Source organism: Cherax quadricarinatus, chromosome 89 (assembly GCF_038502225.1).
Source record: "Cherax quadricarinatus isolate ZL_2023a chromosome 89, ASM3850222v1, whole genome shotgun sequence".
NCBI lineage: Eukaryota > Metazoa > Arthropoda > Malacostraca > Decapoda > Parastacidae > Cherax > Cherax quadricarinatus.
Window position 1 is genome coordinate 3,753,060 of NC_091380.1, and position 72,089 is coordinate 3,825,148.

At 39.2% G+C, this 72,089-nt stretch overlaps 4 protein-coding genes across 6 annotated transcripts in view; 2 read left to right on the forward strand and 2 right to left on the reverse strand.

Moving 5' to 3' along the window:
* Nucleotides 1-3,154: 3,154 nt before the first annotated feature.
* Nucleotides 3,155-18,295, reverse strand: RpL21 (ribosomal protein L21). Its single transcript, XM_070104074.1, has 4 exons — nt 18,197-18,295; nt 13,983-14,121; nt 10,822-10,955; nt 3,155-3,396 (listed from the first exon to the last, which is right to left on the reverse strand). Exons 2-4 carry the CDS (start codon nt 14,109-14,111, stop codon nt 3,177-3,179), a joined length of 483 nt encoding a protein of 160 aa, XP_069960175.1. The 5' UTR covers nt 14,112-14,121; nt 18,197-18,295; the 3' UTR covers nt 3,155-3,176.
* A 461-nt stretch (nt 18,296-18,756) lies between these two features.
* Nucleotides 18,757-39,838, forward strand: Usp12-46 (Ubiquitin-specific protease 12/46). The gene is made up of 9 exons (XM_053788728.2): nt 18,757-18,915; nt 20,514-20,594; nt 21,749-21,965; nt 23,996-24,076; nt 25,656-25,837; nt 26,006-26,161; nt 30,145-30,282; nt 31,935-32,078; nt 38,222-39,838. Exons 1-9 carry the CDS (start codon nt 18,913-18,915, stop codon nt 38,327-38,329), a joined length of 1,110 nt encoding a protein of 369 aa, XP_053644703.2. The 5' UTR covers nt 18,757-18,912; the 3' UTR covers nt 38,330-39,838.
* Nucleotides 39,839-48,860: 9,022 nt separating this feature from the next.
* Spase22-23 (Signal peptidase complex subunit Spase22-23) lies at nt 48,861-54,670 on the reverse strand. The gene is made up of 4 exons (XM_070104077.1): nt 53,943-54,670; nt 52,155-52,317; nt 51,584-51,687; nt 48,861-49,733 (listed from the first exon to the last, which is right to left on the reverse strand). The coding sequence occupies exons 1-4, from the start codon at nt 54,083-54,085 to the stop codon at nt 49,601-49,603; spliced, it is 543 nt and encodes a 180-aa protein (XP_069960178.1). The 5' UTR covers nt 54,086-54,670; the 3' UTR covers nt 48,861-49,600.
* A 6,760-nt stretch (nt 54,671-61,430) lies between these two features.
* Nucleotides 61,431-72,089, forward strand: part of LOC128697183 (ubiquitin-conjugating enzyme E2 Q2) — a 24,563-nt gene continuing 13,904 nt past the window's right edge. For 2 of the 3 annotated variants that reach the window (XM_070104078.1, XM_070104079.1), the window contains exons 1-5: nt 61,431-61,709; nt 67,885-68,013; nt 69,668-69,802; nt 70,868-71,132; nt 71,691-71,842. In XM_070104078.1, the coding sequence (XP_069960179.1) occupies nt 61,548-61,709; nt 67,885-68,013; nt 69,668-69,802; nt 70,868-71,132; nt 71,691-71,842 (843 nt within the window). In that variant the 5' untranslated portion in view covers nt 61,431-61,547. The remainder of the gene's footprint in view (nt 61,710-67,884; nt 68,014-69,667; nt 69,803-70,867; nt 71,133-71,690; nt 71,843-72,089) is intronic. The other variant, XM_070104080.1, reaches the window with a different exon arrangement.

Consider the following 72,089-nt stretch of genomic DNA (forward strand, 5'->3'; position numbering starts at 1 on the left):
AAATTGCAAAGGTTAGTGGATGAGTTTGGGAATATGTGTAAAGGTAGAAAGTTGAAAGTGAACATAGAAAAGAGTAAGGTGATGAGGGTATCAAATGATTTAGATAAAGAAAAATTGGATATCAAATTGGGGAGGAGGAGTATGGAAGAAGTGAATGTTTTCAGATACTTAGGAGTTGACGTGTCGGCGGATGGATTTATGAAGGATGAGGTTAATCATAGAATTGATGAGGGAAAAAAGGTGAGTGGTGCGTTGAGGTATATGTGGAGTCAAAAAACGTTATCTATGGAGGCAAAGAAGGGAATGTATGAAAGTATAGTAGTACCAACACTCTTATATGGATGTGAAGCTTAGGTGGTAAATGCAGCAGCGAGGAGACGGTTGGAGGCAGTGGAGATGTCCTGTCAAAGGGCAATGTGTGGTGTAAATATTATGCAGAAAATTCGGAGTGTGGAAATTAGGAGAAGGTGTGGAGTTAATAAAAACATTAGTCAGAGGGCAGAAGAGGGGTTGTTGAGGTGGTTTGGTCATTTAGAGAGAATGGATCAAAGTAGAATGACATGGAAAGCATATAAATCTATAGGGGAAGGAAAGAGGGGTAGGGGTCGTCCTCGAAAGGGTTGGAAAGAGGGGGTAAAGGAGGTTTTGTGGGTGAGGGGCTTGGACTTCCAGCAAGCGTGCATGAGCGTGTTAGATAGGAGTGAATGGAGACGAATGATACTTGGGACCTGACGATCTGTTGGAGTGTGAGCAGGGTAATATTTAGTGAAGGGATTCAGGGAAACCGGTTATTTTCATATAGTCGGACTTGAGTCCTGGAAATGGGAAGTACAATGCCTGCACTTTAAAGGAGGGATTTGGGATATTGGCAGTTTGGAGGGATATGTTGTGTATCTCTATACGTATATGCTTCTAAACTTGTATTCTGAGCACCTCTGCAAAAGCAGTGATAATGTGTGAGTGTGGTGAAAGTGTTGAATGATGATGAAAGTATTTTCTTTTTGGGGATTTTCTTTCTTTTTTTTTTTTTGGGTCACCCTGCCTCGGTGGGAGACGACCGACTTGTTGAGAAAAAAAAAAAAAAAAAAAAAAAAAAAATTATATATATATATATATATATATATATATATATATATATATATATATATATATATATATATATATATATATATATATATATATATATACACATATATATATATATATATATATATATATATATATATATATATATATATATATATATATATTATATATATATATATATATATATATATATTATATAATATAATATATACATATATATATATATATATATATATATATATTAATATATATATATATATATATACACACACACACACACACACACACACACACACACACACACACACATTGGGTCTTCAGACCCTACCAGGCATAGTTGCATCATTAAAATAGTAATTGATATATTACAATTTAAAATATTCAGTGCAGTATATAAAGTAAAAAAAAAAGCTTAAGTTCCCACTATAAAAGCTCATCACAAGATCATTTAATGTGCAGTATGTAAATAAAATCTAAATTTCCTGTAGGATTTGCTTGGACCCGTCAATAACTGCTCTGATGATTGGAAGCTAAACTAGTGTGGCCCATCTGTTCACACTACACTTCACATTACATACTTCTCAACACACCAAATACCACTACACCTGCTGGAGTCATACAGTGCCTGGGGAAATGCAAGGCATTCAGGTTTGATCCAAGGGGTGGGCAAGTCCAATTTCTTCAATCAAGAGCTCCTCATTAATATCAAGGACTCTCTTGAGAGGTCCCCTGCAGTGTTCCTTAGAAATTAATCAAGTAAATTTTTTAGAAACGCATGGCAATTCACTTGGTCGCATTAACAATTACGTATATTCGTGAGATACTAAACCTGTAATTACACATGGGGAGCACTAAACCCACAGGATTCATAAAATGCCTAACATAATTGAATGCATTATGTTATTTAAGGAACTGGAGCACAGGCCAAATTCCTTAGAATAGGGAACATCCCCCGAGGTAAACCCATCATATTTAGGAGGCAGGCACAGCCTGTAGGGATTATGCAGCACTTGGGAGGCATTCAAGTTTGATCCAAGGAAGAGGAGAGGTCCACTTAATTGGATCAAGTGCCCCTCACCAGCTTCAAGGAACCTCTCAAATGGAGGGAACCCTTTATAAAATTACTTGCTAAGCTGGCATGGGTCATCCAACACTGCAGGTAGGGATGCAAGGGCAGGGGTTAGTCTAGTCTTACAGCACCTCGAAGAAAAGGAGAAACAGGGTCGATCCAAGGAAGGACAAATCCAATCCCTATGGTCAAAAGTCCCTTACCAGTATTACCCTTCCACTGTTCAGACCCCCAAAGTTAATGTCACTGTGTCCACTTAAATCTGAAATGGTAGACTTCCTGAAGGTAATGACACCAAAAGTACAAAATTTCAGGGGACCATCAAACCTACATTATTTTTCAGGTGCAATTTTTAAGCATCAGTGATTTTGCAGACAGTCCTATTTTAAGCCAATTACATTGACCCATTTAACTAAATTTACCTATTTTGCTAGCACAAAAAACCACCCATTCAACTACCCTACAAAATGCATATAATTTGCTCAATGTTACAAAATTTAAAAAAAAATATATAGTCCAAAATGAACAATGTAGACATTCCTGGCACTTAAAACATTTCCTGTTTATTAATCATGTCCACAGGCCTCTTCTATATTACACTTCACTTCCGTTTTTAATCGCACAAAAATATTTCCCAGATAAAATATAACCAGGAATGATTGGTTATGGCTTACTGTATCCCCAATCTCAAAGTCGCTATTTTAAACCATCTACTTAATTTTATTTTTCCCCCATCATGCATATTGAGGGCAGGATTTTTTTCACTATGCACTCGCTGCAAAAACCCATTCTCTCCTATGCCAAAATTTACCATTTGCAGCTTATCTGAGCGAGCTGAACTAGTGATGTAGAACTACGCACGAGGGACCCTGGCCTCAATGATGTACTATGTGATGGACACTGAAAGACTTAAGGAATCTCCCTTGAGGGGAATATTAACTAATGTGTTAATGCACTATCCTTCAGGTGCTGTACAAAGAAAGGATATACAAAGGTCAATTACTGTACTGGTTTAAGTTTATTAGGCAATGAACTCATATGGCAGAGGTGTAAGGAACTCTGGCTCATGTTCAGAAATGTTCACCTTGTGTGCTGGCCGTGGTTGCTCAGGTTGTCTCTTGCATACAACCTTGATACCCTTAGACTTAGCTTCATGCTTAATGCGATCATTTTCCTTCACACGCTCCTTGAAATCCTCACGACACCTTGAGTGCGTCAAATGTTCAACACGTACATTCAGTCTGCAAATATGATTGATGCATTATTATACCAGGGAGGGGAGGGGGAATTTGCTAAACCTGTTGAGAGTTAAGTCTACATACCTGGAGGGTATTTCAGAGATCAACACCCCCATGGCCTGCTCCATGACCAGGCCACCTGGTGGATCAGGGCCTGATCAACTAGGCTGTTACTGCTGGCTGCAAGTAGTCCAATGTACGAACCACAGCCTGGCTGATCTAGCACTGATGTAGGTATCTGTCCAGCTCCCTCTTGAAGACAACCAGGGGTCTACTGGTAATTTCCCTTATGGCTGGTGGGAGGCTGTTGAACAGTCTTGCTCAACAATACTAATGGTGCCCCTACTTTTCATTGGGGGCTATGTTGCATTGCCTGCCAAGTCTTTGCTTTCAAAGGGAGTGATTTCTGTGTGCAGATTAGGGACCAGTCCCTCTAGGATTTTCCAGGCATAGATTATAATGCATTTCTCTTGCCTGCACTCCAGTGAGTACAAGTGCTTCCAAGTGTTCCCATTAGTTAAGGTATTTGATGGAACTTACATGTGCAGTAAAGGTTCTCTGTACATTCTGTAGATCTGCAGTTTCACATGCCTTGAATGGAGATGTTAATTTTTTTTTTTTCAACAGGTCGGCTGTCTCCCACCGAGGCAGGGTGACCCAAAAAAAGAAAGAAAATCCCCAAAAAGAAAATACTTTCATCATCATTCAACACTTTCACCACACTCACACATTATCACTGTTTTTGCAGAGGTGCTCAGAATACACAGTTTAGAAGCATACACATATAAATATACACAATATATCCCTCCAAACTGCCAATATCCCAAACCCCTCCTTTAAAGTGCAGGCATTGTACTTCCCATTTCCAGGACTCAAGTCCGACTATATGAAAATAACCGGTTTCCCTGAATCCCTTCACTAAATATTACCCTGCTCACACTCCAACAGATCGTCAGGTCCAAGTACCATTCGTCTCCATTCACTCCTATCTAACACGCTCACGCACGCTTGCTGGAAGTCCAAGCCCCTTGCCCACAAAACCTCCTTTACCCCCTCTCTCCAACCCTTTCGAGGACGACCCCTACCCAGCCTTCCTTCCCCTATAGATTTATATGCTTTCCATGTCATTCTACTTTGATCCATTCTCTCTAAATGACCAAACCACCTCAACAACCCCTCTTCTGCCCTCTGACTAATACTTTTATTAACTCCACACCTTTTCCTAATTTCCACACTCCGAATTTTCTGCATAATATTTACACCACACATTCCCCTTAAACAGATGTTAATATATAGCAACATTCCAGCCCAGAGAACAAGTGATTTAAAAAGGATCATCACTGGCTTGGCATCTCGTTTTGAATGTTCTCATTATCCATCCTATCACTTTCCTTGCAGAAGCGATAGTGGCATTGTTGTGATCCTTGAATGTGAGAGATCCTCAGACATTACCACTCCCAGGTCCTTCACATTACTTTTCTGCTCTCTTGTGTGATTAGAAATTATAGTATACTCAGTTCTAGCTATTATTTCCTCCAGTTTTCTGTAGTGGACTAGTTGGAATTTGTCTTAACTGAACATCTTACAGTTTTCCATTGACCACTGGCAAACTTTGTCTATATCTTCTTGGAGATTTACCATGTCCTCAATGAATGACACAATGGAGAGTAGGAGACGACTGGGTTTGAGCCAAGGAAGGGGAGGACAAACCCATTCCTTGTATCAAGAGCCCCTCAGCATCAATGAACCTAACCTTAGAGGTATTTATACTGTATTAATATATATGGGAAGTGGAACAGAATTATTCCTCCGTAAGCTATGCGTGTCTTAAAAGGCGATTGAAATGCTGGGAGCAAGGGGTTAGTAACCCCTTCTCCTGTATACATTACTAAATTTAAAGCCTCATTTTCTTTTTAGGTCACGCTGCCTTGGTAGGATATAGCTGGTTTGTGGGGGAAAAAAAATTAATATACAGTACAAAATAATCATCTCTTTGTACAAGTACATGATATAACTATTACAGACTTAGCTGACATCACTGGCATACTATGTAGAGCATTTCGGGCAACTTAGGTTAATCTTATCCCCCAGATGCCACCAAAAACAGTCAGTTAACACTAAGGTACCTACTTACTGCTAGATGAACAGGAGCAGCTGGTCTAAGGAAACATGCCTATGTTGCCTCACGTGTGTACAATTCAATCTCAATGCCCCACAAGGCCTTGTCAAACTGTCTCGGCAAACACGAGCAAGACACAAATGGTGGAAAATATCCCAATGGAAATTGGTGTAAAAGCAGAGAAGTCACAATGCTTTTCAACTATGATTTTCAGGACCCCAATGGAAACAAGTCACAGACTTTTTTTTGGGTTATCCTAGGTAATCTACACATATGCTATGTATGATAATGTAAGTATGTGTACCTGTACCTGAATAAACTTAGTTAAGGAAAGATACCAATAAACCATAACCTGTCTTCATAAGGGAATAAAAAAATCCTACATAGTCATTTACCTGTGACTAGTTTTTATAACTCTTTCTACCCCTGTACCTAGGCCTTAGACTGACTAGGCTTCCCCATTGACTGTGGTCAACTAGACTGTTTGTGCTAACAACCTGTAGCCCCATAGTCATTATAACCCAGCTGATCCAGCACAAAGCAGGAATCTGTCCAGTGCCTAGAAAACTTCATCTTCATTCCAACAGAATTTGTGATGTCTGCTGGTATTAGGAAGGCAACCATCACAAACTGCTTGACCTGAGCATGTACAGTACCAATTTTGAGATTTACCTCTCAGTCTTCAAGCCCCCCCCCCCCCCCCCCAAAAAAAAAAAAAAAAACAGCAAACCTACCAGTGAAAAACTTAAACAGCTTCCATTTCACTCACAAGATTGTAGTGATTCATGAACAGTTATTAACTTTGTTACTTAAACTTTTTATATTTTATGTAATATAGCTTAATCCTACCCAGCCTATATATTATAACCCTAAATTTAGAATGATTATTAAGCACCTCTGGAGGAAAGGATGGAACTGACTTGCAACACTCGACAACTATATTTTTTGGTCTTCTCTCATTACATTTTTGCATTAACCATTCATACTCTGGACTAAATAATACTGAATATGGTTTAATATGTTCCTGCAGTTATAGCAACACTAAATACTTTTATTTAGCAAAAAGTATACAAGTTCTGGAAAAAAAAAAAGGCTCAACAATACTTATTAAACACACACGGAGGGCCCGGGTTCGATTCCCGGCGGGTGGAAATTCCGACACGTTTCCTTACACCTATTGTCCTGTTCACCTAGCAGCAAATAGGTACCTGGGTGTTAGTCGACTGGTGTGGGTCGCATCCTGGGGGACAAGATTAAGGACCCCAATGGAAATAAGTTAGACAGTCCTCGATGACGCACTGACTTTCTTGGGTTATCCTGGGTGGCTAACCCTCCGGGGTTAAAAATCCGAACAAAATCTTTTTTATAGGTAGTAGGTTGGTAGACAGCAACCACCCAGGGAGGTACTACCGTCCTGCCAAGTGAGTGTAAAACGAAGCCTGTGATTGTTTTACATGATGGTAGGATTGCTGATGTCTTTTGTCTGTCTCATAAATATGCAAGATTACAGGCATGTCTTGCTACTTCTACTTACACTTAGGTCACACTACACATACATGTACACATTTATTTATACACACTCATCTGAGTTTTCTTTGATTTTATCTTAATAGTTCTTGGTCTTATTAATTTTCCTTTTATATCCATGGGGAAGTGGAATAAGAATCTTTCCTCCGTAAGCCATGCGTGTTGTAAAAGTCAACTAAAATGCCGGGAACAATGGGCTAGTAACCCCTTTTCCTGTAAAGATTACTAAAAAGAATAAGAAGAAGAAAATTGTCAAAGTGGGAAGTCTGAATGTGCGTGGATGTTGTGCAGATGATAAGAAAGAGATGATTGTGGATGTTATGAATGAGAAGAAGCTGGATGTCCTGGCTTTAAGTGAAACAAAGCTGAAGGGGGTGGGAGAGTTTCAGTGGAGAGGAATAAATGGGATTAGGTCAGGGGTTTCAAATAGAGTTAGAGCTAAAGAAGGAGTAGCAATAATGTTGAAGGATAAGCTATGGCAGGAAAAGAGGGACTATAAATGTATTAATTCAAGGATTATGTGGAGTAAAATAAAGATTGGATGTGAAAAGTGGGTTATAATAAGCGTGTATGCACCTGGAGAAGAGAGAAGTGTAGAGGAGAGAGAGAGATTTTGGGAAATGTTGAGTGAATGCGTGGGGAGTTTTGAATCAAGTGTGAGAGTAATGGTGGTTGGGGATTTTAATGCTAAAGTGGGTAAAAATGTTATGGAGGGAGTAGTAGGTAAATTTGGGGTGCCAGGGGTAAATGTAAATGGGGAGCCTTTAATTGAGCTATGTGTAGAAAGAAATTTGGTAATAAGTAATACATATTTTATGAAAAAGAGGATAAATAAATATACAAGGTATGATGTAGCACGTAATGAAAGTAGTTTATTAGATTATGTATTGGTGGATAAAAGGTTGATGGGTAGGCTCCAGGATGTACATGTTTATAGAGGGGCAACTGATATATCGGATCATTATTTAGTTGTAGCTACAGTTAGAGTAAGAGGTAGATGGGAACAGAGGAAGGTGGCAACAACAAGTAAGAGGGAAGTGAAAGTGTATAAACTAAGGGAGGAGGAAGTTCGGGTGAGATATAAGCGACTATTGGCAGAAAGGTGGGCTAGTGCAAAGATGAGTAGTGGGGGGGTTGAAGAGGGTTGGAATAGTTTTAAAAATGCAGTATTAGAATGTGGGGCAGAAGTTTGTGGTTATAGGAGGGTGGGGGCAGGAGGAAAGAGGAGTGATTGGTGGAATGATGAAGTAAAGGGTGTGATAAAAGAGAAAAAGGTAGCTTATGAGAGGTTTTTACAAAGCAGAAGTGTTATAAGAAGAGCAGAGTATATGGAGAGTAAAAGAAAGGTAAAGAGAGTGGTGAGAGAGTGCAAAAGGAGAGCAGATGATAGAGTGGGAGAGGCACTGTCAAGAAATTTTAATGAAAATAAGAAAAAATTTTGGAGTGAGTTAAACAAGTTAAGAAAGCCTAGGGAAAATATGGATTTGTCAGTTAAAAACAGAGTAGGGGAGTTAGTAGATGGGGAGATGGAGGTATTGGGTAGATGGCGAGAATATTTTGAGGAACTTTTAAATGTTAAGGAAGAAACAGAGGCAGTAATTTCATGCACTGGTCAGGGAGGTATACCATCTTTTAGGAGTGAAGAAGAGCAGAATGTAAGTGTGGGGGAGGTACGTGAGGCATTACGTAAAATGAAAGGGGGTAAAGCAGCTGGAACTGATGGGATCATGACAGAAATGTTAAAAGCAGGGGGGGATATAGTGTTGGAGTGGTTGATACTTTTGTTTAATAAATGTATGAAAGAGGGGAAGGTACCTAGGGATTGGCAGAGAGCATGTATAGTCCCTTTATATAAAGGGAAAGGGGACAAAAGAGACTGTAAAAATTATAGAGGAATAAGCTTACTGAGTATACCAGGAAAAGTGTACGGTAGGGTTATAATTGAAAGAATTAGAGGTAAGACAGAATGTAGGATTGCGGATGAGCAAGGAGGTTTTAGAGTGGGTAGGGGATGTGTAGATCAGGTGTTTACATTGAAGCATATATGTGAACAGTATTTAGATAAAGATAGGGAAGTTTTTATTGCATTTATGGATTTAGAAAAGGCATATGATAGAGTGGATAGAGGAGCAATGTGGCAGATGTTGCAAGTATATGGAATAGGTGGTAAGTTATTAAATGCTGTAAAGAGTTTTTATGAGGATAGTGAGGCTCAGGTTAGGGTGTGTAGAAGAGAGGGAGACTACTTCCCGGTAAAAGTAGGTCTTAGACAGGGATGTGTAATGTCACCATGGTTGTTTAATATATTTATAGATGGGGTTGTAAAGGAAGTAAATGCTAGGGTGTTTGGGAGAGGGGTGGGATTAAATTATGGGGAATCAAATTCAAAATGGGAATTGACACAGTTACTTTTTGCTGATGATACTGTGCTTATGGGAGATTCTAAAGAAAAATTGCAAAGGTTAGTGGATGAGTTTGGGAATGTGTGTAAAGGTAGAAAGTTGAAAGTGAACATAGAAAAGAGTAAGGTGATGAGGGTGTCAAATGATTTAGATAAAGAAAAATTGGATATCAAATTGGGGAGGAGGAGTATGGAAGAAGTGAATGTTTTCAGATACTTGGGAGTTGACGTGTCGGCGGATGGATTTATGAAGGATGAGGTTAATCATAGAATTGATGAGGGAAAAAAGGTGAGTGGTGCGTTGAGGTATATGTGGAGTCAAAAAACGTTATCTATGGAGGCAAAGAAGGGAATGTATGAAAGTATAGTAGTACCAACACTCTTATATGGGTGTGAAGCTTGGGTGGTAAATGCAGCAGCGAGGAGACGGTTGGAGGCAGCGGAGATGTCCTGTTTAAGGGCAATGTGTGGTGTAAATATTATGCAGAAAATTCGGAGTGTGGAAATTAGGAGAAGGTGTGGAGTTAATAAAAGTATTAGTCAGAGGGCAGAAGAGGGGTTGTTGAGGTGGTTTGGTCATTTAGAGAGAATGGATCACAGTAGAATGACATGGAAAGCATATAAATCTATAGGGGAAGGAAGGCGGGGTAGGGGTCGTCCTCGAAAGGGTTGGAGAGAGGGGGTAAAGGAGGTTTTGTGGGTAAGGGGCTTGGACTTCCAGCAAGCGTGCGTGAGCGTGTTAGATAGGAGTGAATGGAGACGAATGGTACTTGGGACCTGACGATCTGTTGGAGTGTGAGCAGGGTAATATTTAGTGAAGGGATTCAGGGAAACCGGTTATTTTCATATAGTCGGACTTGAGTCCTGGAAATGGGAAGTACAATGCCTGCACTTTAAAGGAGGGGTTTGGGATATTGGCAGTTTGGAGGGATATGTTGTGTATCTTTATATGTTTATGCTTCTAGACTGTTGTATTCTGAGCACCTCTGCAAAAACAGTGATAATGTGCGAGTGTGGTGAAAGTGTTGATTGATGATGAAAGTATTTTCTTTTTGGGGATTTTCTTTCTTTTTTGGGTCACCCTGCCTCGGTGGGAGACGGCCGACTTGTTTAAAAAAAAAAAAAAAAAAAAAAAATGTAAAGTAAAAGGACACAAATGCAACTAATGTGACTTTTTATTGTGGCAACGTTTCGCTCTCCAGGAGCTTTATCAAGCCATTGATAAAGCTCCTGGAGAGCGAAACGTTGCCACAATAAAAAGTCACATTAGTTGCATTTGTGTCCTTTTACTTTACAGAATACTGCATCAAGATTCTTGCATATGGACTCTGGAAAAACATACAATATTAAAGTAGCAACAAATTAGAGAAAATAAACCTACCTCTTAGCAAAAATCCTGCCCTTGACTCTCTTATTGACAACGACACCAACAGAATGCTGGGTGACATTGAATACACGGCCAGTTTTGCCATGGTAACACTTGTGGATGAGACCCTTCTGGAAAGCTCCATTACCCTTAAATATAAAATTAAACATTCATTAGATGCAAATATGGATGAACACGTTTTCTTCAAAAGCCATTAGAAAGAAATATTTTTTTGTACAGTATTACAACTGATTATAAACTATTGCTAAAACTACACAAGACCTTTCATTCAATATTTACTCAAAATTCACAAATGTAGGATAGTCAAACAAAATTATTACACTCAAGGTGTAACACAAGGTATAATACAGTGGACCCCCGCATAACGATCACCTCCGAATGCGACCAATTATGTAAGTGTATTTATGTGATTGAGTTTGTACGTGTATGTTTGGGGGTCTGAAATGGACTAATCTACTTCACAATATTCCTTATGGGAACAAATTCGGTCAGTACTGGCACCTGAACATACTTCTGGAATGAAAAAATATCGTTAACCGGGGGTCCACTGTACTCTACAATTACTGCAATGCAACAATTCACTTTTGCAAAAAATAAAGCCTATATACATCATGGGGGAGTGCTAAACCCATAGGGTTATACAGCACCTGTAGGGGAGGGGGGGGGGCATATAGCATTCAGGCTCAATTCAGGAAACTGGAGCACAGATCCAAATCCCCAAATCAAGAGCCCCTCACCAGTGTCAAGGAACCTTCCTTGAGGGGACATCATTCACAAAATTTAAAATAAAATTGTCCACAATTATAAACGATACCTTTCTCCTTGAACAAAATATTTAATTCAAAGAACAACTAGTCAGCATATAATATTGCAATATAAAACACAAATAACCCGCACATAAAAGAGAGAAGCTTACGACGACGTTTCGGTCCGACTTGGACAATTGACAAAGTCAATGTGCGGGTTATTTGTGTATCGTTCCAGTCACGGTATTGTGCCTTTTTGTTATTTATTTATTTTTGCAATATAAAATTTGAATAAGTCTTTGTACATTGTACACTATGAGGAAACAAGTCTCTCCCCCCCCCCCCCATTTCTTATCTAGTAAATATAATTTTTTTTTTTTTTTTATTATCACACTGGGCGATTCCCACCAAGGCAGGGTGGCCCGAAAAAGAAAAACTTTCACCATCATTCACTCCATCACTGTCTTGCCAGAAGGGTGCTTTACACTACAGTTTTTAAACTGCAACATTAACACCCCTCCTTCAGAGTGCAGGCACTGTACTTCCCATCTCCAGGACTCAAGTCCGGCCTGCCGGTTTCCCTGAATCCCTTCATAAATGTTACTTTGCTCACACTCCAACAGCACGTCAAGTATTAAAAACCATTTGTCTCCATTCACTCCTATCAAACACGCTCACGCATGCCTGCTGGAAGTCCAAGCCCCTCGCACACAAAACCTCCTTTACCCCCTCCCTCCAACCCTTCCTAGGCCGACCCCTACCCCGCCTTCCTTCCACTACAGACTGATACACTCTTGAAGTCATTCTGTTTCGCTCCATTCTCTCTACATGTCCGAACCACCTCAACAACCCTTCCCCAGCCCTCTGGACAACAGTTTTGGTAATCCCGCACCTCCTCCTAACTTCCAAACTACGAATTCTCTGCATTATATTCACACCACACATTGCCCTCAGACATGACATCTCCACTGCCTCCAGCCTTCTCCTCGCTGCAACATTCATCACCCACGCTTCACACCCATATAAGAGCGTTGGTAAAACTATACTCTCATACATTCCCCTCTTTGCCTCCAAGGACAAAGTTCTTTGTCTCCACAGACTCCTAAGTGCACCACTCACTCTTTTTCCCTCATCAATTCTATGATTCACCTCATCTTTCATAGACCCATCCGCTGACACGTCCACTCCCAAATATCTGAATACGTTCACCTCCTCCATACTCTCTCCCTCCAATCTGATATTCAATCTTTCATCACCTAATCTTTTTGTTATCCTCATAACCTTACTCTTTCCTGTATTCACCTTTAATTTTCTTCTTTTGCACACCCTACCAAATTCATCCACCAATCTCTGCAACTTCTCTTCAGAATCTCCCAAGAGCACAGTGTCATCAGCAAAGAGCAGCTGTGACAACTCCCACTTTGTGTGTGATTCTTTATCTTTTAACTCCACGCCTCTTGCCAAGACCCTCGCATTTACTTCTCTTACAACCCCATCTATAAATATATTAAACAACCACGGTGACATCACACATCCTTGTCTAAGGCCTACTTTTACTGGGAAAAAATTTCCCTCTTTCCTACATACTCTAACTTGAGCCTCACTATCCTCATAAAAACTCTTCACTGCTTTCAGTAACCTACCTCCTACACCATACACTTGCAACATCTGCCACATTGCCCCCCTATCCACCCTGTCATACGCCTTTTCCAAATCCATAAATGCCACAAAGACCTCTTTAGCCTTATCTAAATACTGTTCACTTATATGTTTCACTGTAAACACCTGGTCCACACACCCCCTACCTTTCCTAAAGCCTCCTTGTTCATCTGCTATCCTATTCTCCGTCTTACTCTTAATTCTTTCAATTATAACTCTACCATACACCTTACCAGGTACACTCAACAGACTTATCCCCCTATAATTTTTGCACTCTCTTTTATCCCCTTTGCCTTTATACAAAGGAACTATGCATGCTCTCTGCCAATCCCTAGGTACCTTACCCTCTTCCATACATTTATTAAATAATTGCACCAACCACTCCAAAACTATATCCCCACCTGCTTTTAACATTTCTATCTTTATCCCATCAATCCCGGCTGCCTTACCCCCTTTCATTTTACCTACTGCCTCACGAACTTCCCCCACACTCACAACTGGCTCTTCCTCACTCCTACAAGATGTTATTCCTCCTTGCCCTATACACGAAATCACAGCTTCCCTATCTTCATCAACATTTAACAATTCCTCAAAATATTCCCTCCATCTTCCCAATACCTCTAACTCTCCATTTAATAACTCTCCTCTCCTATTTTTAACTGACAAATCCATTTGTTCTCTAGGCTTTCTTAACTTGTTAATCTCACTCCAAAACTTTAGTAAATATAAATACCCAACAAATTTACACACCTTCAAATCGACAATATCTCCAACCTTGTACACTCTTAAGAAAGTAGACAAGTGCTCAACACCATTCTTCTTAAATGGACGTGCAAACATGTTGCGCGTGCCGCGCCGCAAACCCTTGGAATTTGTCATTTTGGCTTATCTGTGGAAGAAAATTATGAAAGTACTGTAAATCTTTTTGCGAGTAATCAATAATATAGGACTTGTGGCAGCCTCCGATGCATAGCATCACAAATGGTAACAAAATTTGTTAGGAGACTTAACAAATGGCATATTAGAACTACCCTGCAAAGCATCCAAAATTCAGTAATTTGGTCAATTTTATAAAATTCAACAAATTCTAAGATAAACTACTACACCAAACTGAATGGATCAAGGTGCACCCTACACACCACCCAGACAATCACCCAATCCATAGTCTGAAGAAAACACGAGGACCAGTACCAGAAAAAAATTTAATGATGAAATTACAGTGGACCCCCGCATAACGATCACCTCCGAATGCGACCAATTATGTAAGTGTATTTATGTAAGTGCGTTTGTATGTGTATGTTTGGGGGTCTGAAATGGACTAATCTAATTCACAATATTCCTTATGGGAACAAATTCGGTCAGTATTGGCAACTGAACATACTTCTGGAGTGAAAAAATATCTTTAACCGGGGGTCCACTGTATTAGGTAAAAACTCTTTGATCCAGTTTCTTCCCTCAGCAGCCAGCCTAGTCAACCAGGACTCAACACAACCACAACACGGCTGTCCACTGGCATATGTCTCTTAGCTCCTTTCTGGAATTCTTGGCATCAGAGATAACCCACTCCTTGCTAATTTCATCTACAGATTTGATCAAATTTGAAACCAAACTTACAAAGCAGAATTATTACAACGAAATCTAAGGCCTAAACCCATAAATGCCGTACAGCACTGCTAGGAAACAGAACTATTTAAATCCGTTGCTGACCAGCAAACATTATAAGTCGTGGTTCCTATAATCCAAATGGACATTCAAAATACAGTCAAAAGTGTCAGTGATCAAGTAATTTTATGGATAACCAACTAAGGTCCATTAATGAAAAGATAATTATATTATAATCATGGGGGAGCACTAAACCCATAAGCTTATACAGTGCCTGTGGGGGGATGGGAGGTATTCAGGCAGTAATTCAGGGAACTGGAGCACAGATCCAATTCCCTAGATCAAGAGCCCCTCACCAGCATTAAGGAACCTCCCTCAAGGGGAAATAACTATGGGCACCTTACTGACAAAGAGAATGAAATGTGCTTGATTTTAAATAATTATTTTCTCTCAGTTTTTACACAGGAAGACACTAACAATATTCCAGTAATTAATTTTTACAGTGGGCTAGAAGAAGATAAATTATGTAACATTACAGTCACTAGCGAGATGGTTGTGAAGCAGATAGACAGACTGAAGCAAAATAAGTCGCCGGGTCCTGATGAGGTTTTTTCAAGGGTTCTTAAGGAATGCAAAATGGAACTCTGTGAACCATTAACTAATATTTTTAATTTATCTCTTCAAACAGGTGTAGTGTCTGATATGTGGAAGATGGCTAATGTAACTCCTATTTTTAAAACAGGGGACAAGTCGTTACCGTCAAATTACCGCCCAATAAGCCTGACCTCAATTGTAGGCAAATTACTAGAGTCAGTTATAGCTGAGATTATAAGAAGCCATCTCGATAAGCATAGCTTGATTAATGATACTCAGCATGGATTCACAAGAGGCCGGTCTTGTCTAACTAATTTATTAACTTTCTTCAGTAAAGCTTTTGAGGCTGTTGACCACAATAAAGAATTTGATATTATTTACTTAGATTTTAGTAAGGCTTTTGATAGAGTTCCACACCATAGACTGTTAAAGAAAGTGGCAGCTCATGGCATTGGGGGAAAAGTGCTCTCGTGGATCGAGTCATGGCTCACTGACAGGAAGCAGAGTGTGTCCATAAATGGGGTTAAATCCGAGTGGGGATCTGTAACAAGTGGCGTTCCACAGGGATCAGTCTTGGGCCCGTTGTTGTTTATAATATATATCAATGATCTTGATGAGGGAATTACTAGTGATATGAGCAAATTCGCCGATGACACAAAGATAGGTAGGATAATTGATTCAAACGTAGATGTTATGGAACTTCAGGAGGATTTAAACAAACTCTATTCTTGGTCAGAAAAGTGGCAGATGCAGTTCAATGTAGATAAATGCAAAGTTCTGAAGCTTGGGAGTGCCCATAACCCTAGTACTTATAAGTTAAATGATGTAGAACTTAGCCATACAGATTGCGAAAAGGACTTGGGGGTTATGGTGAGCAGCAACCTTAAACCAAGACAGCAATGCCTAAGCATACGTAATAAGGCAAATAGATTACTGGGATTTATATCAAGAAGTGTAAGCAACAGAAGTCCAGAGGTCATACTGCAGCTTTATACATCATTAGTAAGGCCTCACCTAGATTATGCAGCTCAGTTCTGGTCTCCGTATTACAAAATGGACATAAATTCGTTAGAAAACATTCAGCGTAGGATGACTAAATTAATACATAGCATTAGAAATCTTCCTTATGAAGAAAGATAGAAGACTCTTAAGTTACATTCACTTGTTAGACGAAGAATGAGGGGAGACCTGATCGAAGTGTATAAGTGGAAGATAGGTATTAATAAAGGGGATATTAATAAGGTCTTGAGGATGTCTCTCCAAGAGAGAACCCGCAGTAATGGATTTAAATTAGATAAGTTTAGATTTAGAAAGGACATAGGAAAGTATTGGTTTGGAAATAGGGTAGTTGATGAGTGGAACAGTCTACCTAGTTGGGTTATTGAGGCTAGGACTTTGGGTAGTTTCAAATCTAGGTTGGATAAGTACATGAGTGGGAGGGGTTGGATTTGAGTGGGACTTTCACATCAGAGCTTATTTCTTGGGTGGCATTGAAAATTGGGTTGGGCAAATGTTTTGTTAGTGGGATGAATTGTAAAGGACCTGCCTAGTATGGCCCAGCAGGCCTCCTGCAGTGTTCCTCCTTTCTTATGTTCTTATGTAAGGGGGGAACTTTGTCAAGTTCGTTGCCACAATAAAATATCACGTTAGTTGCACTTGTGTCCTTTTACCGAACAATGTCAGTAATTCTACCAATATTAATACAGCATAATGGAATCCTTTACTATGGTTCGCCCACCGCGGGATTTTATCACAAACCGATAAAGGCCAAATATAGGTGAAACGTAGTCAATAATCACTAATTCAGGTATACACAGTTACATTATCATATCTATATTACTATTATAATTAAAACTAAGCGCTAAACCACCAGGGTCAGACAGCGCTGAAGTAGAGAACCTGGGATAACCCAAAATAAAGTCAGTGACTTATTTCCATTAAGGTTAAACCTAAAACCCAATCTAACTATTATTTTTTAAATACACTACCTAACAGAATACTCCATACGACTGAATGTACAACAATGCATGCAACCATATGACCTGTCTTTGTAATACTTGTGCTTTATTGTTATCTGTTTACATTAATGTTTTATCACTGATTTCATCATTGCTTAGTTAATCTTAAGTTAATTTTAAGCCAGCCCATAATGCTATGCATAGTATAAGTGGCTTTGGCATACTGCTCTTATCTGTATTTTTTTCTACCTCTGTATGTGTGCTTAAATTGGAAATAAATAAATAAATAAATAAATAAATAAATAAAAAAAAAAGGTTCTTATTTCCATAATGTATTTTTCCAGACCCTAAATGAAAATAATTCACCAACAACAGACTATATCATGTTATGCGGGACAGTTAACAGTTAAAATAAATCAAACAAAATCTTAACCTCATTATTATTACAATCAAAACTAAACGCTAAACCCACAAGGGTCATACAGCGCTCTTATAAAACATTAAGAGTATAATTCCACTCCAGCCACAAGTGTCACCAACGACCACAATGGAAATAACTACTTTGGGAGGTTATCCGAGGTAATTTACATACATAACTGTACTTATATATATCTAAATAAACTTAAACTTCTGCTGCCAGTGTCACCAGCCATGTGAACAAGTTACTACTTATTTCGTCATAATTCTTGCATTTAACAAGACACAAGGTGGTCCCCGCCTGACCTCTGGTATATAATGTCTCCCCTGCAACTAACCTGCCACTATCAGGGGTAAAATAAGCTCGGAAATAGGGAAATATGTGAGACTAACCCACGTGAGAGGATCACCCGCCAGCCAGACAAGAGGAGAGACAGAGTCATCTAGTGGTGGAAATTGTAACTAATACTACAGCAAACTCACTCCACTTATTTAGCAATAATAAAAGAAATATTACCACTTTCTCTAAGTCCTTATGCCTAAATAACACAAAAAATATTATTTTAGATTCACACTGAGAGATTTTGGGGATAATTTATTTTTGTAGTTGTTGATATGAGGAAATTGTAACAAGCAAACCCACTCCTCATACAACAATAATAAAAGAAAAATCATCATTTTCTGTAAATGTACATGCCTAAGTAACACATAAATTCATTATTTTAGATCCCCTCAAAGAGATTTTAGGGATAATTTAAAAAAATGATTGTTTTTTAGTTGTTGATGTGAAGCAATTATAACTAATACTACAGCAAACCCATTCCACTCATATAACAATAATAAAAGAAAAATCACCACTTTCTCTAACTCCACATACTAAATAACACACAAAATTTATTACTTTAGATTCCCTTTAAGGGATTTTATGGATAACTTCCAAAAAAGTGTTGTTGTTATGTAGTTGTGGATGTTAGTGTTGTTATGACGCTGCTTGTGTAGGTAAACCTTCCAGCTGATCCACACACTCAGGTCTTCACTCATAACATTCACCTACACCACCTTCAAGACGTACTAACTTGTACAATCTGGATCTCCTGGGATATTGTAAAATGGTGAGAGGAAGTTAGTGTGTGAGGATGGTTGTTAATGGCGGCGTGAGAGGGAGTGTAGAGGCCGGGAGGTGAGGCCTCCCTCTACCTCACTATCTTGATGATCACCTCAAGGAACCTTACTTGATGCTTCTGAGGGGCTCTTGATCTAGGGAACCGGATCTGTGCTCCAGTTCCCAAAATTAAGCCTGAATACCTTCCACATCCCCCACAGGCGCTGAATATTCCTACGGGTTTAGCGCTTCCCTTTGATTATATTAATAATTAACCTAATGATTATTGGATTTTTGTCAACTGGAGATGTAAATCTAGATGTATTCATGCAAACTTTTTTGAGGCCGAGTTCCTAGGCCTTTTTGTGCATCTCTTGTGCTACACGTCAGTCCTAACCTCACTATCTTAACGTCCTAATAATTTTATTTTTGTCAACAGTGGCTATAAATACCCCCAAGGAAGGTTCCTTAATGGTGAGGGGCTCTTGATCTAGGGAACTGGATCTGTGCTCCAGTTCCCAAAATTATGCCTGAATACCTTCCATCCCCCCACATGTGCTGTATAATCCTACGGGTTTAGTGCTCTCCATAATTATATTTTGGCAACTGCTGATGTAAGCCCTTTTCTGAGGCCTAGTTCCTAGGCCTTCTTCTGTTCCCACATGCTCTTGCACTTCCTCCAGCTCTAACCTCACTACCTTGATGTTCTAATAATTTGATTTTTATCAATTAGATAAATAAATCCAGGTGTATTCCTGTAAACTTTTTGAGGCTAAGTTCCTAGGCCTATTTATGTATCCACATTTGCTTCCACTACCCCCAATAGAAATAAGTTACTTTGGCCTTTCTTTTTGGGTTATCTTTGGTTATTTTTACTATTTATAATAATTGTAATTATGTAGCTGTACGTAAATATGCTTATTCTCCAGCTCTCAACCTCGCTATCTTTACGTCTTAATAATTTGATTTTTGTTAACTATAGATATAAATTCAGATGTATTCTTGTCAACTCTTTTTGAAGCCTAGTTTCTAGGCCTTTTTTGTGTATCCAAATTCTCCTATGCTACCCTTCAGCTCTACCCTCACTCTTCATGTCGTAACAATTTGATTTTTGTGGGAAAAAGACACGTAGAGTTCAGGACATTTATTTAGAGGAAATGTTTCACCATGAGTGGCTTCCTTAGGATCTTTAAGAATTAATAGTATTAAATGTTAATACATACTTAAATTTAATTCCTGTTTTAATGGAACCGATGCAACTGATGAAAGTAGAGGCTAAGTGGGAATGACTCTCAAAATCACAATGACACGATTGCAAACAAACTATACAACAGGTGGGGTTTGAACCTGCGATCAGATTGCGGGTTCAAACCCCACCCGTGGTATGTTTTTTTACTGGTGGGAATTTCAAGTGGAAACACATTCTTAACATAATGAAGTATTTTAAGCAAGTAATTAGGCAGAGCTACAAACATTTGTAAAAATCATTCTTATAATGATAGTCACCACATTGAGGGGTCTAAAATAATATAGTGTCTTACTTGATGTAAAGTGCTTCCATACATCTGTCGTGGTTGCCTGACACCAGGATTGCTTTATTTTCTGCAGGGCGCTAATGCCTCTCAGCTGGAGAAGGAGATTGGGGCTGACCAGTTCCCTCCAAATGAACATTACATTGGCCTTGTAAATGTAAGTACTGAAGTGTTTGAGAAATGTCTGTGGTCTATAAATATGCTCCTGAGGCTGTAAGTTACTTGCCTAAGATTTAAAGATCCTTAGGTTGATAATTACAATTTTATAAGTATGTTTTGCCTGAAAATAGCTAGAGAAAAATGCGTGGGGGAGTGGAGAATCCTTCCTCCATAAGCCATGAGTGTTGTCAGAGGCGACTAAAATGCCGGGACCAAGGTGCTAGTAACACCTTCTCCTGTATAAATTACTAAATGTGAAAAAAAAAAGAAAAACTTTACGTTTCTTCTTTTTCTGGTCACCCTGCCTCAGTGGAAGATGGATGTTAAAAAAATGCATGTGGAGTTTTGAACAAATTGTATAGTATTTACTTAGCATAATGGCAGTGAAGGAATATTGTGAGCCAGAGGCTATAAAGTAAATAGTGTTTTAAACAATGCTGCACATAAGATGAATTATGTTTGGAGATGGAGCATGGCAAGCATACATAAGTATACATTAGTTTTATGCAGACTTATTATCTGGTAATATGTTTTAGGATATAACTGCTGTTTATATATATAGCTACTCTAAATATTCAAAATTAATGATAAATGTGGTATAATGTTATTTTATTTCATACTTCGATGATTCAGTGCAGTTTCAAGTATTTTTCTGACAAACCTCAATTGTCAGCTAAAATATGCATTTATGCTACTTGAAAAAAAAAATATGATTTGGCATACATATAATATTAGAATAATTTAGTACAGTTGAAAATGAAAATTCTCAATACAAAAACATAAATTATAAACAATTAAAATAACACTTTTGAAGAGAATATATATGATCAGAAAATTATCAATAGTCCTAAATGGCAAGTAAGTCCCACCCATTATGTTATTACAGCTTTGTGAGTCAAGGTACCAACCTTCAGTTTGTGGAAATGACACTTACTTACAGTTCAAGACATTTATTGAGGAAATGTTTTGCCACGAGCGGCTTCTTCTTAGGATGGATGAAGCCACGCATGGCAAAACATTTCCTTTAATAAATGTCCTGAACTGTACACAAGTGCCTTTTTCCACATTTTATCGGTATCACCATACCATTTTTTCAATTGTTCAATTTGTTGCTTTGAGCACTGTATGTTTAACACCTTGCTAACTTTTCAGTTTGGCAACACTTGTTACATCAATTCTGTACTCCAAGCACTATATTTTTGCAAGCCTTTCCGGGAAAAAATTCTGGAATACAAAGCAAAGAATAAACGCACGAAAGAAACTCTTCTTGCATGTCTGGCAGATCTGTTCTACAATATTGCAACACAGAAGAAGAAGGTTGGAAGTATAGCACCCAAAAAATTTATTGCCAGATTTAGAAAGGAAAATGGTAAGTTCTCCTACCAGTTGCAAAATTTGTTACAGTACTTAGGCAAAACCTGGTGTCAGATGCTATTAGTATACTCAGTGTCTTACATAATATGAGGAAATCATGAAAAAAGAGTCTTGAGAAATGACGGGGAGTAGGATATGCATGTTAAAGATAGCTCTTTTTGTTTAATGTTTCCTATCTGTTGCTATTACATTGGCTGTCTTCTGCGTATTGGGTACCTCTTGTCTCTATTTTAATTTATTATGTAATTATTACTATTTATGATATTATTATTATTATTTCTTTTAACTCTGTCCTGCCAGTGCAGGGCGACTCAAAGAAAATTCGATCATCATTCATTCAACCACTATCTTTCCAGAAGTGTGGTGACATCAGCAATTCAGATTACTCTGAGTGTGGGCACTGCCCTTCTCACCTCCACCTATACTGTAACATCTTGGGCAAACTAGTTTCATCACACTATAGCACAACATCCTTAGCAGTATTTTTGCTGTCCCATTGTCATTAAGTAAAATTCTCCACGTGAATTTTCACAAAATAGTATTGGTAGTCTTTCATTCCCTTCTACATAACTTCTTTCATTTGGATTTATTGCAAGCTGAGAATGACCCATATGGGTTAAGTGTTTTTTGCTGAAAAATACAGTAATAATTATTAATTTATTGCCGCCACTTTATTTTTCTTCATACCAAATTTTTTTCGATCTCTTCCTTGCTATATACTGTGCAGTCCTTTAAGTTTGTGGTTTTATTTTCACTCCTGTTTCTTAGTGTTTTTAATGATTCTTGGTTCCCACTTCAAGAAAGTTCTTTTCTCATACTTTCTGGTTCCACACTCCCTGTATCTGAGACTGTATGGTGGACTGTATGCTTCACCAAATATCAACTTGTTTATCATATTTTGATTACTGTCTGCAACAGGGACACTGGCTTGCTAATGGTCCGAGTTGGACTGAAACATCATAAGTTTTTCTCCTATGTGCGGGTTTTATATGTTGTTCCAGCCACGGTATTGTGGCATTTTATTCTTGGTTTGAATTTTGATATCTGCGTACTCCTGGCAAGACACCTATTGGATAAGTGACTATGAATGTTTCTTGAGTTGCCATACCTTAGTGGGAAATGCTGTTGTGTTAACAAAAAAAAAAAAGTTTTCATAAAATGAGATTGACATGTCCAAAATAAAGCTGAGAAGCTGCATTTCCTTATTGTTTAGCCAACATGCGAGACAGTGCTCCAATTAAGATTTTTTTAACAAGTCGGCCGTCTCCCACCAAGGCAGGGTGACCCAAAATGAAAGAAAATCCCCAAAAAGAAAATACTTTCATCATCATTCAACACTTTCACCACACTCACACATTATCACTGTTTTTGCAGAGGTGCTCAGAACACAACAGCTTAGAAGCATATACCTATACAGGTACACAACATATCCCTCCAAACCGCCAATATCCCGAACCCCTCCTTTAGAGTGCAGGCATTGTACTTCCCATTTCCAGGACTCAAGTCTGGCTATATAAAAATACCTGGTTTCCTGAATCCCTTCACTAAATATTACTCTGCTCACACTCCAACAGCTCGTCAAGTTCTAAATACCATTCATCTCCATTTACTCCTATCGAACACGCTCACGCACGCCTGCTGGAAATCCAAGCCCCTCGCCCACAAAACCTCCCTTTCCCCTTCTTTCTTGTTTTTATTTCTATAATTTTAAAACTTGGAAAAATAGTTAAGTTAGCTTATTTATAATTTGCATTTATTTAGCTTTTATTTTTTAGTTCTCCCTAACTAGAGGTTATTCATGGGGAGGTGGAACAGAATTCTTCCTCTGTAAGCCATGTGTGTTGTAAGAGGCGACTAAAATGCCTGGAGCAAGGGGCTAGTAACCACTTTTTTATACATACAGGAAAAGGGGAAGAAGAAAGAACTGGAGGATATATCAAAAAATTTATTTTTCAATGAATCTCTTACTTTTGTCAAATATTTTCTCAGCACACTATACTTTTGTTTTCTTAAATTCTTTTACAGTTAAGTTTGATAACTACATGCAGCAAGATGCCCACGAATTCTTTGTTCAGTTAATAGACAGCATCAATGAAACTATCATAGGTAAGACAAAAAGTTTTTACTACAGTTTTCTAATGCTTACCTATTTACTCTTGATAATGAATGGTATAAGTTCACCAGTTGAGGCATTCTTGAACTCTCACTTGAATGAATACAGCCTCTCCTTACTTAGGAACGTGCTTGTTTACCAACGCCTCAGACTTACGAAGGGCTCTCTGACCAGTATTTATACCTAAATAATGTATAGTAGATCTAATATCCTCTATTCTGTTTATTTTAATATACAGTACACTACTGTATAAACATTTAAAAATATACTAGAAATGTTATAAATGGTGCAAAGGTGACATTAAAACAATATCAGAGATGGTTGACACAAACCCACTACCATTATAGTATGTTCCTCACTTAGTGACAAATTTGTTAAACGACGTGTCTTAAGAATGGAACTTTGTCATTAGGTGAGGAGAGGCTGTATAGTATATACCAAAATTTTAAACCAGCTGCTTTGGGGAATTTGGAACTTGTTTCTGTTCATTTTTGTCGTAAATTTCTGTGCACAACTGTATTTGTTGACTGCTGTTTGTTACAGGATTATGAATTAGTGTGAGTGAGGTGAAAGTGTTGAATGATGATGAAAGTATTTTCTTCTTGGGGAATTTCTGTCTTTTTGGGTCACCCTGCCTCAGTGGGAGATGGTGGACTTGTTAAAAAAAAAAAATTACTCTACGTATCTCTGTCAACTTAAAATGTTTCAGTGATAATCACGAATAATACTGCAGCCTTGAGCCTTCTCAAGAACTTTTGCTAGAGAATTTAGTTTAGAAGGTGAAATAAGTAGTGGCAAGCTGTAGAATTTTGTTTCCCTTCAAGTACAGAACTGTATTTGTTAACCCTACATGATTAAAACCCTGTTGAATAAGCCATTCTCTCAGACATGTAGTGTGCAAATATTAAGATTCTTTGTTTTGTTAAATTATTTTATTTTTACATGAACTGTGATTTTGTCATGAGTTTTTTGGGTTTTGACATTGTCAGAATAAGGTATTCATTGAAAGCGGATAGCTGCTATGTATGATAATTCTATGTAACTGTATTTGTGTATACCTGAATAAACTTACTTACTTACTTACTTGAAAGTGGGATATACAGTACCTGCACTCAGTGATGGGTGGGACTGAAGATAAATTGTGATGTCTACACATTCCTGGCAAGACTGCTATTGAATGAATGATGGTGAATGTGTTTCCTCCTTTGGGTCACCCCTGCCTTGGTGACAAATGGTCAGTGTTGAAAAAATTTAAAATGAATTTTGTTGAGGTGGCTGTGGGAAGTACAATGCCTGCACTAAAGGAAGGGTGGGAATATTTGCTGTTTGGAAGGACATCTGAACTATCATATCTGCATGCCTCTGGCAAGACAGTGATAGTGTGGATGATGGTGAAAGTGTTTTTAAGGATACCCTACCTCTGTGGGAGATTGGCAGTGTGTTTGGAAAAAAAAATTATTTGTTTTACAGGTATTTATTAATTTGAGTCGATTGAGCTTTATCTTACACTTATAAGAAATGCATGTGCCAATTTTTAAAAAAAAATCCTTATTTCCTTTATTTTTGTTGCAGAAAAGCAGCTGGCAGGTCGAAGTAGACAACAGAGTGGGGAGAGTGAGCAACAAGCAGGCTTGGGAGGACAGCAGGACAGTGGGGGAGGTGGAGGGAACAACCAGCAACAAGATAATACATGGGTGCATGAGATATTTCAGGCAGTCGTCACCAGGGAGCTTAAGTGTCTTAATTGTGAAGCTGTGAGTACAATACCTGAGACTTGTGCATGTTAAGGAATCTAACTTCTGCATATTCACTTACTACTAAGCTGCAGAAATTTAATAATTTTACGACTAAATTTTATTAGGATTGCAAGTGCAGTACTGTATCACAAATGATTCATAAGATTTAAAAAAAAAATGTTGCAGGTGCGGAGCACAGATGAAGTATTAAACAACCTGTCAGTGGAGGTACATCAGAATACAAGCATCACATATTGTTTGCGGTGTTTTTTCTCCACTGAGACCATTAGTGCAGAGAACAAAGTGCAGTGTGAGAATTGCTGCTCCCTTCAGGAACACCAGGTAATGCATATTATTTTTGTTGTATTATTTACACCACATTGTTTTGCAGCTGGTATGTAGTATAAATAAAATGCGTAAAACTAACTGAAGCAGGTCTGGACCATTTGAGATGTGCCGCAAGATGTTTGTCAAATAAATCATGATACTTTGTAGGTAAAGAACATTTGTTATATTATATTTTACCAAATGACAGGGAAAGTGATAGTGCTGATGTATATACATACATCTCTTTGGGACTTGACAAGCTGTTGGAGTATGAGCAGTGTAACATTTGTGAAGGGATTCAGGGAAATTGGTTAGCGGAACTTGAGTCGTGGAGGTAGGAAGTACAGTGCCTGCATTCTAAAGGAGGGCTGGGGATAGTTGCTCTTTGGAGGATCATCTGAATTGTTTGGATCTGCATGTCTCTGGCAAGACAGTGATGTTGTGAATGATGGTGAAAGTGTTTGTTTTTTTGGGTCACCCTGCCTTGGTGGAAGACAGCCAGTATGTTAAAAAAAAAAAAACCTTATTATCTGGAAGCGTGCGTGAGCGTGTTAGATAGGAGTGAATGGAGACGAATGGTACTTGGGACCTGACGATCTTTTGGAGTGTGAGCAGGGTAATATTTAGTGAAGGGATTCAGGGGAACCGGTTATTTTCATATAGTCGGACTTGAGTCCTGAAAATGGGAAGTACAATGTTGCCTGCACTTTAAAGGAGGGGTTTGGGATATTGGCAGTTTGGAGGGATATGTTGTGTATCTTTATGTGTATGCTTCTAAACTGTTGTATTCTGAGCACCTCTGCAAAAACGGTGATAATGTGCGAGTGTGGTGAAAGTGTTGAATGATGATGAAAGTATTTTCTTTTTGGGGATTTTCTTTCTTTTTTGGGTCACCCTGCCTCGGTGGGAGACGGCCGACTTGTTGGAAAAAAAAAAAATGTTGAAAGAGCAGAAATATGGCAGGTCCCTCCTAGAGACATGTATGCGAGTACAGAGTTCCTTTACCTAAAAAACTTTGTCCTTTCCCAATGTGGCACCAGACCGATTAATCAAGCCATACTTATTTTAAGGGAGTATCAGTCACATGGTTATATATGAATATGTAAAATGTGGATTATTCTACAGTTGTATGCTCAGATTATCAATGTGATGTGGTTTCACTGCAGAATGAACTTTTTTACTGTTATAGTACAATACTATACCTTCCAAGAGTAGCACAGTGGGACACCTAGAAGTATAATCAACCTGTGTGTATTGTCAGTAGTTCAATAACTAAACAAGAAAGAAATGTTGTAGTGTTAAAGTGTGTAGTATTATAGGTTCCCTCTTACTCGACACTGATTTGGTTTATGCAAATCCCTTATTTTACTGTCCTATTTCAATATGATTTTTAACCCTTCAAGGGGTCCGTAAACCCGTAGTTATGTTTTGAGGCTTTACAAATAAATTCCATTTTGATTTTTTATTCACATAATGAATTTTTATTCATACCAAAAAATAGAAGATTTACTACAGCTTTGAAGCCTGGGTCCAAGCCGTAGTTCTACACCATGAGCTCAGCTCACTCAGATAAGCTGTGAGTGGTATATTTGGGCCTAGATATGAGAGAATGCATCTATGCGGTAAATGTGCACCACATAAAACAAATCCTGCAGCATGCAGTGCATAATGAGAAAAAACTGAAACCATGTTTTTGGATTAAAACGGCAACTTTGCAGTGTATTTTCGTATGTTTTTTACAGTTGTATTTGTGGTTTCTTGGTCTCATTTGATAGAATTAAAGATATACTACAGAAATAGAGATGATTGTGATTGGTTTTAGTACTGAAAATGGCTTGAAACTGAGCTCAAAGTATTGGCAATGTTTAATTTTTGTCAGTGTTTAAGGGTAAACCGATCATATCACATGTCCAATACACATCAGCTGGTGGGTCTTATGTTTGTTAACAAATACACAGATATTAGTTATACAATTATTACAATATTGCATAATGGTAAATCTTCTGTTTTATGGTGTGAATAAAAATTCATTATGTGAATAAAAAATTAAAGTGGAATTCATTTGTTAAGCCTGGAAACTTAAATAATAAACAGAGGAAATGTTATTTTAGTACCAGGAATGCCTGTATTGTTTATTCTGGACCTTATTTTGAAATTGGTATATTTTGAACTTTGTGTGAAATTGGCCAAATTACTGATATCCTATAACTTTGTTGGGTAGTTGAAATAGTTGATTGGGTGATTTCTTGTGCTCGGTCAATAAAATGGAAGTAATACTAGTGAAATAACTAAGAATTTGGTCAACTGGAATAATGTAATTGGCCTAAAATGAGAGTCAAATTGGGCATAATCGCCGATGCACAAATATTGCTGAAGCAGCAAAATTCCTGAGAACGTAATTTCATCAGTTTTCCTTCAAATTTTGTACTTTTTGTTTTATTACCTTCAGAAAAAGGTTCTCTTCCATTTCCTAAGGAAAAATAACTTATTTTTTTTTAAGACCCTGTGGACAAGTTTCAGATCAGGCATCTGGACCCTCAAAGGGTTAAAGCATGTGTGATGTACATTTGCTAAATGCGACAGATGTGATTTGCAAGACATTGAAAATTCTCATGTTGGAATTATGTTTTATTGGTTTATAGTGCAGCTATACTAAATATTTAATGCTAGGCCTAAGCATTGCAAGATTTTGTTGTACAGAAGTAACTCTTCTCTGAAGCTATACCCACCTCCATTTTTTTTTTTTTTTTTAGTCTACTATCTATTCCACTTAACAGTATTTCTGCTTAAATGTGGTTTCTTGATGTTAGTGAAGGGCTATTGCTCTAAAGAATTGGATTTGTCTAATCCTTAAAGAATAAAAAAAAAAAACATAATACCGTGACTGGAACAGTAAACAGATAACCACATGTAGGATACTGAAACTTAGAAGTTTTAGTCCGACTTGGGTTAGTGACTAGTTAATGGTCCAAGTTTTTGGTTTAATATCTTTATTATGCACCCCATACCCATGCTGTGGGTGGTAGTCAAAAGATGAAAGGCACATAATAGATCCAGGGACTGGGCTGCAAAGTTTTCGTAGCTCAACAAGTTAGTGGTAATGAATTACTTGCATGTTTGTTTGGTTAAAGTCGTAATGGTCCAAGTCAGACAGAAAAGTTGTTGTAAGTTTATCGTCTAAATGTGGGTTACGTGTGTATTGTCCACCCCTTGCTTAAATCAGTCCCAATTGCCTTCTATTTTGCTTAAGTGTTGTATGACCACCTATGAGTTGAGTACTTCCACATAAATATAATGTGAATGTTTATCATGAATGCTGTATTCACATCTTTCATAACTTCCACATGCACACATTTCTCAGCACAAGTAAAGTTCTTTGCTTGTGTGAACACCCAACCAGCATGAGATTGTTTTTATTGTTAAGCCACAATCAGCCACAGTACAATAGTGTTTTAGCTCAATGACCCTCCTTTACATAGTGCAGCTAAGCAAACACCAGTAGCATGAGTGGCCTGAGACCAGTCCACAGCTAAATAAGGTCAAAATCCACTGCTCCTTGCACTGAATCATCTTTATAGGTTTAGATAATGTATAAATAGATATCATGTTTTTGATATTTTAGGGCTTTTACAACTGTACATTTATATTAACAAGTGTGTCTTAAGGAAATTCGCCTGTGTTTATTAACCAGTATTCTATGTTTGTGGTTATGTTGTGATGGTGCATTCCTTGTGGGTACCAGTTTTAATGACAGGTGTAATTATTGATGAGTATGCACCTGCCAGTGCCCAGGACCAGAACACTAGTGAGTGGTATAATTAAGGAGTTACCCTCTGCATAATCGGCGTCATTTTGGGACTCTTAAATTTTGTATTTTAAAGCCCTTAAGTTTTATTATCAACAGTTCATAGGAGACAAAAGTGTCCTCTTAAAACCATGAATGCCGCAGAAAAACTGATATCAATTCCATTTAAATATAATTTTTTTTTTTTTTTCAGAAACGTACAAGGGTTAAGAAGCTACCAACTATACTAGTCCTCCACCTTAAAAGATTTCAGTTTTTGGGTCAGTATAACCGCACACTGAAGTTATCACACAGGGTTGTTTTTCCATTAGAACTGCGAGTCTTGGACACAGTAAGTGATACTCTACCGTATTTTTTTTTTATTTTGTTCTGTAGCATTTGCATTTATGGTAATGTTGCTGATTTGTAATACATCTTCTAGAAATCTTCAAGACTTTGGAAGATAGTTATTGTTTAATCTGCCAAGTGTAGAACAGGTCACTTAGGTTAATTAAGGGTTGGACAGTGTCAGCCCTTTCAAAGGTAGTTAATGCTACCTCATGAATGCAAATGTTATAACAAATATTAGTTATACAGTGGACCCCCGCATAACGATCACCTCCGAATGCGACCGATTATGTAAGTGTATTTATGTAAGTGCGTTTGTAAGTGTATGTTTGGGGGTCTGAAATGGACTAATCTACTTCACAATATTCCTTATGGGAACAAATTCGGTCAGTACTGGCACCTGAACATACTTCTGAAGTGAAAAAATATCGTTAACCGGGGGTCCACTGTATATGTAAACATAAATGTATTTTGTTTAAAGATGAGAACTGGTGCATTTTTTTTTTATATAGTATATATATAATACACTGGCCGTCTCCCACAGAGGCAGGATGACCCAGAAAAAGAAACTTGTTTGCCAACGCTTTCTCAAGTAGCTGTTTTGTTGGAAGTGTGCAGACATCACAATTCAAATGACCCTCTGAACTGCAACATCCCCACCCCTCCTCCAGAATACAGGCACTATACTTCCCACCTCCAGGATGCAAAGTCCAGTTAACTGGCTTTCCTGAATCTTTCATAAGTGTTACCATTCTCTCATACCAACAGCATGCCAAGGTATAACTACCATTCTTCATTCACTCCAGTCTAACACTCACAAGCCTGTTGCATGTTTGAGCCCCTAACACTCAAAACCTCCTTTATCACCCTCCCTCTAACTCTTCCTGGGATAACCCCTACCTCTTCTGTTCACCCCAAAATTATATTTACTTGGTCATCTTATTCTCTGTCCTCTCCACCTACCCAAACCACCTTAACCCCTCCTCAGCCTTCTGAATTATTCCTTTGGTAACCCTACATTGTCATCTAATTTCTACACTGTTCATTACAATAAGTTCTCTGTAATAAATGTTTAGAACTTGTCAAGGTAGTTTAGCTTTATATAGAAAATTGTGTCTTTCTCTCTCCTTTAAGATATAAAATGCTTTAAACTTGGCCATCTTAGATTTCTGAACACTATACAGCGTACACTCATTAGTACGCCTTTAGCGGACTACATTATATTTGCATGACAGTTTTGAGAAGTGCCAGGGCAACTGCCAATGACTTAGAAGATTGGCTAAATGATTGTCAAGTTTCAGTCTTTAATGACTGACCTGGTAAGTCACGAAGTTTAATTCCGATGGAGAAAACATTTGGAACCTTATTAAGTGTAAGATGTGTGGCATGAATTATCCCCAAATTCTCAAGTGCTATGAACCAGGTATGGGAGGGTCCTGACTAATATCCTCCATTCTTTGGGCTTATCAGTGCCTAGGCGACATTAAGGAGTGCATCAAGAGGAAGGGTAATGCTACACTTGACTAGGTTGGCCAAGTGATGAATACGTATATATGTCGGTATTTTACTTTTAAAGTAATATTTTATTACCTATGTGATGAGTTTGTGCTTGCATATTTAGGATGCCTACTATACATTACACATTTTTAATTCCAGAGTTTAGATGCTGTGAACCCTGACCGTTTGTATGACCTAGCAGCTGTGGTGGTTCACTGTGGCACAGGTATCAACAGAGGCCACTACATAGCAATTGTCAAGTCACACAGATTCTGGCTACTCTTCGATGATGATGCTGTTGATGTGAGTATTTGGACATGACAAATAAATTTGGTATTCCTCTCTGATACTTTTTTATAGTTTTAACATGTTTATGTAAATATGTTACCTTCCTATTTTTTCTTGTTAAATAGGGCTTTCATTTCAACAGCCAATTTTTAAGCTTTAATTATTCAAATTTCCCTTTGCCAATAATACATTACAATTTTTTTTTTTTTTCAACAAGTCGGCCGTCTCCCACCGAGGCAGGGTGACCCAAAAAAGAAAGAAAATCCCCAAAAAGAAAATACTTTCATCATCATTCAACACTGTCACCTCACTCACAGATAATCACTGTTTTTGCAGAGGTGCTCAGAATACAACAACTTAGAAGCATATACCTATAAAGATACACAACATATCCCTCCAAACTGCCAATATCCCGAACCCTTCCTTTAGAGTGCAGGCATTGTACTTCCCATTTCCAGGACTCAAGTCCGGCTATATAAAAATAACCGGTTTCCATGAATCCTTTCACTAAATATTACCCTGCTCACACTCCAACAGATCGTCAGGTCCTAAATACCATTCGTCTCCATTCACTCCTATCTAACACGCTCACGCACGCTTGCTGGAAGTCCAAAGCCCCTTTCCCACAAAACCTCCTTTACCCCCTCCCTCCAACCTTTTTGAGGACGACCCCTACCCCGCCTTCCTTTCCCTACAGATTTATACACTCCATATCATTCTACTTTGATCCATTCTCTCTAAATGACCAAACCACCTCAACAACCCCTCTTCAGCCCTCTTTCTAATACTTTTATTAACTCCACACCTTCTCCTAATTTCCACACTCCGAATTTTCTGCATAATATTTACACCACACATTGCCCTTAGACAGGACATCTCCACTGTCTCCAACCGCCTCCTCGCTGCTGCATTCACAACCCAAGCTTCACACCCATATAAATATTTAAATATTTAAACTAATTAGCAGAACCTAACACTTTTCTATCCACCCAAATATACTGTAGTGTTGAATGATGGTGAAGGTGTTTCTTTTTTTGGGTTACCCTGCTTCGGTGGGAAACGGTCGATGTGTTAAAAAAAATTAAATCTCTCTCTCCATTATCGTTAATTTGTTTAGCTGCAGTCATATTCAGCACTCTTCCCAGTGTTGGCTAATGAAAATACATCTTTACCCCACTTTCAGTCTGCACATTGTGCTTCCTAACTTGAAAATCTTGTCTTGATAGCTCGTTTAGTTGATTTCTTAATATGTATTACCACACTGATTCTAACACCACATAAAATCTCAAAACTTAATGTTGGGCTGTACCAACAGAAATTTCAGTTGTGTCACAGGTAAGTTACGTAGTTTACATGCTTTGCTGGATGAACTAGAACCATTTCTAAGGATGCCTTGAAATCTAGATTTAAACTTTAATCACCACCTTTAAATTTTCACACGGGTGTGGGTCGCATCCTGGGATAAAGGAGGCCTGGTCAAACCGGGCCGCGGGGGCGTTTTACAAATTACTAATAAATTTTACAAATTACTAATGCTTTTTTTCTGTCTGCACGTTTTCTTCATTACTGACAATATAAATATTTTATGAATTTTGGGACAAACTTTTGCATACTCCTGAGCCTACATGAAACTTTGTACACTATTATTGTGTGATACTCTACTTCCTTTAGAAAATTTCATACATTATTTAACAACTGTTTATCTGCATGCAAACTCAAAACCCAAAAGTTTCTTAAATCACTTTATCATGCATTCTACAGTTCCATAAACCTGATGGATATCTATCTTTTTAGTTACATTTTAAATGAAAGTACCTTATGCACATTACTTCTTACATAAAATCTGCCTCATTAATCCCCAGCACTTTTCTCAGTACAGAAAAGTTTGTTGCTATGCACCAACGTTAAGACATTGTGTAGTTTTAAAAATAGGTTGGATAAATACATGAGTGGGTGTGGGTGGGTGAGAGTTAGACCTGAATAGCTTGGGCTACCAGGTCTGGTGCTGTGCTGCTTCCTTAAGTGGAAGTGACCTGACTAGGTGGTCATTGTTATAGGCCAGGGGGGTGGAATGGACCGGCTTCGCATGGGTCAGTAGGCCTGTTGCAGTGTTCCTTCTTTCTTATGTTCTTATAAAATGTAGGTTGGTAGACAGCAACCACCCAGGGAGGTACTACCGTCCTGCCAAGTGAGTGTAAAACGAAAGCCTGTGATTGTTTTACATGATGGTAGGATTGCTGATGTCTTTTGTCTGTCTCATAAATATGCAAGATTACAGGTACGTCTTGCTACTTCTACTTACACTTAGGTCACACTACACATACATGTACACATTTATTTATACACACTCATCTGAGTTTTCTTTGATTTTATCTTAATAGTTCTTGGTCTTATTAATTTTCCTTTTATATCCATGGGGAAGTGGAATAAGAATCTTTCCTCCGTAAGCCATGCGTGTTGTAAAAGTCAACTAAAATGCCGGGAACAATGGGCTAGTAACCCCTTTTCCTGTAAAGATTACTAAAAAGAATAAGAAGAAGAAAATTGTCAAAGTGGGAAGTCTGAATGTGCGTGGATGTTGTGCAGATGATAAGAAAGAGATGATTGTGGATGTTATGAATGAGAAGAAGCTGGATGTCCTGGCTTTAAGTGAAACAAAGCTGAATGGGGTGGGAGAGTTTCAGTGGAGAGGAATAAATGGGATTAGGTCAGGGGTTTCAAATAGAGTTAGAGCTAAAGAAGGAGTAGCAATAATGTTGAAGGATAAGCTATGGCAGGAAAAGAGGGACTATAAATGTATTAATTCAAGGATTATGTGGAGTAAAATAAAGATTGGATGTGAAAAGTGGGTTATAATAAGCGTGTATGCACCTGGAGAAGAGAGAAGTGTAGAGGAGAGAGAGAGATTTTGGGAAATGTTGAGTGAATGCGTGGGGAGTTTTGAATCAAGTGTGAGAGTAATGGTGGTTGGGGATTTCAATGCTAAAGTGGGTAAAAATGTTATGGAGGGAGTAGTAGGTAAATTTGGGGTGCCAGGGGTAAATGTAAATGGGGAGCCTTTAATTGAGCTATGTGTAGAAAGAAATTTGGTAATAAGTAATACATATTTTATGAAAAAGAGGATAAATAAATATACAAGGTATGATGTAGCACGTAATGAAAGTAGTTTATTAGATTATGTATTGGTGGATAAAAGGTTGATGGGTAGGCTCCAGGATGTACATGTTTATAGAGGGGCAACTGATATATCGGATCATTATTTAGTTGTAGCTACAGTTAGAGTAAGAGGTAGATGGGAAAAGAGGAAGGTGGCAACAACAAGTAAGAGGGAGGTGAAAGTGTATAAACAAAGGGAGGAGGAAGTTCGGGTGAGATATAAGCGACTATTGGCAGAAAGGTGGGCTAGTGCAAAGATGAGTAGTGGGGGGGTTGAAGAGGATTGGAATAGTTTTAAAAATGCAGTATTAGAATGTGGGGCAGAAGTTTGTGGTTATAGAAGGGTGGGGGCAGGAGGAAAGAGGAGTGATTGGTGGAATGATGAAGTAAAGGGTGTGATAAAAGAGAAAAAGGTAGCTTACGAGAGGTTTTTACAAAGCAGAAGTGTTATAAGAAGAGCAGAGTATATGGAGAGTAAAAGAAAGGTAAAGAGAGTGGTGAGAGAGTGCAAAAGGAGAGCAGATGATAGAGTGGGAGAGGCACTGTCAAGAAATTTTGATGAAAAGAAGAAAAAATTTTGGAGTGAGTTAAACAAGTTAAGAAAGCCTAGGGAAAATATGGATTTGTCAGTTAAAAACAGAGTAGGGGAGTTAGTAGATGGGGAGAGGGAGGTAATAGGTAGATGGTGAGAATATTTTGAGGAACTTTTAAATGTTAAGGAAGAAACAGAGGCAGTAATTTCATGCACTGGTCAGGGAGGTATACCATCTTTTAGGAGTGAAGAAGAGCAGAATGTAAGTGTGGGGGAGGTACGTGAGGCATTACGTAAAATGAAAGGGGGTAAAGCAGCTGGAACTGATGGGATCATGACAGAAATGTTAAAAGCAGGGGGGGATATAGTGTTGGAGTGGTTGGTACTTTTGTTTAATAAATGTATGAAAGAGGGGAAGGTACCTAGGGATTGGCGGAGAGCATGTATAGTCCCTTTATATAAAGGGAAAGGGGACAAAAGAGACTGTAAAAATTATAGAGGAATAAGCTTACTGAGTATACCAGGAAAAGTGTACGGTAGGGTTATAATTGAAAGAATTAGAGGTAAGACAGAATGTAGGATTGCGGATGAGCAAGGAGGTTTCAGAGTGGGTAGGGGATGTGTAGATCAAGTGTTTACATTGAAGCATATATGTGAACAGTATTTAGATAAAGGTAGGGAAGTTTGTATTGCATTTATGGATTTAGAAAAGGCATATGATAGAGTGGATAGAGGAGCAATGTGGCAGATGTTGCAAGTATATGGAATAGGTGGTAAGTTATTAAATGCTGTAAAGAGTTTTTATGAAGATAGTGAGGCTCAGGTTAGGGTGTGTAGAAGAGAGGGAGACTACTTCCCGGTAAAAGTAGGTCTTAGACAGGGATGTGTAATGTCACCATGGTTGTTTAATATATTTATAGATGGGGTTGTAAAGGAAGTAAATGCTAGGGTGTTCGGGAGAGGGGTGGGATTAAATTTTGGGGAATCAAATTCAAAATGGGAATTGACACAGTTACTTTTTGCTGATGATACTGTGCTTATGGGAGATTGTAAAGAAAAATTGCAAAGGTTAGTGGATGAGTTTGGGAATGTGTGTAAAGGTAGAAAGTTGAAAGTGAACATAGAAAAGAGTAAGGTGATGAGGGTGTCAAATGATTTAGATAAAGAAAAATTGGATATCAAATTGGGGAGGAGGAGTATGGAAGAAGTGAATGTTTTCAGATACTTGGGAGTTGACGTGTCAGCGGATGGATTTATGAAGGATGAGGTTAATCATAGAATTGATGAGGGAAAAAAGGTGAGTGGTGCGTTGAGGTATATGTGGAGTCAAAAAATGTTATCTATGGAGGCAAAGAAGGGAATGTATGAAAGTATAGTAGTACCAACACTCTTATATGGGTGTGAAGCTTGGGTGGTAAATACAGCAGCGAGGAGATGGTTGGAGGCAGTGGAGATGTCCTGTTTAAGGGCAATGTGTGGTGTAAATATTATGCAGAAAATTCGGAGTGTGGAAATTAGGAGAAGGTGTGGAGTTAATAAAAGTATTAGTCAGAGGGCAGAAGAGGGGTTGTTGAGGTGGTTTGGTCATTTAGAGAGAATGGATCAAAGTAGAATGACATGGAAAGCATATAAATCTATAGGGGAAGGAAGGCGGGGTAGGGGTCGTCCTCGAAAGGGTTGGAGAGAGGGGGTAAAGGTGGTTTTGTGGGCGAGGGGCTTGGACTTCCAGCAAGCGTGCGTGAGCGTGTTAGATAGGAATGAACGGAGACGAATGATACTTGGGACCTGACGATCTGTTGGAGTGTGAGCAGGGTAATATTTAGTGAAGGGATTCAGGGAAACCGGTTATTTTCATATAGTCGGACTTGAGTCCTGGAAATGGGAAGTACAATGCCTGCACTTTAAAGGAGGGGTTTGGGATATTGGCAGTTTGGAGGGATATGTTGTGTATCTTTATATGTGTATACTTCTAGACTGTTGCATTCTGAGCACCTCTGCAAAAACAGTGATAATGTACGAGTGTGGTGAAAGTGTTGAATGATGATGAAAGTATTTTTTTGGGGGGGATTTTCTTTCTTTTTGTTTTTGGGTCACCCTGCCTCGGTGGGAAACGGCCGACTTGTTGGAAAAAAAAAAAATGTAGAATAAAGATTACATGCACAACATTCCCCTTTACTTGTATACAGTACTGTGGTCTTGTATAATCATAGGTTCTTTTTATTCCAGTCTTCTGGCACTGTCATTTTTCACTGTGTTGAATCCTTTTTTGCAGATCTCATCCACACCTTTATTAAGAATGTAAACTATTTTAAGCATCTGAAGTACATTTCTTGATCTTTTTGTAAGATTATTTTGTAACATTCTGCATTTCTGTTAAGTCATAAGAAATAATTGTCACAATTTTTTTTATGCTTAATACAGTACTGCATAAAGAAGAATTTTCTAATTAGTTACTCTTTTTGTGTCTCAGAAAATTGACCCATCAGTAATGGAAGAATTTTTTGGCTTGACATCAGAGATTCAGAAGTCTTCAGAAACAGGGTATATTCTCTTTTATCAAGCTAGAGACCCAACGTAACTTTCAAATAATCACCAAAGAAAGTGGAATCCGTCTGTCGTGTCCAACTGGTTTTGTGGGAGTTTAAAAGCAGCATTAGTCGTGGAGACGTGAACATTCATAGAAACTTTTTTTTATTTTTTAAGAGGGGAATGAATTGAGAATTTTATCCAGAAGGGGTTCAGAGTAGGCATGTAATAAATGTATTCATCTAGTTCAGGTTTATCAAGTATTGAATGCACCAGTGTACACTTAAATCTGATCCAAATAGTTATTTCACAAATGTTATTGTAATGTATTGATTATAATGCACATGTAAATAAGAGTTTATCTGAGATTTTTCACAGTCTATAGTAGATGTAAGGGCTGGAGAATTCTTGTGTTATTGATCAAAATAACTTTCACCTTTCTTCAATCAGTTTTATTACTTAATTGTCTTTTGATTTGTAAACCTTCACAGTTTATAATTCTTCACCTTCCCAGTATCCTGTAAATATTCTTAGTTATAAACCAATTAACTATTGATTTAAAATTATGACTTGGATATTACATCATTTGTATTGTATTCTTTCTTCTTCTTTCAACACACCGGCCGTATCCCACCGAGGCGGGGTGGCCCAAAAGGAAAAACGAAAGTTTCTCCTTTTACATTTAGTAATATATACAGGAGAAGAGGTTACTAGCCCCTTGCTCCCGGCATTTTAGTTGCCTCTTACAACACGCATGGCTTACGGAGGAAGAATTCTGTTCCACTTCCCCATGGAGATTGTATTGTATTCATCTGTGGTAATACAGAATAACACAGGCAATTACACGTTTTCTCATGCACCATCCAAATTTTAGGTGTCTTTGGTTCTTACATTACCCCAATTTAAAAATCCAAGAACATTCAGTTTCATCATACTAAGTTGGACCATATAAAGACTTGCTAAAACCTTGGACAATAAGGAGGATGCAACTTGTACAAACCTCAGATGCACACAGGATCCATCCAGTACTCCAGTGTAGTTTTCTTTATTGTGCTAAATCTGGTCCACCAGAATTTTAAACTTCGTACCATGTTAGATTTTGATAAAGTGCTTTTTTTCATGGCTTGATACATGAACTAAAGGGTAATTTATCTAAATTTTGTATTGCCAGTGAGCAGAGTTATGGTCAGCTAGGTCCTTGAAAATGGAGGTAGCATATCGGTGTACTGTTGCAGACATAATTTATTAAATAATACACATCACGTGCACACATAAAGTTTGCTCAGTATAATTTATTGACGCAGCTCCCTGTGACTTTTCTAATAGTGAGACATAACTTTACCTCTTGAGAGCTTGAAAGGACAATCATGACTCTTGCCAGTCTTACCTCTGTGATATCATAATTATTATTTTACAGACTGGGAGAGGGTCATGGTTTATCCCTCAGTCATTAAACCTTTTTGGAGGCAGTTGTACTGTTTTCTAATGTATATTTCCCACTGTTAATGCAACACACATTATTGTATAATGCTGTTGAAGAGTAAAAAAAAAGTTGAACAAATGTTGTTTTATTTTACCTCAATGTATGTTATAATAGACACGTTGTTGCATTTTATCTGAAAATTTTAAACATTTTGGTAATCAGCTATTAAATAAACCAGTTATCTTTGTAAAAGGTTTTTTATACATAGCAATACATTGAAAGTTCCCTTTCATAACTTTGACACCAATAATTTAAAGTTTTTTATTAATGTTGGTTATTTTAATTTGGTATGATACTTTGTGTCGAGTCCTTTACTCATGCGTGTATATATTTTATCGTTTGTTAATATCTTTGTTTACACTTGGTTTTTTAGACATTCTGAATAACCAAGGCAATCTGCCATTTTTCCCTAAGTACTTATTATCTGAGAGAGAATTCCATGTTCTGGTTAATAATATGCTTTCCTCAGACTTACTCCAAGCTGAAGGCCTCTTCAAGGGGGGCTCCTTGGCGTGGTGAAGAGGCTCTTGGTCTGAGAAATTAGACCTGTCGGTCTTCCTCAGACCGAACCTAATTACCCCCCAATCTCCCCTCCCCTATCCCATCCTCCCCTTTTTCCTTTCCTCCTCTTCCTCCCCACCCCTCCCTTTTGCCCTTCCTCTTTTTGGCCTTTGGGATTTCTCCCACAGGCGCACTAGTTCCTAGGTAGGGGAAAGGATACCGGGGTCTATCCCATTCTGTTGAGGTTCTTGGCGGTGGCGTAGTTTGCCGTGGAATCTGGATCGCCTGGGGATGTCCCGATCCCTCTCCAGTATCCCGGAGTAGCTTTGGGTGTCTTTCGGGCGACGGGTGTATCTCTGGAAGCCACCTTTCAGATTCCGGGGGTGGTGGCCAAAGGAGGTATGCTTTGTGGCGGATATCCGGCCGCCCTCTCTTTTGTCCACCGAGGTAGCTCAGCAGATGTGAGGTTGCTATCCCGGATTGTTAGTTTACTAGCATGATGGGTAGGGTATGGCACGGGTTCCATGCTGCATCTGCGCTACTTGCGGTGCTGAGGTCCTCTTGGGCGCAGAGGGAGATTTCTGGCCCTTTCATTCCTCCTAGGAACTATCCCTCCCCGGTTCCCCCTTTTTTTATTCTTTTTTTTTATTTTTATTTTCTTTTCTTTTTTTTTCTTAAAAACAAAAAGAAAGAAGTAACCTAACCATGGCAGCCCTAGTCCATGAACCTACTACCCCCGGGCCCCTTCTTGATACCGTACCCCGTTCTGACCCCGCCTTGTCTTTGGACCACTCTTCAGACACTCATGCCTCTGTACCTATTGCTGGTGCTGTTTCCTCACCCACTTCAGGTACTGAGGCCTCGACTGACTCCTTCGATTTATCGGACCTTCGCTCTCCTCTGACTATGCTTCCTGCCTCTCCCTCTACGGTGCGGCAATTTTCAAATCGCCGACCCATTCCACGTCGGACCAACTCTGGTCCCACGCCTAAACGCCAACGACAATTACCTGCTGATGATACTTCTCCACCTTCTCGTTCTTCTCAGAAACGATCGACACGTCCTTCACTACCTTTCCACGCTCAGTTTCAAACTGAACAATGGACTAAATTCTTCACTTTACGACCGACTTCCTCTACTGCCTATCTTTCTGACCACAGTATTGGCAAGGCACTCCTACGCCATGTTGGTAAAGATATTTCTTTTCATGCTCTTAAGAGCGGTACGCGCATCATTACTGTACAGAATGCTACCCAGGCTCATGAGCTCTCTCGTCTTTCCCATATCGCTACTGTTCCTGTCACTCTTGAAAAACATCATTCCCTCAATTCTTGTAGTGGTACCGTCATTCTACCCCATACCATAGTTCAACAAAATTTCCAGACATGTGGCACTGACATTCTTGAACAGCTGGAACTCCAAGATCTCCCAATCCTCAAGGTAGACACTTACGTTCTTCCTGCCCGTGGGCGGAGACGATACCCTAGCAATGTGGCTCGTTTAACTTTTGACAGCCGAGAACTCCCATCCTCAGTTTATATAGCAGGACATCGGTTACAAGTTCAAAAGGTGATCCCTACACCACGACAGTGTAGAAATTGCTGGCGATTTGGCCATCCAGCGAAATATTGCAGATCTATCGCCGAATGCCCAGTCTGTGGTGCCGATGACCATTCTAATACGTCTTGCAATCGATCTCCCTCTTGCCTTAACTGTCATGAGGCTCACCCTTCGTACTCTCGCCGTTGTCAAGTGTATTTAAACGAGCGGGAAATCCGTTACCTCAAAGAGACCGAAGGTCTCCCTTATGCCATGGCAGTTTCTCATCTCCGCCTCCAAGGGAGACTCCCACGTGTTTCTTATTCCCGTGTTTCAAAACGTCCCCCCACTTCTGGTATCCCATCTTCTACACCCACCTCTGTGGTTACCTCTCCCATAGTCACTCCTGTATCTAATCCTTTTGCTGTCCTCGGCTCAGACGTCCCTACTTCAATGCCTCAGTCTAATCTCGCTTCTTCGAGTTCTCTCTCACAAGCCTCAGTATCGACGAGACCTCGTACGACACCTCCTCCCAATCGTCCCTCTACTTCTCAAAAGTCAAAAAAAGGTCCGTTAACACCTCCTACCCATCTTCCACCTCCTCATTTTACCCTCCCTGTCTCTGTCCCTGGTTCTCCCCCTCACTGGCTCAGTTACAGGTGTAGAGGTTCACCCTCCTCCTCGTACTGTACCTTCCTCCCCTGTTCCCTCCCAAGTTTCTTCCTCTTCTGCCACCTCCCAGGTTCCTGCCTCTTCTGTCCCCTGTCACGCTTTTCCAGTTCCCTCCACCCTTTCGCCCCCCCTACCTTGGTACGGTCCAATACAGTTCCAATCTTTACTCATCCTCCCCCTACCATTTCCAATATTGTCTCCCATACGACGTCTCTGAATTCCGAAACACTTGAAGCAATCTCTGAATATATTGCAGAGACCAAACCATCAATGGACACTGATCCACCTTCCGCTCTCTCTCTCTCCTCTGCTCCATCTGCGCAACTCCTTTCTTCACAGCGCACCGTTCCTTCGCTGCTTGAACGTTTTCCACTGCCTCCGCATGTGGACTTTTCTAACCCCTCTACTCCGTAGGAACCCTTACCTGCGGATTTCAAGTATCTTTATCATTGCCAATCATGGCCTATTTACAGTGGAATATACGTGGCCTCAGGGGTAATCGGGGTGAGCTTCAGATGTTAATCTCCCAGTTTGCCCCTGTTGGTGTTTGCTTACAGGAACCAAAATTACACTCTGCTGTTATTTCTCCCATCTCAGGCTATAATTTATTGTATTCTTCAGATCCTTTTCCTGATGGGACCTTTAATGAAAGTGCCCTTCTTCTATGCACTGATATTCCGTACCATCAGCTATTTGTTCATACTTCGCTGCATTACACAGCAGCCCGTATCCACTTACATAGGTGGTATACGCTCTGTTCTTTATATTTCTCTCCTTCTCGGGCATTATCTATTCCGGATATTGCCTTCCTTGTTTCGTCATTACCGCCACTGATTCTGTTACTTGGTGATTTTAATGCCCATCATTTCCTCTGGGGGAGGTCTCACTGTGATTCCCGTGGAATTCAGTTAGAGGCTTTTCTTACCACCCACCCCCTCCATGTTTTAAATACAGGTATACTCTCACCCATTTTGATCCTCGGACTCATACTCTCTCTTGCATCGATCTCTCAGTCTGCTCTTCCTCCGCCGCATTAGACTTCACTTGGTCTGTTCTCCCGGACTTACATGACAGTGATCATTTCCCAATCATTCTTACTTCCCCTTCATATTCGCCACCTCTTCGCACCCCATGCTGGCAATTTAATCGGGCAAATTGGAACCTTTACTCACACCTACTGTTTTTAAAGAGGTTCCTTCTTCGTCCTCCATCGATGAGCTTTTACACCTCTTCTCGTCCTCCGTTTTCACCGCAGCTTCTCATTCTATACCCCAAACTTCGGGCAGGCATTCTCAGAAATGCGTGCCTTGGTGGTCTCCTGCTTGTGCTTGTGCAGTACGTTTGAAACGCGCTGCATGGGGCAGGTACCGGTACAATAGAACCACAGAGAGACTCCTTGATTTTAAACAGAAGCGTGCGATCGCTCGCTGTGTCATCCCTGACGCTAAACGCACTTGCTGGCGAGATTATGTCTCCACCATCACCTCTGCTTCCTCTATGAGTGCAGTCTGGAAAAAAGTACGAAAACTGAGTGGTAGATATTCTCCTGACCCGGCTCCTGTTCTGCGGGTTGCCAGTGTTGATATAGCAAACCCACTAGATGTTGCCAATGAAATTGGCAATCATCTGGTCCGTATTTCTCAGGGACTCCATCTATGCCCCTCATTTCTTTCCTCAAAGTCTGCCAGAGAGTTAGCACCCTTGGACTTTTCTTCTCTCAGAGAAGAACAGTATAATGTGCCTTTTACACTTCAAGAACTGGAGGCAACACTCTCAGCTTGTCGATCATCGGCAGCTGGGCCCGACGACATTCATATTCGTATGCTACAACATTTACATCAGTCAGCCCTTGCAGTCCTATTACGCCTTTACAATCTTATTTGGTCACAAGGAGTTCTTCCACAGCTGTGGAAATCCGCCATTGTTCTCCCTTTCCGCAAACCAGGCACTACGGGACATGAAACCTCCCACTATCGTCCCATTGCTCTTACCAGTGCAGTTTGCAAAGTAATGGAACACCTAGTAAATAGACGTTTAGTGTGGTATTTAGAGACACACAACAGTCTCTCCACTCGTCAATATGGCTTTCGTAAGGGACGTTCTACCATAGACCCCTTACTACGCTTGGATACGTATGTTCGTAATGCCTTTGCGAATAACCACTCAGTTATTGCCATATTTTTTGACCTTGAGAAGGCATATGACACAACTTGGAGGTATAATATTTTAGCCCAAGCCCACTCCTTAGGCCTTCGAGGCAATCTACCATCCTTCCTTAAGAACTTTTTAACTGACAGGCATTTCCGTGTTCGGGTTAATAATGTGCTCTCCCCGGACTTTATCCAAGCTGAAGGTGTCCCCCAGGGATGTGTTCTGAGCACAACACTTTTTCTCCTTGCTATTAATGATTTGGCCTCTAGTTTTCCATCAAATATTTGGTCATGTTGATGACTTTGCTATTGCCTGTGCAGGCGCTGACTGTCACCTCATTACAGTTTCTCTCCAACATGCAGTTGACCGTGTTTCCAATTGGGCCACCACACGTGGGTTTAAATTTTCCAGCACTAAAACCCACCAAATTACTTTCACTAGATACTCTGTCATCTCCGATCATCCTTTGTACCTCTATGGCTCCCGTATCCCTGAACGTGATACAGTCAGGTTTCTGGGCCTTCTCTTTGATCGTAGGTTATCCTGGAAACCTCACATTACCTCTCTGAAGGCAACTTGTCACAGCCGGCTGAACCTTCTTAAAACCCTTGCTCATCTTTCATGGGGAGCTGATCGTCGAACCCTCCTTCGCCTACATTCCACCCTTATTTTATCGAAACTTGATTATGGTGACCAGATCTATTCAGCGGCATCTCCTGCTACTCTCTCTACCCTTAACCCCATTCATCACCAAGGATTATGTTTATGCCTTAGTGCTTTTCGCTCTTCCCCTGTCGAGAGCCTCTATGCAGATCGCCGTGATGCCCATTGCCTGCGCTACTATGTACGCTCTCATGATCTCCGCAATCCTTCCATTTATAGAATGGTCACTGATATTAGTAGACATTCTTTATTTGTTCGCTGCCCCTGTTTACTCCGTCCCTTCTCTCTTTGCCTTCATTCACTCTTGTCTTCTCTTCAACTACCACCTTTCTATGTACATGTAGCATCTCACTTTTCACTACCCCCCTGGGAAGTTCCAGCTGTTCGAGTCTGTTCTTTCTCCCTCCCTTGCTCGAAAGCCCAACTGTCTACGGTCGCTTCCCGCTCTCTTTTTCTTGACCACTTTCACTCTCATTCTCATGCCATTGCTGTGTACACAGATGGCTCTAAGTCTTCTGACGGCGTAGGATTCGCAGCAGTGTTTCCGGACAGCGTCGTACAAGGGCATTTACTATCTTCGGCTAGTATTTTTACTGCTGAATTATATGCCATCCTTACAGCACTTATCCGTATTGCATCTATGCCTGTGTCATCATTTGTGGTTGTCTCAGACTCCCTTAGTGCTTTACAGGCTATACAAAAATTTGATACACCTCACCCCTTAGTCCTCCGTATCCAACTTTGGCTACTCCGCATCTTTACCAAGCATAAAGATATTGTTTTTTGTTGGGTCCCTGGTCATGTTGACGTACAGGGCAATGAACAGGCAGACACTGCTGCGTGGTCAACAGTACATGACCTACCAGTTTCTTATAGAGGTATTCCATTTACGGACTATTTTGCTGCAATATCTTCCCACCTTCACACCCGTTGGCAACAACGTTGGTCTACTATGCTCGGCAACAAACTTCAATCTATTAAACAGAGTACAGTATAGGTTACTGGCTGTCTTCTTATCACCAGTGTCGAGGTTGGGAGACTACTCTCTCCCGTCTTCGCATTGGCCATACTCGTCTTACTCATGGATATCTCATGGAGAGGCGTCTTGCTCCTCTCTGTGAGAATTGCCAAGCTCCATTATCAGTCAGCCACACTCTGTTGGACTGCCCACTTTATCAACGAGCACGCAGAATTTACCTCTGTCGTCGTCTTCGCTCCGCTGCTCTCTCTTTACCTTCCCTTCTCGCTGATGGACCCACCTTTCATCCGGACTCTCTTTGACTTTTTGACAACAACTGACTTACTTCACAAATTCTGATACCTTCAGCCCTTTCTACTTCAATCTCTTGCTACCCTCTACCCCCGTACTATCCCCTGCCCCGCTGTTTTCTGTAACCTACTGATCATCCCTCCTCCCTTCTGCCATCCAATACCCTCGCTTCCTTCCCTACCCTGCAGCGCTGTATAGCCCTTGTGGCTTAGCGCTTCTTTTTGGTTATAATAATAATCCAAGCTGAAGGTGTCCCCCCAGGCATGTGTCATGAGCACCACACTTAACTCCTTGCTATAAATGATCTGGCATCTATTATTCCAGCTAATATTTGGTCTTCACACCATGTTGATGACTGCTGTAGCTTGTGAAGGCGCTAACTGTTGCCTCATTGCAGTTTCTCTCCAGCATGCGGTCAACCGTGTTTGCAATGGGGTCATTGCTCATGGGTTAAAATTTTATAATACTAAAACACACCAAATTGCTTTCACTAGATGTTCTAACGTCACAGATAAACCACTGTACCTGTATGGTTCGGCTATCCCAAAACATGACACTGTCTTGGCCTTGTTTGACTTGGTTATCCTGGAAACCTCACATTACCTCCTTGGAGGCAACTTGTCATAGCCAGCTGAACCTCTTTAAAACCCTCGCTCATCTTTCATGGGGGGAACCCTGAGCATCAAACTCTCCTTCGACTGCATTCCTCCCTAATTTTATCAGAACTAGATTGTGGTCGTATTCAGCGGCCTCTCCTGCAACCCTTTTTAACCTTGATCCTGTCCACCAGAGATTACGTTTATGCCTTAGTGCTTTTCACTCAACCTGCAAAAAGCCTGTATGCAGAGGTGAATATTCCATCCTCAAACGATCGCCGTGATGCTCATTGCCTCCGCTATTTTGTTCACTCTCATGACCTCCGCAGTCCTTCCATATACAAATAGAATAGTAACATGTTAGTAGAGGTTTATTGTTTGTTCGTTGCCCCTGTTTACTCCATTCCTTTTCTCTTTGTCTACATTTGCCCATCTTCTCTAAAGATGACACCTTTGTGTGTTCATGTAGCATCTAAATTTCCCTTTCCCCTTGGGAGGTTCCAACAGTTCGTGTTTGTTCTTCCCTACTTCCGTGCACAAACGGTTAAATGCCTACAGTTGCTTCTCGATCCTTTTTTCTCAACCACTTCTCGTCTCTTTCTCATGCCACTGCAGTTTATACTGATGGTTCCAAATCCTTTGATGGTGTCAGGTTTGCAGCAGCATTCCCAGTGTGTTGTGCCAAGTCATTTTAGACTTGGCTAGCATTTTCACAACTGAACTCTATGCAGTTCTCATAACAATTACACACTGTATTCAGTCCTACCTCAACATTTGTGGTCTAGTTTCACACTCCTTTATTGCTTTGCAAGGTATCAAAAAATGTAATTTTCCTTGTTCTGTAGTTCATTTACAACTGATTTTGCTAGAGATGCTACACAACCAAAGAAATCATTTTCTGCTGGGTCCCTGGTCATGATGTTCAGGGCAATGAGCAGTGTGGTTAGCTGTACACAACCTTCCCATTTCACATAGGGGCATTCCATTATCAGACTATTTTACTGTAATCTCTAGCCACCTTCACAACAACAATAGTCTGAGTTGACTCGTAACAAATTATGTCCTATCAAGTCGTGTTTAGGATCCTGGTCATATCATTGATGATGTGGTCGGGAGACTACTATCTTCACATCGGGTACTCGTCACACTCGTGGGTATTTCGTGGAGAGGCATCCAGTTCCACTCTCAGAATTACCAGGTTCCAATTTCAGTTTGCCATATTCTCTTGGCCTATCTTATCAGCAAGCAAAGATAATTTACCTTTAATATCATCACCGCTCAAACACACTTGCATTATTTTCCGTCCTTGCTGATGGCCCCACCTTTGATATAGACCTCTGACTTTTTGACAGCAACAGATTTATTACACAACCTTTGCTTATACATGCAATTCCTTTGGCACTCCTCACCACCCTTACTATACTTCTGCTATACTCTCCACCTTCACTAGTTTCAGATCAAGCACATTAAACCATTAACACACCCTACCCTGCAGCACTGTATGACCCTTGTGGGTTTAGTGCTTAGTTTTGATTATAATATCAGTCGCTGTCCTGCCAGAGACAGCGATACAACAGTTCAAAAACTGATACATCTCCACTTCAGAGTGCAGGCACTTGTGCAGGCACTTGTCCAGTCCAATAAAGTTGATCATAAAGTTGCATATTAGATGAATCAATGATTTTAAAAGGATTAAGAATATTACTGCTGAAAAAGTCACTTTATTAACATACATACCCAGTAGGCTTAATACATATGAAAATTTTTTTTACATCACTGTATAAACCCTAAAGTGCATTTTTTATTACTTCAATAATAATTCCATTGAGAATTTTTGTTTTGATTTCTTCCCAACGCCAATTTTCTCAAGTTAACAAGTTTACATAAAGAAAACAGTTTACTTTCCATCTGAAATGTCTTTAAAGTTACATTCCTCACTAAAACAAAAGAATTATTAATTTTCTTAAAAGAAATAAAGTAACCATCTCAAATTATAAGTATTAAATGTGCCTATATGTTAATATCTTTCACACACACACACACACACATACAGAATTCTGCTGTGTTTAGGTGTTATAATGAACATGGAGATGACTAACAGTAGATAAAAAATAATTTACTTAACCCATGATAGGGCAACACAATGACCTCCTTAGTGCTCTAACTCCAGAACACAATCTTCACAAAATCTTAGTTACTCATTTCAAGGGAATTCCCTTGATGTATTCATTTTCCTAAATTACAGAAATGACACAAATTATAGATGTAAGATTTTAATTTTTATAAACCTATGAATGGAAAATGCACATAAAATGTTAAAGCAGTAGAGAAAGTCAAAAAAAAAAAAAAAAAATGTTCTGGCAAAAAAGTAATTCAAGAAACACCACATTTAATACCACATGACTCACAGAGTCCATGAATCTGAATACTTGTTAACATTTCTGTGAATTAATAGCTTCTACCAAGGGTGTACTCTGATGGGAAGGCCAGCTTGTAGCTCCCTGTACCACTCCATGTAGGAAGTGTACCAGCAATAGGGATGATATTCCATGAAAGTGTCAGACTCACATTATTGTGACCCCTGTTAATGAAAGAAATTAAATTAGAATACTGCATACACTCTAAAAACAAAGCATTTTTGAGTTCAGTGTACAGTAGACCCCCGGTTTTCGTAATTAATCCGTTCTAGAAGGTCAGCCGAAGTGGACGAAAACCAAAGTAATATTTCCCATAAGAAATAAATACGAAGTGGGCGAAAACCGAAGTAATATTTCCCATAAGAAATAAATAATGTAAATCCAATTCAGACACCCAAAAATATTAACAAGGCAATTTTTATAGAGAACAACTATAGTGTTGCAGCTCTTCAGTGGTAAGTACATTCATTGCTTATCTTAAAATATTTGTAGTCTTAATGTAGGGCGAGAGACAGGTACTATGTATTTATTTGAAGTCCCAGGTGGAGCTAGTCTGCCTGGGCTATACCTTATAGCTACATACACTGCAGCCCACAGCCATATTATTACCATCGACATACCATGTTCACCGAGTTTAATCGTTTCTGACAACTACCTTTAGATGCCATCATAAACGAAGGGAAAAGTAATGAAAAATTCATGCCGAGAACTGTAAATAAATGCGTATTAAGGGCAGAGACTGGGCCAGACACAGATTCCCAGTTTTCTCTAACGCTGGACCAGAGAACACGTAATGTTTACCCTTCACCGACCCCACCCCTCAATAGCATATAAATATTGCATGTTTATATGCTAAGTAACGTGTTTCTTATACAGTATAATTTTGAAGAAAATATCATAGATGGATTAATGAAAATGTTTATATTAACCTAAAATAAGACATTTAATGTGCCCAAGAGTGAGTCACGAGCGCACGAGCGGCTCAGGTGCACGCATCCGTTACCAATGATTTCCAAGTGGATGTACGAAACCTGGGGGAAGTTTTGCCGAAAAAAGTGCTCAAAATCTGAAGTGTACGATTTCTGCACTGGCTGAAAATTGGGGGTCCACTGTACAGCTGTTTACAAGTTATGTGGGTATATTTTAATTGGTATGTAGGCATTTACAAATTACTATTACTACATTCATGGGAGAGCACTAAACCCATACAGGTCACAATGCCTCAGGAAATGGAAGGCATTCAGGCTTGACTCAAGAACTGGAGCACTGGTCTAAATCCTTAGATCTAGAGCCTATCACTAACATCAAGAAACCTATGAGGGGCATTTACAAGTTAATAAGTGCGCAGGCCATTTACTAAATGGGATGTGCGGAGGTTTTTTTTTTTTTCTTTTTAACACCGGTCATACCCCACTGGGGAAGAGTGACCTGAAAAGAAAATCGAAAGTTTCTTTTTAAATTTAGTTATTTATCCAGAAGAAGGGGTTGCTAGCCCCTTCCAGCATTTTAGTTGCCTCTTACAACATGGATGGCTTACGGAGGAATTCTTTTCCACTTCTCCCATGGAGATAAGAGGAAATAAAAAATAACAAGAACTATTAAGAAAATAGAAGAAAACCCAGATGGCTGTGTATATAAATGTATATGCATGTACATGTATGTGTAGTGTGACCTAAGTGAAGTAGAAGTAGCAAGACATACCTGTTATCCCAAGTGTTTGTGAGAAAAAAAAAAGACACCAGCAATCCTGCCATCATATAAAACAATTACAGGTTTCTGTTTCACACTCACTTGGCAGGATGGTAGTACTGAAGGCCATGTACAAGTTGATAAATTAGAGGTGTGCTATCAGTACTAGCGTAATTACCTCCGCTATTACTGCTCAACATGAGAATTAAAGCTATCCTCAATTTTACCAGTGCAGTAGCTGACCTCATTTATATTGACATAATATTGGAGAAAAGTAGAAAGCACCCACTCAAAAAAAAGACCTTAGCCACACTGACATACTTACAAAAGACCATTGCCATCATCCCAGAAGTAATACTTGAGGTGCTGATTCTTGAGGTTGATCACAGAAGCATCTCCTCGCTTAATAATTTTGTCCCACAGCACCACCTAAAAAATTGTCAGTACTGTCAAGTATTTCCTTAAGAAAAAGATAATGATTTACATCACTCCATCAGATCCATGAACAAGAAGCATAATTAACAAATATTTTACCTTGCACTATTTTTACCTTTATTGCCATGGAGCAATAATGTGACTTGAACAGTTTTTGTAATATTATGAATATTTCACTGGACACTATTATTTTATATTCATGGTAAAACCTGTAGGGGTAAGGTAAAAAACCAGTAAGTGGATAATTAAGTCATGTTCAACAGTTAAGCAACCTTATTCCGAAACATTTCGCCTATACAGTAGGCTTCAGTCGAATACAGATGTGGCAGAAGACTTAAAAAACCTACAGTGTTGGCAAAACATTTTGGAATAAATATACCTAACTGCTGCAGGTGTTTTAATTATCAACTTATTGGTATTGTATAACATTATCACATTCACAAACCAGCAAGTGCACTGACCTGGTTAATCTTGTTGTTAGGCGTCTCATACTCAGCAGTGAGGTAGAGGAACAGCTGCTTGGTGTTCCAGTTGAAAAGTGGGGTCAAGTCTGAAGACAGGTCAAAGCGGAGAGCACCCAGGTCATTCTTCTCCCTTGACACTGCATACTCAGGTACATTTTTCCTGGAAATATATCAGGAACTTCAAACGTGTAATACTCTTTTTTTTTTTTTGGTTATCCTAGGTAATTTATGCTATGTATGATAATTGTACTTATGTGTACCTGTGCCTGTGTACTTGCTTACTTAGGAACAGCAGGTGTAAGGAAACAGACCCAATGTTTCAACCTGTGCTGGTGATTGAACCATGGATACTTTGTGAGCTGAGCGAGCTATCAGCCAAGCCACAGGTACCTAGTTTGACCTTTGAGCACAATGCCCACCCTGAGGGACCTGAAGCCCCAACAAAGCTACAACAACCTGTAATTCTCCACTAAGTACTTAAAAGAGGCCACCATCTGGAGGTCTATCTAAAGATAAAAGATTTAAGCAGTGGACAAACTATGGCAGCCTTCAACATATGTTCCTTTATATTTTCATATCCATTCTGCAATATGGAGACCAGAACTGTGCTGCTTAACTTAAACAAAACTAATAATAAGCAGAGCTGTGGAATAACCTTAGCAATCCTATATTTACTGATATAAATACAAGTAATGTGTAATTATTATTACAAATGCTTTAACTTCATATTTCTGCTTAGTGTAACTTGAACTCTACACGTTCTATATCATCACGTGCTCACGTTACATTTACAGGTAATGTAGGGGAGAGGTAAACCAAATAGGGGATTATACAGCTCCTGTGGGAAATGGAAGGCAAGTTTATTTAGGTACTGGCACACATAAGTATAATTATCATATGTAACACAGCCTCTCCTCACTTAGCGACTTACTCGTTTACCAACGACTTGGACTTACGACGGGCTCTCCGACCAGTATGCATACCTAAATCATATTTATTAAAGCCGATTTCCTCTTCTGTTTAATACAATATACAGTACACTACTGTAAAAACATTTAAAAATATACCAGAAATATTATAAATGATGCAAAGGTAACAATTAAACAATATCAAAGATGGTTGACACAAACCCACTACCATTATAATATGCTCCTCACTTAGCAACAAATTCATTTACCAACGTGGTCTTGGGAACTGAACTCCATTGTTAAGCGAGGAGAGGCTGTAACATATTTGTAAATTACCTACGATAACCCCCTTAAAAAAGTCAAAGCGACTTATTTCCATTGAGGTCCTTGTAATATATCATTATTTAAAATGTAGCTCAGACTGGACCATGGGGGCACTGACCCCCCCGACCCCCTCAAGGTATACAGTGTTATTACAATCAAAACGAAGAGCTAAACCCATATCGGTCATCCAGGTAAGATACAGTAGAAATCAGACACGATAATAACCTTAATAATCAAGTAATATAGATAATAGATAATAAATAATAAAGATAATAAAGATAATAGATAATAAATAATAAAGATAATAAAGATAATAGATAATTAATAAAGATAATAAAGAAAATAATAAAGATTATAAACAAAGATAAAAATAAACATAATAAAGATAAAAATACGTAATACATAAATTTATTTTCAGCATTATACGAGTAACTTATTTTACATATACTAATAAAATATTTTTAGGGATGAAATTGACTAGCTCCAGTTCCCCGGATTAAGAGCCCTGGACCGACACCGTCCTGGAAGAGAAGAAGATATTAAAGCTACTCACAGAACAATATTAGCGGCAGTAATGGTGACAGGAGCCTTGTAATTAATGAAGAAAGTTGAGGCGAAGCAGAGGAAGGTGAGAGCCGCCAGGGTACTCAGACTGAAGGCGCTGACGGCGTTAACACGAGACAGGAAGGTATGCATCTCTGTCAGCGGGAGGATACTGTCAGCGGGAGGATACCGTCAGCAGGAGGACACCGTCAGCAGGAGGACACCGTCAGCAGGAGGATACTGTCAGCGGGAGGATACCGTGAGGGAGGATACCGTCAGCAGGAGGATACCGTCAGCAGGAGGATACTGTCAGCGGGAGGACACCATCAGCAGGAGGACACCGTCAACAGGACACCATCAGCAGGAGGACACCATCAGCAGGAGGATACTGTCAGCAGGAGGATACTGTCAGCTGGAGGACACCGTCAGCAGGGACTACTAGAAGACAGCAGGACACCGTAAGGAGGTACTCTACTGCTGAAGAACACCGTCAGGATGGACACTACTACTGCAGGATGTCAGCAGAACACCGTCAGGATGGACACTACTACTGCAGGATGTCAGCAGAACACCGTCAGGATGGACACTACTACTGGAGGATGTCAGCAGAACACCGTCAGGATGGACACTACTACTGGAGGAGGATAAGATGGTGTTACAGCTGGTGTTACAGGTGGTAGTAAGCTGGAGCAACACTGCTACTACACGTCAGTCTTGTTGACTGTCAGCTGCTGACACCTGGCGGCTGACTCTCCTCACTCGCACATACCCGCCAACTTTAAATATATCAGAACATATGAAGGAGCACTACTGGAGGCTTACTGGCCCATGCTAGGCAGGTCCAAGTCACATGCACTAGCAATACTAGCTGGTTGGTAACGCACTCAGTTCACACACTGAGGTTCGGGGTTCGATCCCCGGTACGGGTGGAAACATTAGGACGTGTTTCCTGAACACACCTGCTGTCCCTGTTCACCTAGCAGTAAATTAGGTACCTGGATGTTGGTTACCTTACACCTGCTGTCCCTGTTCACCTACCAGTAAAATAGGTACCTGGGTGATACTCAACTGGTGTGGGTCGCATCCTGGGGACAAAATTGACTTAATTTGCCCAAAATGCAGTGCATAACAAGGGGCTTTTATATAGTAGTAGGTCATTTATGTTAGGCCTGTATACTTGTACATGTACCTGCTGAAATAAAAATTACTTATATTATTAGTAGTAGTAAAAGCTAGTTAAGTCCAACTCACACCCACTCATGTTTTTGTCTGACCAATTTTTAAAATTACACAAGATTTTCACCTTCAGTGACAGTATTGGGGAGTTTGTTCCTCTTATCTACAACTCTATTACCAAACCATTGCTTTCCTATATCCCTTTTAAATATATTTTTTTCAACTTAAAATCATTGCTGCGAGTCCTGTCTTGGTTAGATATTTTTAGCACGTTATTTACAACCTCTATTAGTCCGAGTAGATCTATAACCCACTATGATAACATGATGTTGTAGTGGCCAGGCTTAAGCTTGGTTACAAGTACTGACTGATCACAGGACCAGTATCACTACACTGATGTTGTAGTGGCCAGGCTTAGGCTTGGTTACAAGTACTGACTGATGTTGTAGTGGCCAGGCTTAGGCTTGGTTACAAGTACTGACTGATGTTGTAGTGGCCAGGCTTAAGCTTGGTTATAAGTACTGACTGATGTTGTAGTGGCCAGGCTTAGGCTTGGTTACAAGTACTGACTGATGTTGTAGTGGCCAGGCTTAAGCTTGGTTATAAGTACTGACTGATGTTGTAGTGGCCAGGCTTAAGCTTGGTTACAAGCACTGACTGATGTTGTAGTGGCCAGGCTTAAGCTTGGTTACAAGTACTGACTGATGTTGTAGTGGCCAGGCTTAGGCTTGGTTACAAGTACTGACTGATGTTGTAGTGGCCAGGCTTAAGCTTGGTTACAAGTACTGACTGATGTTGTAGTGGCCAGGCTTAAGCTTGGTTACAAGTACTGACTGATGTTGTAGTGGCCAGGCTTAGGCTTGGTTACAAGTACTGACTGATGTAGTGGCCAGGCTTAAGCTTGGTTACAAGTACTGACTGATGTTGTAGTGGCCAGGCTTAAGCTTGGTTACAAGTACTGACTGATGTTGTAGTGGCCAGGCTTAAGCTTGGTTACAAGTACTGACTGATGTTGTAGTGGTCAGGCTTAGGCTTGGTTACAAGCACTGACTGATGTTGTAGTGGCGAGGCTTAAGCTTGGTTACAAGTACTGACTGATGTTGTAGTGGCCAGGCTTAAGCTTGGTTACAAGTACTGACTGATGTTGTAGTGGCCAGGCTTAAGCTTGGTTACAAGTACTGACTGATGTTGTAGTGGCCAGGCTTAGGCTTGGTTACAAGTACTGACTGATGTTGTAGTGGCCAGGCTTAAGCTTGGTTACAAGTACTGACATGTTGTAGTGGCCAGGCTTAAGCTTGGTTACAAGTACTGACTGATGTTGTAGTGGCCAGGCTTAAGCTTGGTTACAAGCACTGACTGATGTTGTAGTGGCCAGGCTTAAGCTTGGTTACAAGTACTGACTGATGTTGTAGTGGCCAGGCTTAAGCTTGGTTACAAGTACTGACTGATGTTGTAGTGGCCAGGCTTAAGCTTGGTTACAAGTACTGACTGATGTTGTAGTGGCCAGGCTTAAGCTTGGTTACAAGTACTGACTGATGTTGTAGTGGCCAGGCTTAGGCTTGGTTACAAGCACTGACTGATGTTGTAGTGGCCAGGCTTAAGCTTGGTTACAAGTACTGACTGATGTTGTAGTGGCCAGGCTTAAGCTTGGTTACAAGTACTGACTGATGTTGTAGTGGCCAGGCTTAAGCTTGGTTACAAGTACTGACTGATGTTGTAGTGGCCAGGCTTAGGCTTGGTTACAAGTACTGACTGATGTTGTAGTGGCCAGGCTTAAGCTTGGTTACAAGTACTGACTGATGTCGTAGTGGCCAGGCTTAAGCTTGGTTACAAGTACTGACTGATGTTGTAGTGGCCAGGCTTAGGCTTGGTTACAAGTACTGACTGATGTTGTAGTGGCCAGGCTTAGGCTTGGTTACAAGTACTGACTGATGTTGTAGTGGCCAGGCTTAGGCTTGGTTACAAGTACTGACTGGTGTTGTAGTGGCCAGGCTTAAGCTTGGTTACAAGTACTGACTGATGTTGTAGTGGCCAGGCTTAGGCTTGGTTACAAGTACTGACTGATGTTGTAGTGGCCAGGCTTAGGCTTGGTTACAAGTACTTCTGGCAGTTTGAGAGACACACAGATGATGATCAAACTAAATGCAAATTATGTGATCAGGCATATGGTCACTCTCTTGAACACTATGTGCTTAATTGTCCACTTATTGAGGAATACAGAGACAGACAATTTAATAACCTATGTGACATGTCAAGATATCTTACTAATGAAAATAAGATACCAGATATACCAAGCAAATTTCCTAAATTTGCCTGTAGCAGATAAGTGAACTGCAGATATAAATACAAATGTACACCTATTAACCCTTTTTGGGGCCTAGTTCCTAGGCCTTTTGTGTATCCATATGCTCTCGTGCTACCATCCTCAGGATAGATATGGGGTGCACAATAAATTAGCCACTTCAGTGGCAAAATCTAATCTATCTATTCCTTTGTTTTCCATCTATACACCTCAATCATATCCCCCCTAATTCTACGCCTTTCCAGAGAGTGCAGATTCAGGGTCTCAGTCTGTCCTCATAGGGAAGATTTCTGATACATGGGATCAACTTTGTCATCCTCCTTTGTACGTTTTCCAGAACATTTATGTTAATTCTGCAATACTGTGACCAGTTAGGGCTCCTGTTATTTATAATTCTTGATATAAACTGATTTTTTTTAATTTATTATTCAGGTAATTCATTCTTGTGCAAATTGTTTAATAAGCTTATTTTGTTTACTGACAGTAATCATGAGTTATTTTTACTGGATCTAACAGGTAGGTGATATAACACTCGTATGGAAGTAATTCACTAACTTTTTGGGTTATCTTAAGTCAGTTACACATATATGTTGCACTGTAAGACTGAATACTTTTATTTAGGTACAGGTACACAAGTTTATTAGGTACAGGTACACAAGTTCATTAGGTACAGGTACACAAGTTTATTAGGTACAGGTACACAAGTTTATTAGGTACAGGTACACAAGTTCATTAGGTACAGGTACACAAGTTCATTAGATACAGGTACACAAGTTTATTAGGTACAGGTACACAAGTTCATTAGGTACAGGTACACATAAGTTTATTAGGTACAGGTACACATAAGTTTATTAGGTACAGGTACACAAGTTTATTAGGTACATGAACACATAAGTTTATTAGGTACAGGTACACATAAGTTTATTAGGTACAGGTACACAAGTTTATTAGGTACATGAACACATAAGTTTATTAGGTACAGGTACACAAGTTCATTAGATACAGGTACACAAGTTTATTAGGTACAGGTACACAAGTTTATTAGGTACAGGTACACATAAGTTTATTAGGTACAGGTACACATAAGTTTATTACGTACAGGTTTTACCTGGAGTTTACCTGGAGAGAGTTTCGGGGGTCAACGCCCCCGCGGCCCGGTCTGTGACCAGGCCTCCTGGTGGATCAGCGCCTGATCAACCAGGCTGTTGCTGCTGGCTGCACGCAAACCAACGTACGAGCCACAGCCCGGCTGATCAGGAACTGACTTTAGTTGCTTGTCCAGTGCCAGCTTGAAGACTGCCAGGGGTCTGTTGGTAATCCCCCTTATGTGTGCTGGGAGGCAGTTGAACAGTCTCGGGCCCCTGACACTTATTGTATGGTCTCTTAACGTGCTAGTGACACCCCTGCTTTTCATTGGGGGGATGGTGCATCGTCTGCCAAGTCTTTTGCTTTCGTAGTGAGTGATTTTCGTGTGCAAGTTTGGTACTAGTCCCTCTAGGATTTTCCAGGTGTATATAATCATGTATCTCTCCCTCCTGCGTTCCAGGGAATACAGGTTTAGAAACCTCAAGCGCTCCCAGTAATTGAGGTGTTTTATCTCCGTTATGCGCGCCGTGAAAGTTCTCTGTACATTTTCTAGGTCGGCAATTTCACCTGCCTTGAAAGGTGCTGTTAGAGTGCAGCAATATTCCAGCCTAGATAGAACAAGTGACCTGAAGAGTGTCATCATGGGCTTGGCCTCCCTAGTTTTGAAGGTTCTCATTATCCATCCTGTCATTTTTCTAGCAGATGCGATTGATACAATGTTATGGTCCTTGAAGGTGAGATCCTCCGACATAATCACTCCTAGGTCTTTGACGTTGGTGTTTCGCTCTATTTTGTGGCCAGAATTTGTTTTGTACTCTGATGAAGATTTAATTTCCTCATGTTTACCATATCTGAGTAATTGAAATTTCTCATCGTTGAACTTCATATTGTTTTCTGCAGCCCACTGAAAGATTTGGTTGATGTCCGCCTGGAGCCTTTCAGTGTCTGCAATGGAAGACACTGTCATGCAGATTCGGGTGTCATCTGCAAAGGAAGACACGGTGCTGTGGCTGACATCCTTGTCTATGTCGGATATGAGGATGAGGAACAAGATGGGAGCTAGTACTGTGCCTTGTGGGACAGAGCTTTTCACCGTAGCTGCCTCGGACTTTACTCTGTTGACGACTACTCTCTGTGTTCTGTTAGTGAGGAAATTATAGATCCATCGACCGACTTTTCCTGTTATTCCTTTAGCGCGCATTTTGTGCGCTATTACGCCATGGTCACACTTGTCGAAGGCTTTTGCAAAGTCTGTATATATTACATCTGCATTCTTTTTGTCTTCTAGTGCATTTAGGACCTTGTCGTAGTGATCCAGTAGTTGAGACAGACAGGAGCGACCTGTTCTAAACCCATGTTGCCCTGGGTTGTGTAACTGATGGGTTTCTAGATGGGTGGTGATCTTGCTTCTTAGGACCCTTTCAAAGATTTTTATGATATGGGATGTTAGTGCTATTGGTCTGTAGTTCTTTGCTGTTGCTTTACTGCCCCCTTTGTGGAGTGGGGCTATGTCTGTTGTTTATTAGGTACATGAACACATAAGTTTATTAGGTACAGGTACACAAGTTTATTAGGTACAGGTACACAAGTTCATTAGATACAGGTACACAAGTTTATTAGGTACAGGTACACAAGTTTATTAGGTACAGGTACACATAAGTTTATTAGGTACAGGTACACACAAGTTTATTAGGTACAGGTACACAAGTTTATTAGGTACATGAACACAAGTTTATTAGGTACAGGTACACAAGTTTATTAGGTACAGGTACACATAAGTTTATTAGGTACAGGTACACAAGTTTATTAGGTACAGGTACACAAGTTTATTAGGTACAGGTACACAAGTTTATTAGGTACAGGTACACAAGTTCATTAGGTACAGGTACACAAGTTTATTAGGTACAGGTACACATAAGTTTATTAGGTACAGGTACACAAGTTTATTAGGTACAGGTACACAAGTTTATTAGGTACAGGAACATAAGTTTATTAGGTACAGGTACATATAAGTTTATTAGGTACAGGTACACAAGTTTATTAGGTACATGAACACGTAAGTTTATTAGGTACATGAACACATAAGTTTATTAGGTACAGGTACACAAGTTTATTAGGTACATGAACACATAAGTTTATTAGGTACATGAACACATAAGTTTATTAGGTACAGGTACACAAGTTTATTAGGTACATGAACACGTAAGTTTATTAGGTACAGGTACACAAGTTTATTAGGTACAGATACACATAAATTTATTAGGTACAGGTACACAAGTTTATTAGGTACATGAACACATAAGTTTATTAGATACAGGTACACAAGTTTATTAGGTACAGGTACACATAAGTTTGTTAGGTACAAAGTCGTAACACAGGTACACAAGTTTATTTAGGTACAGGTACACATAAGCACAATTATCATACTTAATAACACATGTGTAGGTTATCCTGAATAACCCAAAAATCAGACTTTTTGGGTTATCTTAGGTAATTTACATTATGTACGATAATTGTACTTATGTGTACTTATGCCTAAATAAACTTATTTACTCACTAACCTAAGCCTATAATTTAAATATTTTCAAATAAACCGCCTTATATAGAGGTCTACTAGTGCCATCTGTTGGCAAATTTAGCAGAAAAACTTACCATTTAGAAAGCAATAATCCACAAATTTGTAAACAAAATTGTTACATTTCAAACCATAATGTTAGTTTATTCCTCAATATCTCTCTTAATAATGAACATAAATAAAAAGTATTCACCCCTACTTAAAGAAAATATTATAGTTTATTACAAGAAAGAGATAAATAGGATATAGGTTAATAGAGAGAGGAAATATATGGTATATTTATAAGATGTAGAGTTAAAGTTGAACGAAAATTAATGAAAAAGCAGCAAATGTGGGCAAGTTGTTCTTGCAGTCGCCATTTTCTCGTTGGTTGAGAGAGAGACAACGAGCTGTCATCTCTCCTCTAATATTTTTTTTCACGTAGCAGTTGTTGGAGAGAGTTTCCATGCCAGGGGAAAGATCAGGTTGAGGTTATCATGGCGTGTCTGAACACACTCAAGCAGGAAATACGGGTACTGGAGAATGCTTTTCCAAAAACAGACGAGTTGTTCCAAGTAGTGGCGGCCAGTGTTGACGAATTAACCTGTCGATTTATTTCCAAAACTGGCAAGAAATATGACATTCACGCCAATATCACAGTGAGTACTATAATATATCACCCACCTGGGCGACCATCACCACCAGGATATACTGATTTAAGAGGAATGAAGGTAAAAATCAATGTAAGATTGAGGTTGTGAAGGTCGCCACACAGACTGGCTTTGTTTACAGACTTCCAAGGCCAACTTAACAACCACTTATTATTACTTTATACTTATCCACACCTTCTATTACACTCCTTATACTCTATTTATATCTCCTTTCTTTCATTACGGGCCTAAATAAGGTATTTTAACCCCCCCCTCTCTCTCCAGGCTGGCGGATATAGGCCTAAGCATTTGCTGTTCCAGTGGTAATATGGCACTGTGACTTGACCTATTTTTTTTATCTTAGGTAATTTACACATGTTATTATGTAGATTGTTCTTATAAGTATCTGTACCTTAATAAACTTAATCCCAGCTCAAGGACACCACTGCAAATAAGTCACTATGTTTTGGGTTATCCTGGGTAATTTACACTATATATGATAATTATAATTATGTACCTGTACCTAAATAAACTTAATTATAGGCTGCTAGGCCTTATAACACTTTTTTTGATATCCCTCAAGGAAGGTGTAAGTAGGTTTATTTAGGTACAGGTACACTTAATCATCGTGTATAATAACATATGTATAAATTACCCACGAACCCCAAAGAAAGTCAGTGACATTTACATTGGGGTCCTTGTAATATATTTAATGCCTAACTGTAACTTAGTTCAATTTAATCACGGTTATTACCTTAAAAAATAAAACGGCTCAGTAACTCGACTGAAAATCCGTTATAGTACAAGGAAATACAATTGGAATAAAGTAATTAGCTATTTACAGTAACATTAAGGAGAGGATCAGCTTACAATAATAGGAACACTAAGGAAGGCCTCTTGATCCAACCAGTTATGACTACCCTCCTTTTCTTTGGATAAAATCTCACACTTGATTCAAAACTCCCCACGCATTCACTCAACATTTCCCAAAATCTCTCTCTCTCCTCTACACTTCTCTCTTCTCCAGGTGCATATACGCTTATTATAACCCACTTTTCACATCCAATCTTTATTTTACTCCACATAATCCTTGAATTAATACATTTATAGTCCCTCTTTTCCTGCCATAGCTTATCCTTCAACATTATTGCTACTCCTTCTTTAGCTCTAACTCTATTTGAAACCCCTGACCTAATCCCATTTATTCCTCTCCATTGAAACTCTCCCACCCCATTCAGCTTTGTTTCACTTAAAGCCAGGACATCCAGCTTCTTCTCATTCATAACATCCACAATCATCTCTTTCTTATCATCTGCACAACATCCACGCACATTCAGACTTCCCACTTTGACAATTTTCTTCTTCTTATTCTTTTTAGTAATCTTTACAGGAAAAGGGGTTACTAGCCCATTGTTCCCGGCATTTTAGTTGACTTTTACAACACACATGGCTTACGGAGGAAAGATTCTTATTCCACTTCCCCATGGATATAAAAGGAAAAGTAATAAGACCAAGAACTATTAAGATAAAATCAAAGAAAACTCAGATGAGTGTGTATAAATAAACGTGTACATGTATGTGTAGTGTGACCTAAGTGTAAGTAAAAGTAGCAAGACATGCCTGTAATCTTGCATATTTATGAGACAGACAAAAGACATCAGCAATCCTACCATCATGTAAAACAATTACAGGCTTTTGTTTTACATTCACTTGGCAGGACTGTAGTACCTCCCTGGGTGGTTGCTGTCTACTAACCTACTACCTCTAATATTAGTAATGTGTAATACACCTCGAGCTTCCTACCACAATCTCTCCCCAGGATCATGTGTCCAGGAAGTCATCCGTCTGTCAATGTCTGCAATTTATAAGTATAATTAGGTATAGGTACACACAAGTAATTTTAGCAATGTATGTGAATTACCTAGGATAACCCAGTAAAGTCAGTGACTTGTTTTCTTTGGGGTCTTTTATAACCAGTAATGCTAGTTTTCAGAGCTGGAATTTAATGAAATTTTTAAAACGCCTAGCATAGGATTGTGTTTTATTAAATTTCTGTGAACAACCAGGAATCCACATTAAATCATATCTAGTTATAATCAAAGTCAAGGTTTATTTAGCAGCCAGGCATGAAATATGCCATCACTGAATAACTAACACTTGACACGTGCTTTCCATGTGTTCATTTATGTACAGGTACACATAAGTACAAATATCATACATAGTAACATGTGTAAATTACCCAGGATAACCCAAAATGGTAACTTACTTCTGTTGGGGTCCATGAATATACTAATAGCAATGAAAAAATAATTACTGATAATGCCAAGGTTTTTTTCCAGTCTTAAACTACAACCCCATGAATGTTGTCTTTATGAGGAAGTTAAATGATCAGAGAACGTCAACAAATCTGCTTACAGAAGAAGAATTCTATTACTCTTTCCCATGAGTATTTCCCCATGTCTTTTCTAAATATAAATTTGCCCAACTTGAATTATCGTGTATAAAAATACTGTATGTTTGGTAGATGAATGTTATTAGACTAGTATGGGACAGTGGTTGGAGCACTGGCATAGAAGTTCTGAAGACTGTATATTTTAGTAAATCATAAAAAACTTCATTAAAGTATAGGGTCAATAAATATGGGGCAGTTTAATAGAAAAAATATAATCAATATTGATCTTGTTGAGTTACATGGAGGGTATATACTGCTGTGGGCCTGTAGCTCTTGGATTTTTGTGGGGCTATTATTTTCGAGATCTTGTTGGGTGTGAATTGGTGTATAATGCATTCATTTATTAATTTGCTTGGTTGGCAACGGTCTCATCTCACACACTGAGTGTCCATGGTTCGATCCCTGACACAGGTGGAAATGCTGGGCATGTTTCCTTACACCTTTTGTTCACCTAGCACCTGGGTATTAGTGGACCAATGTGGGTTGCATCCTAGGGGAGAAGATTGAAGGACCCTAATAAGACACAGTCCTCAATGATGCACTGACTTTCTTGAGCTACCCTGGGTAGCTAACCCTCTGGGTTAAAAATTGAAATAAATCTTTGTTATTATCATCTTCACTAAAGGTGCTGAAGTTGTGTAAGGCATTCAGCACTGCAACATGCATGATTCTGCAGGCAGCCCATCATACCCAACTGTATTTCTGGAAGTGTATGGAGAGGGTTGATGTGGCCTTACTGGGTTGAGGTGGATGCATTGGAGTGCTCAATCTGTTATGCCCCTTGTAGTATGAAGCAGGTTTTTTATAGTTTTCAAATCATCCAGCACTAAACATACACTATTGTGAAGGCTTTCCTTCACAGTAGTGTAGGATAGGGTTGTGTTATCTGACCACAAGACAGGGTGCTTTTCTTTTTCTTTATCCACACATTCATTAACTTTTTTGTCTTATTTAGCTGCATTGACCTTTTTGGCATTCTTATCGCCAGGTCACAATTTGCGCTACATATTGCACAAGCTGTTTTCTTCTCTGTTTTTAATTGTATGAATGGTGGATTCTTTCAGACCAGAAGTCTGTGCAGTCGGTATTTCATACAAGCATGCATGTGCACACATGCATACATCACCTTGAAGCATATCTAAAATTTAACAGTTTCTTCAATACCGTCAGATACATGCTTACTCTTCTAAGCACAGTACCGTCAGGGATACATGCGTATTCTTCTAAGCACTTCAGCATCACTAGTATTCTTCATGCTATAGTTGTCATGGTTAATATCCAAGAGACAAGACGGGATGATGAAAACTAAAATTATTTATTAACCTCAACTGAGTAAGGCACATCAGTAAGTGGTGTGGGTGGCAGTGGGGAAAGGAAGGAGCTGTGCTTCTTGACAAATAACCTGCTCCATCCATCTCCATTTGGAGAATGGAATTAATGACAATGTTTCTGTCCAACTTGGACCAAGTCAGACCAAAATGTTGTCAAAAGTTTCATTCTCTTATGCAGGTTACTTATCCATTGTTCCAGTCAGGGTATGGTACTTATTTACTCTTTCTGTGCTTCTTGAAACTTTCCACTCTTAGCTCTCAACTTAAATGAGAGAGAAATTTTCACAGTGCATATGTTTGTACCCTTATTTTGCATGTGACTCGATGCTTCCTCGCTTAAAGAGCATACAGCTTTCGAAGGTTTTTCACATGCTGTGCAATTTTGGATGAACTTTTATTGAATCACCTTTACAATTACACTATGTAGTGATGTTTTATAAGGGGTTCACAGTATATACTGTAAATTTTATATTTAATTGTTGTACGTATGTTGTGAGAGTAAGACACATGTGCAACATCTGGGTATCTTTATTGTAGACGTTTTGCCATCCAGTGGCTTTATCAATACAAATTCTAGGACATAGCTTGAAGACAGTAGAACTATCGTACATATGTTGTACATAAACATTCATAGTGTAAGAGTAGTGTACAGTAAATGTATATACAAAAAAGGAAAATTGTCTTATTGTGTTCAAGTTGATGTACAATGTTTATCTAGAGGACACTGAAAAATTGTAGGAAGACATAAGCAGGGTTTTCCAGTGGGCAGTGGAGAACATGACGTTCAGTGGTGATAAGTTCCAGCTGCTTAGGTATGGAAAGAATGAAGAACTCAAAAGGAACACTGTACATATACAAAACAGTCACCAAATGGAATGAAAGGAACATGTAAAAGACTTTGGAATAATTATGTCAGTTAACCTTTTTAAAGAACATAAGACAAAGATCATGACAGCCAGGAGGGTGACGGGGTGGATATTGAGAACTTTCAAAACAAGGGAAATAATGCTACTGGTGACACTTTTCAATTCGTTAATGCTCCCTCATTTAGAATATTGGTTAGTGCTGATGGCCCCATTCAAAGCAGGAGAACTATCAGAGCTGGAACAAATACAGAGATCGTTTACTACTCACATTGAGCCAGTAAAACACGTAAATTACTAGGAACACATACTCGTTGGAGCAGATGAAAGTAAGGTACATGATATACAGTGGAACCTTGGTTTTTGTTTTTAATTCGTTCCAAAGTCTTGACGAAAATCAAACTCAACGAAAATTAAAGCAATATTTCCCATAAGAAATAATGTAAATACAATTAATCCGTTCCAGACACCCAAAAATATTAACAAAAAATACATTTTATAGAGAATAACTATAGTTTTACATACAGAAAACAGTGAGAAATAAATATAAAGCACTAATTTTATTGGATAAATAAACATTTAAATCAATTTTACCCTTATTGAAGACTCTTGTTGGCATATTCTTTGTGAGATCCGCATGCAACTGTGTTGCCATTTTGCAAATTATCACCTCCACTACACTATCTCCTGCTATCTGGTTTTTGTTGATCACACCAACACCAACAACTGAACATCTTCAATTGTTTGCCATCACTACCACCCTCTACACCACCATCACTACCACCCTCTACCACAATCACTACCACTCTCTACCCCCATGGTGGCTTATTTAGCAGTCACTCAAACAAGCACAAAAAAGAATCAATTATTACGAAATGTTTCGTATGAACCCATACGGTAATGTTCACTCGACAATAAACAAAGCCAGATTGACTCGGAATGCGTGCGTGGGATGCTGTGTGTGGGCGTGGGCGTGCAGACACATTCAGCATGGCAGACGGAAACCAAGGTGACAAACGAAAACTGGGACAATATTTTGATGAAAAAAGTTGTCGAAAGCCAAATTCGATGAAAACCAGGGCAAACGAAAACTAAGGTTCCACTGTACCTAGAAAGTACTCGAGGGCCTGATCCCAAATCTGCACACTGTCGTAACAACATACTGGAGTGGGAAATATGGGAGGAAATGCAAAATAAACCCAGTGAGGAGCAGGGGTGTGGTGGGGACAATAAGGGAACGCTGTATCAACATTCGGGGTCCCAGACTGTTCAACACTTTACAAGAAAATATCAGAAACATGGCTGAAAAAAATGTAGAAGCCTTCAAGAGGAAGCTGGACAAATATGTTCACCAGGTGCCAGATTAACCAGGCTGTGATGGATATGTGGGGCAGTGGGCCTCCAGCAGTAACAGCCTGGTTGACCAGGCAAGCACCAGATGAGCCTGGCCTATGGCTGGGATCCAAGAGTAGTGAAGCTCTTGAAACTTCAAAGGTATATCAGAGGTATAGGTACTAACTGTTTTAATATAATTTCAGGAAACGTATCCACACTCCCCTCCAGTCTGGTTTGCCGAGACTGAAGACACAAATGTTACCAATGCGATTGAACGACTCAGTAACACCAGTGGCAGAGATAATCATGTGAGCATTGCCACCACTATGCTGGCAAGTGTTTTGTACAGTAGTACAGTACCTAGAAAGCATGACTTCAGACTAAGCTTAGGGGAGGGTGAGAAGAGCCCTATTAAAACCAATGCTAATCAAATACTACTAGGTAAATTTTAACTTCATTCTTAATTTAATAATAAAACAAAATGGTGAGGCTATGGTAAGGAATATGTATGAAGTTGACCTTTTATCAGAAATCTTGCATTTTACAAAATAGCATTATTGTACGTAATTCTGTTTTCCATGAGCCGATGTAGATGCCGTAAGAAAACGGAGACACGAAGAAATTTAGTTTGATACCGCTCGTTGTGACTATAGACTAAATAGTTTGGTTCATAAAATTTCGTTCTTGCTTGCAATATGAGTAGTACACATGACATTTCAAGAGTTTGAGGCTAGCTTGTAAAAATATTAAGTGAGATTTGCCATCAGATTTGTAGGAGGCTTTCAGTACTTGAAAACTATACAGTACAATATTTGCAAACTTCATTACTTAACTCTTTAGGGGACTTGTGGGAAATTTTGTTTTTTTGCTAGTCCTTCAATTAGTAAGGAAGTTGAATGCTAAAATGTGAAGATAATTAAGGTAAAGGAGGTATTACCTTTTCACCCTCACATTTGCCAAAGAGTACTTAAAACTTTCCTTTCAAAGTAAGGTATAGAAACATTAAACAGTTGAGGAACATAATAAGAGTTGTGGGTTAAAGTAAATACACGCAACTACAATATTTACTGAAAGGTCTAGAAAATAATTAAAAATTTAGAGAAATGTGCTAAAACATTATTTTATTGCATATTTTGATGATGCAGAGGGGTTTGAAGCATTTTCTGACATATCTCAATTTTTAGCTTAAAAATGCATATAAATAAATTTTAAAATTGTTTAAGGTTTAGTGACAATTATCTTAAAAACATTTATTCAGGGATACAACTCAGGGAGATTAATATTAATACTAAGAGGAAGTTTATTGAGAAATGATGAGGTGAATAGGCACTAGGCAGACCGGCATATTTCTTATGGAATAGTCCAGCTTCCACTAAAAATCTACACCTCCAGAGCCCACAGAAAAGTTCCACCTCTCCAACACAGAGACAGAGCTTCTGTCCCCAGCAAAGTCTAGCTACCAAGTCCTCCCGACTCTTCACTACCCCCACTTATAAATCGTTTATCCTCCCCAATGGTCAGATTTTCCTATGAGAACTCATATTCTGTGCTTACTCGTAGAGCTGAGATTCCCAAACCAGGACAAGGGTATCAGGGATTAGCACGAATAGATACTACTGGTGACAGACCAGATAGTGGAGTTGTTCTCCATATCTCACAAAATGGTGCATGTTATAGTATATATTACTGATAGTCTTAGTGGTTGGTGAGAGTATATTAACTTTTGGCTAGCATAACTATTTGATTTTAAGAATTGTACGTAAGTAAAAATTAGATTTTGCCGGTTGAAAATATACATAAAATATGCTTCATTATTCACAGTTTTTAGTAATATGTTTTTTTTTAGATTGCAGGCATAAAATGCTGATAAAAACATGAAGTTATCAGAAAAATTAAAAGAAATTTTATTGATCATGCATACAACTTTGTTTATAACTTTGCTTGCTAAGTTAATGTCAATGAATTAAGTGTTCATTTACACTGCAGGTGTTGCAGCAGGTGAAGCTGCTACTGCGGGAGTTATGTGCAGCGTATGGAATGGAGGAACCCCCCGATTTGGAAGACAGACTTGATCTAGTGTCTGTTCCCCAGGTCATCAATGGCAGTGATGTCATTGATCATGCAAGTATTTTTGACCATATTGCAGCTTGTTGATTTTGCAAGTTTTGAAGGGGGGGTTATTTTCTGATGGCCATGTTTCATTTTGAATACAGTGGACCCCCGGTTTACGATCACCTCCCAATGCGACCAATTATGTAAGTGTATTTATGTAAGTGTGTTTGTATGTGTATGTTTGGGGGTCTGAAATGGACTAATCTAATTCACAGTATTCCTTATGGGAAGAAATTCGGTCAGTACTGGCACCTGAACATACTTCTGGAATGAAATAGTATCGTAAACCGGGGTCCACTGTATATTCAAGTGTTGAAATTATCGTTAATCAAATTGCCAGTTGTTTTTGCTGGCTTGCTAGACTTACTCTACTTGCTTTATTTTGATGGATATGGATTATTGATTTGATAGTAGCAATTTTATTTGACATGAAGTGTGTATAATTTCTCATTGAGAGTAGTGCTTGATGGAATCTTGGTTCTGTACAGAACTTACTTTCCTGTAGCATGAAGTTATTACAGTGGAACCTCAAATATCAAACTACTCCCAACTCGACCAATTATGTAAGTGTATTTTTGTAAGTGCTTTTATAAGTGTATTTTTGAGGGTCTGAAATGAACTAATCTAATTTACTTTATTTCTGATGGGAATAAATTGGTTCGGTAACGGCACTCGAACAGCTGTCTGGAACGAAGAAAGTTCAATATTTGAGGTTCCACTGTACTTGCAAAATATTAACAGTTTGTAGCATAAGAGGGTGATAAAAGTGAAGTTAAAACAGTACTGTAAATACATTACTGTTTTAACTCTGAGGACTTTGTAACATTTAGTGTAATGATAATGTTTATGTTGATTGCTTATATTTATTTAAACATTTAAAACATCAGGGTACCAAGCAAATACTATATTTGCTAATTCCTTGTTATTCATTATTTGTGGCCCCTGTATGTGTACCCTTTTAAGTCATTCTCTCTTCTCTTTTCATGCAAGAAGGGTATTGAACAAGATGAGGTATTCTGTGAGTTAAATTAAACATTCAGTAAATTAGCTAATGTACAGTTTCCTTTTATGCAGCATGAGGAATATGAAGACTCTGAAATGGAGGAGGAGGAGGAAGACATGGAGGAAGACATCCACTTGGAAATGGAGGACAACTCTTCGTCGCATGCGGCTCAGAAAGATGAGGGCATTGACCCTGGTAATCTAGCCACGTTGGACCGACTGAAGGCAAACCAACGGCAAGATTATCTCCGAGGGTCCATCTCTGGTAGTGTACAGGCTACTGATAGACTCATGAAGGAGCTCAGGGACATTTATCGCTCAGATAGCTTCAAGAAAGGTGAGGAAGGGAAAGACAATTGTTTTTTGATCATTTATTGTCCTCGGATTGAGACATTAGGGAAAACAGGCAGATAAATGATCCTATTTTGTTGTTCCATTTGGTGAATACAGTGCCATACATCTCCTGTCTCACTGTTTATACTAAATTTATTGAACAGGCTGTCTTGTTTCTTATCTACTTCACTGCCCTCTTCACCCTCCCCTTTCTCTTTCTCTAAACCTCCCTCTTTTCCCTTTTCTTCTTTTTCCCCCTTTCCTCTTTTCCCCTCCTTTCCACTTTTCCCTCTCCTTTCCTCTTTTTTCCTCTCTCCCCTTTCTTCTTTTTCCCCTTTCATCTTTTCCCCCTTTCCTCTTTTTCCCCTTTCATCTTTTCTCCCTTTCCTCTTTTCTCCCCTTTCCCCTCACTCATTTCCCTTCCCCTCTCTCCTTTGCTGCATATTCTCTGCTCTATAATACAGTACTGTACCTGATTAAAATATTAAGTGTTTCAAATTAGGTTCTTTGATGTTGATTTTGTGTTCCACCCCATGACTTCATATCACGTGGATTGGTACAGGAGTGTACAGTGTGGAGTTAGTAAATGACAGTCTGTATGAATGGAACGTGAAGCTACAGATAGTGGACTCTGACTCCCCGCTTCACAATGATATGGTGCTGCTCAAGGAAAAGGAAGGGACTGATCATATTCTCTTCAACTTCCATTTCAAGGTATGTCAGGGACATTACTGCTCTCCGTAATAAATTCTAACTACAAAAGGAATGTCAAAATATCATGACTGCAAGAATTCACACGTAATCACGGTATAGAGAAAGCTTTAAACATCTCGTGTCTGTTCTGGAAGATTGTCACCATCTTTTAGACGATGGTCTTGTATGACTCTGTCTTAAGCTTCCTCTCCAACACATGAGTTAATTGTGAACTTTTGCAACATTAGTGGTATCATCCAGCCATGAC

Coding starts and splice junctions, on each gene's coding strand:
- Spase22-23 (XM_070104077.1), bottom strand. CDS start 54,085: ATGCATACCTTCCTGTCTCGTGTTAACGCCGTCAGCGCCTTCAGTCTG. Junction 51,688..52,154: donor CTAACAACAAGATTAACCAG/GTCAGTGCACTT, acceptor ACAATTTTTTAG/GTGGTGCTGTGGGACAAAAT. Junction 49,734..51,583: donor GATGATGGCAATGGTCTTTT/GTAAGTATGTCA, acceptor TTTCATTAACAG/GGGTCACAATAATGTGAGTC.
- Usp12-46 (XM_053788728.2), top strand. Junction 20,595..21,748: donor ATTACATTGGCCTTGTAAAT/GTAAGTACTGAA, acceptor CTAACTTTTCAG/TTTGGCAACACTTGTTACAT. Junction 25,838..26,005: donor AGTGTCTTAATTGTGAAGCT/GTGAGTACAATA, acceptor AAAATGTTGCAG/GTGCGGAGCACAGATGAAGT.
- RpL21 (XM_070104074.1), bottom strand. CDS start 14,111: ATGACAAATTCCAAGGGTTTGCGGCGCGGCACGCGCAACATGTTTGCA. Junction 10,956..13,982: donor GAGATATTGTCGATTTGAAG/GTGTGTAAATTT, acceptor TTTATATTTAAG/GGTAATGGAGCTTTCCAGAA. Junction 3,397..10,821: donor GGCAGGATTTTTGCTAAGAG/GTAGGTTTATTT, acceptor TCATATTTGCAG/ACTGAATGTACGTGTTGAAC.